Genomic DNA, 72,089 nt, shown 5'->3' with positions numbered 1-72,089 from the left:
ATTGTTTAGTGTATAGATCTTACAAAGGACCTGGGTCAAATTTAGTAGGACCTCCTTCAATACCCAACGGTATTGGATGGCGGGGGTCCAAACTCTTTGATCCCCTCATAAGTTAAACTACTATTAAAACTTTAACCCGGCTACTTAGGACTGTATCCCTGCTGACTCAGACTACTTAGCCGAGGGTAACGTCACCTTCAAAAGTGGGGCCTACCACATTATGCATTAATAATTTAATTAATTATCTTTCAATACTCGGCCCCTTTAGGATTGTATCCTTGCTGACTCAAACTACTGGGTTGAGGGTAACGCCGCCTTCAAAAGAGGGGCCTACTACAATAACTAAGATAATCTCTTAAACAAGTGCAAAAGTGCAAAAGTGCAAAAATAATCAAAGGTTACACTACACACGAGTCGGATCCAAGTGATTCATCATGTCTATCTGTTTTTATTTTTATTTTATTTTCAGCATTTTAGTTAGTTTTATTTTTCTAGTTTAAAAACCTTTTTTCTAACATTTTGATTTGATTAGACGTTGAGGATAAACCGGTACTAAAAGCTCTTGTGTCCTTGGACGACCTCGGTATCTTACCAATACTATACTACGTCCACGATGGGTGCACTTACCCATATGTGTGTTTAGTGTTAGTGAATATCGTGTTTATAAATTTAAAACTTGGCTAAAAAGTGTAAAAAAGACTTAAAATATACACCTAAAATATATACACACTGACACACATCAAGTTTTTTGGCACCGTTGCCGGGGACACAAGGATTTTAAGAAAGTTAGGAATCAGCAGCCTAATCAGTTTTTCAAAACTTTTTCAAAACGCGTGCACATTTTTCTGCATTTTAGTTTAGTTTGCATTTACAGTAGCCTGAACACGGGGCCGTGTTCACTGAACACGGGGCCGTGCTGCATATTTTTCATAAAACACCCAAATACAGAGTCTGAACACGGGGTCGTGCTCACTGAACACGCCCCTGTGCTCAACGAAACCAGTAACGTAAATTAAAACGCCCAGATACAGATCCTGAACACGGGCCGTGTCCACTGAACACGGGGCCGTGTCCAGCCTCTATTTCCGTCTTTATTTTTATTTTCTGGTCCCGAGACTCTGTTGTGGTCTGCTGAGTGATTCTTATGGATCAATACTCAGGAGGCTACAACTACACCTATGAGGAGGATGATTATAGGGAAGACTATTGCACTAATTGTGGTAACCCGCACTCGGTTCAATATTACAACTCATCTCAACCATCCACTTCATACAATTATTATGAGGAGCCTAGGTACGAGCCATCGACTTCATACACATCATATGAAGACCAAAGGTATGAACCTTCTCCCTCATACTCATATTTTGATGAACCAAGGTATGATCCATCATACCCATACTTTGAGGAATCAAGATATGAGCAACCACCTTCATACTCTTATTATGAGGAACCATGGCGTGAACAACCCACCTCATATGAGTACTATGAAGAACAAAATTTCGACCCTTATCCATCATATACTTACAATGAAGAACAATGGTGTGAACCATCTACTTCATATGAGTATTATGAGGAACCAAGGATCGAACAACCGGATTCGAGCTTTGAGGATCCCGATCCTTTCTCTATCACCGAAGTGGCCGATAGGATAATAGAAAAACTTAAAACTATCTAGCGACACATAAAAGAATCTCGCTCAAGGGAAGAGGAGTCCCGCGCAAGAGAAGAATTAAATAAAGAAACGATAGTTGAAGAGTTAAAATGGAAGAACAAATAAGTGAAAAACCGACACATGAGTTAAACAACGAAAGGGGTGAGGACGATAGCGTTTAAATTCAAGAAGAGTCTAATTTTGAAGAAATTAATCTCTTGTCACCTTTTTTTGAAAATCATTGTTTAATACCAACTCATGCTAAGTTTTTAACAAAGTTAAACACTAACACTAAAATTGAGGAAATGGTAAGTGTTAAGTTAACTAATGATCAAACTTCGCTAATAAAAGAAGACCCTTTTGAAATTAACATTACACCGGTTCCATGTTTCTTTCAAAAATCATTTATCAGTAACGTCACCATTGATAAAGATCTTTGTGTTAACATAATGCCTAACTACATTTTCGAAAAATTAAGTATAGTGATTTTTCTCCACTTCAAATACCCATTTTTCTATTCGATCGGAAAGTAATAAAATCAATCGGTGTAGTTGAGGATGTCTTGGTTCAAACAAATCAAATGGTAATCCCAACCGACTTTGTCATCCTCGATGACGCTCCTCTAGTGTTGGGACGACCTTTTGTAAAAACTCGGGAAGCTTTGAAAAACCGGAAGTTCAACAATCTACCTCTTCAACTAGGGCATTCAAAAGGAGCATAGATCTTGAGCACTCAATGAATATCCTTTTGGCAACAATGACCACCTAACTGAAGATGAAGATGAGCCACCCGATACAAGTGAAAAGATTGACCACTTTGTTGAAGAAGAGATCGCCATAGAACAAACTCTTAAAGTTCTTGATCAAAATGAGCAACAAAATAAGGAGTCTCCTAAAGACCCACCTCTTGAGCTCAAAGAACTTCCGAAAGGTTTGGAATATGCTTTTCTAGACAAAGATGGTAAATCACCTGTAATTATTTCATCTAAATTAAGTAGTTTAGAAAAAGAAAAATTAATTAAACTTTTGAAAAAAAACATAAAAATGCGATCGCTTGGAAGCTTGTAGATATTAAAGGAATAAGTCCTTCCATGTGCACGCACAAAATTTTAATGAATGATGACTACAAATCGGTAATACAACCACAACGTAGAGTAAATCCAAATGTGCAAGAAGTGGTTAAAAACGAAGTCATCAAATTACTTGACGCTGGACTTATCTACCCTATCTCAGATAGTCCATGGGTAAGTTCCGTCCAAGTAGTTCCAAAGAAAGGAGGTATGACGGTAATAACGAATGAAAAGAATGAACTAATACCAACGAGAACCGTCACAGGATGGAGAGTATGTATAGACTATAGACGATTAAATGAAGCAACAAGGAAAGATCACTTTCCTTTGCCCTTCATTGATCAAATGTTAGAAAGATTATCCGGTCCTAAATTTTATTGTTTCTTGGATGGTTTTTCAAGAAATAAGACGCAAAACCCCGTTTGATCAGGTGGATTTTACTCCTCTAAGAATTTGATATTGAAATCAAAGACAAAAGAGGAGCAGAAAACACTGCTGCAGATCATCTTTCACGCTTAGAAGACCCAGCTTTGGAGGAAACTAGGGACGAGCAAATCAACGAAAAATTTCCAACGGAGTCCCTAGAAATGGTGGAATACAAGGAAGAACCATGGTATGCCGACTATGCTAACTACTTAGCTAGCGGTATAGTCGCCAAGGGATGGCCACATCACCAAAGAAAAAAATTCTTTGCTAATGTGAAGCATTACTTTTGGGAAGATCCTTATCTTTTCAAAATATGTGCCGACCAACTCATCTGAAGGTGCGTACATGGTAGTGAAGCAAGAAGAATTCTCCGCCATTCTCATGAAGGTCCATACGGAGGACATCATGGTGCCGCTAGTACCGCACGAAAGGTATTTGATTCAGGATTTTATTGGCCGACCATTTACAAAGACGCGCAAAGTCTATTAAAGACATGTGATGCTTGCCAAAGATCAGGTAATATTTCTTCCAAAAACGAAATGCCACAAAACGGCATTCTCGTTTGTGAAATTTTTGATGTGTGGGGACTCGACTTTATGGGACCTTTCCCGCCGTCAAAAGGAAACAAATATATACTTGTGGAAGTAGATTACTTGTCTAAATGGGCCGAGGCCGAGGCACTTCCAACATATGATGGAAGAGTCGTGGCAAGATTTCTGAAAAAAATTATTCTCTCGTTTTGGAACACCTAAAGCATTAATAAGTGATAGAGGTACCCATTTTTGTAATCATCAACTCGAAAAAATCTTAACAAGATATGGGGTCTATCACCAGGTCTCAACAGCATATCACCCTCAAACAAACGGACAAGCCGAAGTGACTAATAGAGGTTTAAAACGAATACTTGAAAAAATAGTAGGATTAAATAAAAAGGAATGGGCCGATAAATTAGATGATGCTTTATGGGCTTTTCGAACTGCCTATAAAATGACTATAGGCACCACCCGATATAAGCTCGTCTATGGAAAAAGTTGTCATTTGCCGGTAGAAATAGCTCACAAGGCCTACTGGGCAATAAAAAATGTAAACTTGGATTTAGAATTTGCAGGTAAAAATCGATTTTGTCAAATAAATGAATTAGACGAATTAAGGAATTATGCATACTCTAACTCTGAAATTTATAAGGAAAGAATGAAAAATTTACACGACAAACACATTAAACCTAATGAATTTCGAGTGGGAGATCAAGTTCTATTGTTTAATTCACGACTTCGATTATTTCCGGGTAAACTAAAATCTAGGTGGTCAGGACCTTTTTCCGTCACCCATATTTTTCCTCATGGTGCAATAGAAATTAAATCTCGGAATGGTATTCCATTCAAAGTCAGTGGCCAACGGCTGAAACTCTATCAAGGATTCATTGAGGATGAGGAGGAAGAAATCTCGCTTCAAACGGTTGATGAATAAAGGCATCAACATCATACCTGGTAAGTTACGAACAAGCGGATAAACATAGAAACTGGTAAGTCTTCTAACCGAGTTTTGGGAAAGCAGTGCACTCACACGAGCACTTTCCTTAAAAAAATTTCAAAAACTTTGCTCGGCACGGGGCCGTGTCCGCGCATCTGTCGGGATAAAACCCCTTTTTCAAAACGGTTACATCATTCCACACGCCCCGTTTCCCCGCAAAACGCTCTGGTCCAGGCGATTTTCCGCAGATTTTCGACGTCTCCTCTCATTCTAACAACATCAAGGTATGATTCTATCATTAGTAGTTAGATTAGTTACTTGCATGTAGTTAAAACATCAAAAATTTGGGGAAAAATTTAGGGTTCTTGAAGTTCATCCGGATCAAACCTCAAATTTTTGCTTAATCTGATAGTATTAGTATAGATTAGTGTTATGGAAAGTAAACCCACTTGTATTGTTGATAGATTTGCCTGATTTCTCATAAAAACCCCAAACTCTTGTTTTTGAACCGAAAAAGATAAAATTGAAGGGGTAAACGGTTTGTTTTGGGAAAAACGGCACTTGGAGTTTCATTTTCGGGGGAAACCGCACATACTTGACCAAAAATTTTCAAGTTTTCGGGACCGGGTCGAAAAATGGAATTTTTGAGTAACAGACGCCTGGACATGGGGTCGTGCCCGCTGAGCACGGGGCCGTGTCCAGTCCACTGTTTTCAGTTTTCTCCGAAAAATTTCACTAATTCGTGCTAACTTTTGGTGTATTCTTTCAGATGTCGAAGAAGTTCACAAGATTCAACGCAAACGAGCTCAATGCTAGGGCCAGATATGACACACTTCAAACAAGACCGGAAGAATATCCAAGACAAGTGTGCACGGATCTCTTAGCCATGGTGAACCAACTTGACCGGTTTAACAATCTCGTTACCAGCCCACTAAGGATTGCCCTAACCACTAGACTTCGTTCCGTCCATGAGTGCACTATGGAGTTCTATAGCACCTTCACTTTCAATTCAAGGTGCGACCCTTTCGACAATGATGGGGTGGCATTCCGATGTGGTGGAACGAAGTACTCGATCTCAATGGCACAATTCGGGGCAATAGTTGGGCTGTATACGGAGGAGGATTCGGGACGTGAAGAGAACACTGGAGGGGTGCGAGATATGGATGAGAACGAGCGCCAAGCCACGTGGGCTCAGATTGGTGAAGGACACTACAACCCAAGCAGCACAAAGAGTACCAAGTTGAGGGACCCACTCTATCGGTACATCCATAGGGTCCTCGGTTACTCTTTAAGCCAAAGGCATGATAGTGGTGGCGTTGTTGGGTTGAGAGATTTGATAGTCCTTCACTGCATTCATACCCGAAGACACCTCGATGTTCCATTTCTCCTACTCCGAAACATGCATCTGAACCAGCTAGCTCATGCACCAACCCCTATCTTCTTCGGGGGATGGGTGTACCGCCTCTTCAAGCACTTCGTGAACATACCTAGGTCTTTCGAAAGGAGCCCATGGTCGGGACGAGTCGATGTACACATCTGCCGCTCCATGAACCTAATATATGAGGCGGAAGACGGGTCGGTTAGCTTTCAGAGGATGCAAGGGCATGCATGAAACCCGCAAGAGGCACTAGTCCTTCACGCTCCACAGTTTCAACAACCTCCCCACTACCAGTACCACCCTCACGGTGATCCAGGCCAATCCTCCTCGCAAGGAGGTGGTTTTCCTAACTTTCATAGTTTGCATGATCTTTTGCATGAAAACCTTATGTGCACCAGGAACACCTACAACCTCGCCAACAACACGTACAACCGGGTCGGAGCCATTGAAAGAAACATCTCCGACATCCAAGATGACATCGGAAGCATCCGGGAGTACATGGCGGGGCATGGAGGAGGAGGTGATGACGAGGACAGTTATGAAGACATGGACTAGGCGGGTGGAGTAGGAGCAGGAGCAGGTGTTTGGTGATCCCACAGGTTAAAACCCCTTTTCTATCAAACAATTTCCGGCCTGCGTGCCGAGTGTTAAGCAATTTACTTTCCCTAACTCTTTTTATCTTTCTGCATTTGTTTTTACTTTGTGACATGGATGTTGAACTTGGTAATCTAGGATGTTTGGTATTGTTTGGTGTGGTATTTATTGATAAAACAAGTACATACGAGGCTTAGAGTACTAAACATTAGTACTACTAAAGCCGGGACAGGAAAACCGGAGCTAGAAACATGTTTTTCAACCTTGCAGACTGTCTACACGGGGTCGTGTCCGGCCGACACGCCCCCGTGGCCACCTCCCAGACAGCCCCCGTGGCCACCTCCCAGACCGACTGTTTGTTTACCTTCTGTAGATTTTTTGCCAGGCACGGGGTCGTGTCCAGCCAACACGCCCCCGTGTCCACCTTCTGTAAGTTTTCATTACTGGCACCTGAACACGGGGTCATGTCCATCCGACACGGGGCCGTGTCCAGAGTGCCAGTAACATAAAATTTTGCTTTTAACACCCTTTTACACATTCAATCAACCTAAAAACTTATTTTTGGGACACATTGAGGACAATGTGTAATTTAAGTGTGGGGGGGGGGTGCTAAAACTTTGAATCTTGCAAGTCCTAATCAACAAGCCTTACACAAAACTCTATTGGAACCGCTAATCACCCCAAATTTTTTCAAAAAAAAAAAATTCATTTTCTTTTTACTTGTCTAAGTTTAAGTTGGGAATTTCAAGTTCTAAAAAAGGTTATATTTTTACAAGTTTACAACCGATAGCGTCGTGATAAAAAGAACCAACATAAGAAAATTATGAAACGGCATGGCAAGTTTAGTTAAAGTTTGATTATATATACTTGATCACATAAAAACCCATTCCCATAAAAGTGAGTTTTGAGCCTTTATTGAAAAAGCCACATTATAAAGAGTTTTGCTTGAGGACAAGCAAAGATTCAAGTGTGGGGGTATTTGATGTGCACAAAATGCAACATATAAATTACATCAATTGTGGCATAAAACTAACCCTTTTTTAGTACTAATGTTAGAAAAAGTGTGCTTTTATCTTCCTTTTGTATTTTCAGGATTAAATGAGCTCAAATTAACAAAAGAAGCAAAAAGGCAGCTAAATCTGACATAAATACAAGAAAAGGAACAAACGTGGCATGCCCGACCTCCCGACAAGCATCTTCCCAAGCAAAACAAGAAGACAGAAGCCTGAACACGCCCCGTGCTCAGTGAGCACGGGGGCGTGCCCAAGTGTCAGCAGAAAAGACAAAGTGGTAGAAGCTTCTATTGCCCACCACGGGGCCGTGCTCAGCGGACACGGGGCCGTGGTCAACTATAAGATTCGCTAAATCCAAGCAAATCTCAATAGTACAGATATGCTTCTGCACACGGGGTCGTGCTCAGCGGACACGGGGGCGTGGTCAACTAATGCAGACAGCATTTAATGAAATTGCAATTAATGAGAGTCGGATGAGCACGGGGCCGTGCCCGAGCTTCTGTTCAGCCTATAAATAGGAGTGCTTGGAGCTCTTGCAACTCATCCCTTGGCACACCACCTCTCTCACACTTCACCCACCACCTACCACCATCACAACACCATCATCCATTGTCCATCATAGAGCGTTTGAGTCGTCTCGGGATCCAAGATTGATTGTAAGAGTTCTTGATAATCAAAGGCCATGTTTGCCTAAGTCTCTTACATCACTTGGTGAAGATAAGTGTTTAGTGTAATACTTTTTATTTTTAATCTTTTGCACTTTTTAATTCGTTTTGTATTAATGATTTTAATTACTAGTTTCTTATGTTGATGGTGATTCTTCCTTATCGTTTGTCCGTGGTGTCTTGGCGTTATTTTACTGTCTATATAAAATAAAAGATTTTCATCATTCATATCTCCACGGTCTATATGGAGGTATGTTGGCTACCTGGTCAGGGGTTAAGGGAACGGTTTGGTAAGAGTCTTGCCATTGTTCAGTGTATAGATCCTGCAAAGGACCTGGGTCAAATTTAGTAGGACCTCCTTCAATACCCAATGGTATTGGATGGCGGGGGTCCAAACTCTTTGATCCCCTCATAAGCTAAACTACTATTAAACCTTTAACCCGGCTACTTAGGAGTGTATCCCTGCTGACTCAGACTACTTAGCCGAGGGTAACGTCACCTTCAAAAGAGGGGCCTACCACATTATGCATTAATAACATAATTAATTATCTTTCAATAATCCGACCCTTTAGGATTGTATCCTTGCTGACTCAAACTACTGGGTTGAGGGTAACGTCGCCTTCAAAAAAGGGGCCTACTACAATAACTAAGATAATCTCTTAAACAAGTGCAAAAATAATCAAAGGTTACACTACACACGAGTCGGATCCAAGTGATTCATCTTGTCTATGTGTTTTTATTTTTATTTTATTTTCAGCATTTTAGTTAGTTTTATTTTTCTAGTTTAAAAACCTTTTTTCTAACATTTTGATTTGATTAGACGTTGAGGATAAACCGATACTAAAAGCTCTTGTGTCCTTGGACGATCTCGGTATCTTACCAACACTATACTACATCCACAATGGGTGCACTTGCCCATATGTGTGTTTAGTGTTAGTGAATATCGTGTTTATAAATTTAAAACTTGGCTAAAAAGTGTAAAAAGGGCTTAAAATATACACCTAAAATATATACACACTGACACGCATCATACATATATATCTATACGAAACGGTGTAACCAAAATATAGCGACGCTTAACGAATAAAACGGAAGGACATCTCAACGGATCGGTCATCCGAACAGATGGGCCAGCCGAACGGCTAGGCCAGCCGATCGGATGGGCCAACCGAACGGACGGCCCACACTCACCTTTCTCTCCTCCTCTTTGCTTATAAATACCCCTCAGTCACACCAAGAACACTTGATGTGACTGCTACTGTTCGACCAGACGCTCCAACCCTTTCATCTCTCGATTTCTCACGATTCTTGTAAGTCCTCAACCTAAATCTTGTACTTCTATGATCTATGCGCACTTCTTCATCTTTTTCACCTTTGGATCTCAACGTTTAACCGTGAAATCAATGGATTTGGGGTGTTCTTGGATGATGTCATCATGGAGTTCTTATGAACTTCAAGCTTTGGCCTCATCCCACCTAGAACAACTCGGATCTGAAAGATTTCCACAAGATTAAACAATGTTTTCGCATAAACATACAATCATTCACGGTTAAAAGGATTGAAAGCTGGTTTTCCAACCTTCTTTCAACACTTTTACACTCAAGGCACACCAAAACCGATGGAATCGGAGATTGTGCCGACCTCCTACTCATTCTTAGTGTTGTGTTGGTTCAAGATCCGGTCCCTAAGCAAAGAACGTGTGATTTCGGGTTAAACAAAGGAAAAACCGTCAAGACCGACCAAATCTAATGGAACGGGGTGGTTCCCGGCCAGTAGAACAAGATGAGCCTGATGGAACTTCGGTTGTTTAGCACGAAAGCACGCCATCTCAACCAAAACCACTGAAAAACCTTCAAACTTGTCAATTACAGCTGGACAGGCCGCCCAATCGGACAGGCCAGCCGATCGGACAGGCCAGCCGACCGGACAGGCCAGCCGATCGGACAGCCCAGCCGATCGGACAGCCCAGCCGACCGGACAGGCCAGCCGACCGGACAGGCCAGCCAATCGGGCAGCCCAGCCGACCGGACTACAGCCCGTCTGAACGGGCCGGCATCCGATCAGATTGTCATCCACTTCTTAGTTCGTTCGCTGCCATTTAACGCGCTATCCAAGGCTCACACAATCGATCTGTAATCAGGGTAATCTCAAGCACTTTTCCGCCAATCCAACCAAGCTGTGTTAGCTTGCCGAATACGCACTGTGAGTATACTCGAACCCCTTTTAATCGCATTTTTGGGTGTAACATACGTTCCTAATAAATCGAACTTATCAAATGAATTATTCAATCAATCTATTCATCACTTGCGAATAACTGTTATGCATATTTACACGTGATGCTAGTTACGTATGTGTTAGGACTTATACTCGCGAGGTCCCGCCTTAACTAGTATAGTACTATAGCACCCGACGGGGTCTAGTTAGGATGAATAGCAATCGCAATCACAGCTCGAGTGACTTAGCTGGTAGTATTTGTCTTTCTTCATGTATGTTGAGGTATCCCGTTTATGTATTTGGTAATTCACATCACTTTCAAACTATTTTTACGCTACTCTATTGACGTTGTTTTAACGTATGTTGCAGGTTTAGATCGCAAACTACATCAAGTCAAGCTAGGAAGTCTAGAAACTCACCTAAAATCTAGGTTGTCGGATTTGAATCGTTCGAGAGAACAAGAAATCTGTGATAACTTATGTGATTGTATTATTTGTTAGTATGGGATAACGAATGTAATAAATATTATCTCAATATAGTTGTTATGGATTCTCTTGAGCAATCTGATTCGCCTAGTGTCGTGCCCCGATGATTCCGCCATCGGTTGGGGTGTGACACCCACACAGTTAAAGAAGACCAAATGGATGGTGCACACTTGAAAAGGTTCAAGTTATGGAGGTCGCACAGTCCAAGTTGAACCCGTACACTTGAAGAAGTTCAAAAGAGGCCGCACAATTTGAATAGGTGAACCCGCACACTATCAAAAGGTCCAACTCAAGCCGCACAATCCAAGGTTCAAACACAGAGACCGCACACCTGGTTTGAAGTCGCACACTCTTAATTGGACCGCATAGTCTTAAGTTTTTGGGCCGCACACACATTTGTGGGCCCGCACACCTCCAAGAGTCCAGTAAAATCTGTCCACTACACTTTAATGCCCGCACACTCCTTTTGATTGTCTCGTACACTTGTAAATGGAAACCAAATCACTATTTTTTAAACCAAATCTCCAAAGTATCAGGATTTTAATTTTTAGATCCCTTTTCGATGATTTCCTTCAACCAACTTTCCAATAATCCTGCAAACACAACTAATCTAGCACAAAAATAGATCAAATGCCCAGTTTTGATAAGAAATCTTCATGAATTTTATGGTATTTGTTTGAACAAAAAATCCAGAATTTTTAACCTCCAAGAACAGTTTTGAATGAAAATTTCAAATTTTTAATTATTAAACCTACTGATTTCACAAGTCCAAAAGATGTTTATATTAAAATCTTGTTTCAAAAACACTTTATATCACAGTTCTGGGTTCGATCTTAAACCAGTTTTTTGAATTTATTAAACCTGATTTTAAATGACAAGAGTTTTGTTTTTCAAGCAAACTTTTGTATTAAGAGAAATCTGGGTTTTTGATCGATGAAACATATCAGTTTTCAAGTGATAAAACAATAGTTTTTCGAGGAGAAAAAACCTGCAAACCACACTTACAAGAGAAGAACAATCAGTCGAATTAAGTTATATATGTGAAACAGTTTTAAATAAACAGAATTCAGACCTTTTTCCTTGTTATCTTCGTGTCATCAACAGCGAACAACAGAAAGAGCGCAGCAAACACAGTCCAATCTTCAAGGATATCTGATTCAACCGAGCCTTCGTGAGACTACTTAGGCTCTGATACCAACTGTAAGTCCCAAACAGTTAACAATCGGATATCACGACACCAAACAAGTAGCGGAAATTCAAGAACGATGTAGAAGATTGAAAGATGATTGTATTGATTCGTAAAACACAAGCACATGATCAAGAGATCGTCTGGTACTTGGATCGCACAAAGGCACAAAGTTTGCACAAGAATCAACAACCTAAACATGATAAGGAACACCCTATTTATAGATACATAGGATGCCCTAATACATTGGGCTAAGCCTTAACCCGTTCGACCATTAACCCATCAACCAAGCCCACTATTCTAATTGAACCCAAACAAAACAAGTAACCCAAGACAAATATAAACCTAAACTAGTTTGTGCCCTTACAAAACCAACATTTTGATTGTATGTATCGTTTTCATAAAAAAATATTACTAATTACTAATTGTAGAATCGAATATATTTTAGAGCATTCACATCCAACCCTCCATTTTTTTACACTATATTACATTAAAAATAACTATACTTTCTCTCTTCTTTTCAATTAAATAATACTTTTATCATTACATTTTCTCTCTCTTCCACTCACAAACACTTTCAAAATATATCAAAAAATTATAAGATGTGAATGGTATCCCCTCAAATTTACAGATAAACAATAACATTTTTTCTCTACTTAACTTATAACCACTTTTCATAAAATAAAACCCCCTCGTATAACTTGTGGGGGGACGCGAATGCTCGTATAACTCTTAACTCTTAACTTTCTTTTTCCAATTAAATAATATGTTTTTATACGTTTATCATTAACTTTTTTTTCTCCTTCATTCACCACCACTTTTAAAAATATTAAAAATTTATAAGAGTGAATAATGTTTCGTATATATTTACAGACTAACAGTAACATTTTCTATATTTTCCACTCACAACCATCTATTATACATGGAAACCATTATGAATGCTCTAAAAAGTAGTTAATATATACATTGTGTGTTGTATGATAAACAATTATACTTCTACCTCTTAAATTTTAAGAAGTCATTGAAAAATGCTTTATATTATAGTATAGATTATAACTATCTAATATTTAATTGATTAAGCCGCGGCCATGTAATAAATAAGTTTCTAACCTAACTAGTTATAAAAACCGTTGCCGCGTTGCGGCGAACTTCTTTTGTTATTTGGTCTGTGTTTATATGTGTTTGAAATCACTATGAGCGTGTTGCACACGGAATCGCTGACAAGAATAAAAAAAATGTAGAAAAAAACACTAAAAAATAACCGAAAGAAAATCAACTAAAAAAGTTGTATGGTAATGATGTTGTTCGGTAGAAGCCCGTAGTCAGAGATGAACAAATAGTAATGGGTACCAGTACCCAATTTCCTGAACCGAAAGATCCTAAGTATCAGTTCGGTACAGACGTTTGGCGTTCCTAGTACCGGTTCGCTACCGGTTTTTACCTTCATATACCGATACCGTAACCAGTATTTTCGGTACCAATACCGATTCGGTATTAGTTGACACCGAGCCCATCCCTACCCCTGAAACTAAAAAAAGTTGTACGAAACCGTTGGTGTTCGTACGGTACCCGTGATCAGGGATGAGCAAATGGTACTGGGTAGCAGTACCAAATTTCTCGAACTAAAAGATTATCAAACTCAATCCGGTACCAACTTTTGACGTTTTATGTACCACGTTGGTGCTGGTTTTTACCTTCATGTACCGATAATTAACCGGTATTTTCGATACAAGTATCGGTTAACACAAAGCTTATCAGACTTAAAAAGTAAAGGAGATAACAATTATTATAATATTAAGATAATAAAACTATAAAAAAACTGTATATAATATTTTATTATATTGTAGTATACTGTTCATTTGATTCATTTATTAATATATAGAACAATAAAACTATAAAAAAAACTGTATATAATATTTTATTATATTATAGTATACTTTTCATTTGATTCATTTATTAATATATAGAACAATTAAATACTAAAAAAGAAAAACAAAAAAAAAGCGTTAAGAAAGAAAAACAAAAAAAAGCGTGGAAAAGAATATTAATAGGCTGGCTGGGGGGCTTAAGAATCAAACCTGGGCGGCACTGGTAGGGTGGTGCCTCTACCCAACCCATCTAACACCTAATTAGTTATTTTAGTATATACACATTATATATATTATATTATATATTATATATTATATATTATATATTATATATTATACATTATATATTATATATTATATATTCTATATTATATATTATATATTATATATTATATATTATTAATAGAAAGTTGTAATAAACAGTAATTGGAAATTTTTAACTATTTATTTCTATTTTTAGTTATATTTTATCTATTTTTTATTTTAATTTTTAGTAATAAAATAGTATTTAAAAATTCTTAGGTATTTATTTATTATATTTGGCATTTAATTTTTTATATATTTGTTTTTTTAGTAGTATCTATTATTCATTTAATTTTTCAATAATAAATAGTAATTAATAATTCTCAGGTAATTATTTCATTATTTTTCATTAGTAGTATTATATTTAGTATTTAATTTTTTATTATTATAACTTACGTTATTAACTTTTTTTTTTAAATTCAAAATCTGCATTTTTGTTTATTTATTTTTTTAACGTTCCAAGTTATTTGCTCTCGCATTGTGATGGTACGTTAGCACGGACATTGGATGGGTATCGATTTGGTTCGTTACAGTACCGATATATTCATTCACTCGGTATAGAAATCAACATGAGTTTTACATCGACCGAAACGATAAAAATGGTAGCTGGTACCGACACCGATGTTGTTCAAACGGTATCGATCGGTTCAAATTATAACGATACTGGTACCGATATTCAATTATCGTCACAGACAAAGTTGTATAATATTTTTTTTGAAATCGAAAACCATAAATATGAATACGGATAAAAACGGTACCGATGTTGTTTGGTACAATATTCTAGCGATTCGATGTTAGTTTATCGAAAGTAAAAAACAATAAAACTAAATACCAATACCGAACTTACGTTGTTTGTTCGGTTTTGGTTCTGTTCACTACGGTAGCAACATGATATTTGTTATCAAACAAAAAACCATAAAAATTAATACATATCGGTACCGAAGTTGTTTAGTCCAGTACGGTATGGTAGCGATACGATCTTAATTTATCGAAAGCTAAAATAATAAAAAAATGAATACCGGTACCGATACAAATGTTGTTCAGTCGGGTTCTGTTCGGATTTGTACAATAGCAACGCAATAGTCGTTTTCAATAAAGTTTATATGGCATTTTTTAAACAAAAAACATAGAACGCAAACCAACCGAACCAATATCAACTATCCAACTTCGGTGTCGGTATCGATAATAGTTTTTTGTAACACCCCAAAAACGTTAACTAGGCATAAGTTATAACACCCCCAAAAATGTTTAGCATTATGATAAGTGCAAATAAATAAAGAATTTAACTTAGTTAATGAAATATGGCAACATGGTAGTTAGTTTATGGGGGAAAACCTAATTTAAACACTCTTTCAAAATGGAAGGGTTCAATGTGTAATTAAGTTCATTTTAATACAAGAATAAGTGAAAAATGAATAAGTTAAATCATGGGAAGTGTTTAAATCAAACACTTAACAACCTTCAAGGGGGTAATATGAAAAATTATAATTAAGTAAGGTTTAATTATGTCTAAACTACAAACACACATCCTGTGCGTGGTTCTGGGATCGATCAAGAGCAGGGAAAACAAGGGTTTACCCTTGTTCTTGCAAAACTCATCAATTGACAAAGAAAAATCAATGTTAATCAGCTGCATGTCTTAAAGTTTCGATTATCTAAACATACCTAGTGAAGTGGTAAGTCGAATTTCTAGATTTGGTGAATTGTAGAGAAAGGGTTTCAACCCAATCATGAATTCGTGGTATAATTTGTGTTAATTAGATGTTAGGGTTACTCCCTAGAATAGAAATCATGCTTGATTTTAGTTTAATTGAAAGAAAATTTTATAAACCCACCTTGTGAAATTGTGTTATGAATAGAAGGATTATAGGGATTATGATTATATGCAATCTTGATATGTGATTCTGCTTGTAATACTTAAATGCTAGATATATTAATGTAGAATAAAGGAATTGCAAGAACTAGATTGATTATTGATGACATATAGGATGAACTAGCAAAGTCATGCTTTAAATGCTTGTACATTATGCTTTATTAATGTAACGCACACTAGGTGTTCGATGAAATGCTTGAAAGAATAATTATGTGTAATATGGAACATAATGGAATGAAACTGGGTACTAAACAAATGAATGAATGTGTTAATATAGGCGTGAAGGAAGAAGGTTCAAATTCTAAGAAATCGGAAGGATCACAAGACCGAGGTATGTTCCGTTGCATACAAAACCTTATTTAAATTTTGTTTATATTATGAAAAACAACCCTTGTTACAATGATTATGGTGATTAGTAAGTAGAATACAAATCCCTTGCGGATTTGGTTATGCTAACGAAGGTTACATTAAGCTATGCAAGTCGACCGGTTCGAGTCGAACCATGTCGAGTCAGAATATGGCACCATCCGTTTAGAACGGGTGGTCATGAATGCAGTAAAGAATGTATGAAGTTCATTCCGTTATACGGATAGAACGAAAGATTTATGTTGTAAGCTATTAACCCGATGTTACCGGGTCGTAAGAGATATGCTTGAATCTCATTATGAGAGTATATGTCATACCCATTTAATGGGGTAACCGAATGCGTAAGAGTAATGAAAGTAGACAAAGGAATGCAATTAAAAAGGTTGGTGTTGTAAGTGAAATAAGTATTATGACTAACTTTCTGAAGCTTGTTGTTAAATGTAGGTAAATCCTCGACTTAGGCGACTCAGCGAATTGGAGCGAGCACGTGATCAAAATATGTTTCACTAAGCGCTTCCGCTAGTTTATGTTAATGTTTTGGGTCAAAATACTTTTTGTACAATTTGTTGGTCGACACACCTTTTAGTATTTGATGTTTTGGTTTTAGTAGTATCTTGTAGAATGGTATTGTCTTTATTATGGTTAAAACAGGGGTATACTCGTTTTACGAATGGGTCATGCCCAAATTTTGTAAGATTATGTATTAAAGTTGTTAGTTTGAAGTCTTTAAATCACTCTTGTAAGTTATTTTATAAAGACGGAAAAGCGGTCCTTTCAAGTTGGTATCAGAGCCTAGGTTTGATGGATTCGAGCAAGAGTAATAGTGCTTGAACTCAAACCGATGGCTCGTGCAAAAGTGTGCTTGCTCCGAGATCGCCAATGAGGTAAATTTTTAAATATTTGTGTAATAGGAGTATGCATAGTGTGATACGGTATAAGTTTTAAGATTAAGCATGCTAAGAAGTGATAAAACGGGTATAATGAGAAGTCCCTGGACCCGTGTAGCTGAAAACGGATCTGGAAAATGGTCGGAACAGTCAAAATAAAGTTCAGCAGCGTTTTTACAAAGGAGGGGCCGTCGCCGACGGGCTGTGATGTGGTCGCCGACGCCCCATGCTTGCCGACGGCCTATTTTCCTGTCTACGGACTTTTGTGGGCGACGCACGTTTACAGAGCCCGTCGCCGACGGGGTGTAAAGCCGTCGTCGACGGCCAGCGGAAATCAAATCCGCTGAAAAGTTTTTGTTTCGTCTTGTTTTCGTATTATGAGTTTCTAAGTCGTTCAAAACCATGATTAGTGTAGGGTCTATATAAGGCCTAGTAAGATATATGCAACCATGATTAGTGGTTACGTTAGAAAGAAATTTATAAAACTCGAAGGGAATGTGTCGAATGACACGAAAGAATGATGAAAGCTGAAAAAGCGAGTAAAATTTAAAATATAAGAATGTGAACGAAGTAATTATGGACTAATGAACTATGATGTATTGAAGCTTGTGAATTATGATTTAAGTTCCCATACTTCTCAGAAATGCCCGTTTTATGTTCCTGTCAAGTTATAAGAAGATATAATAAGTTATGTAAAGTTATGTAGATCGTCGGCGATAAAGTAAAATTTATAAAAGTCGAATGTAACATATGGAATGGCATGAAATGAATGACGAATGTATAAAGTAGGAGTTGGAATTCGTATGAAAATTCGGATGAATGTATGCTTTGATAGAATTATGCATTAGAGGCTTGTACCTTGTACATGAATGGTGTGATGCTTATGTGTATTTAATGATTTGCTTTAGTATGATTAAGAGGAGAATATGTGCTAAATATGAATCATACGAGCTAATTAGTAAAGGATATGTTGAAATTATGTCATATAGTTGTTTCGAATGAAATTTGCTAATTGTAGAATCATGGAGCATTAGCATGTGAAAATACGTGTATGTGAATGTATATGTGTATTGTTTAGAGGATCACGTAAATTGTACATGTCGTACAATACGAGTATGAGATACGCAGGATATTATTATTATGACCTACCATATTTAGATGAATACATGTTCAAAGGTTTGAAGTGTGTAAACAAGACAGTTGACTTTCTAAATGTCAACAGTATAGAGATATCATGAGATGGCCATTAGACACAATTGTTTAAGTAAAGAGTTAATGTGTTACGTGCTAGATGAATTACGTGTTATGATGGATGATAGTTTAGTTGCATGGATTTGAAATGAGATAACTATTAATGAACGTCTCACTTATACGAAATTCTACTAACGAAGGTCAATTAACGTATGAATAGAAAGAAAGTGAACAGTCGTATATATGCTCACATAAACTAATGATATTATGAAAGTACTGATATGTAAGGATGGGAATCCTGTCAATTTACTTGAGCATGGATGGCAAAAAGGGTTAAGAGGAAGTAATAAAGTAAGCATGAACATGGACACTAAAGGAAAGTGAATTTGCAATCACTTCGAATGTATTTACATAAAGATGTATGCGTGTTAGAATAATTGAAATTAAGTGGAACGTATAAATAAATGAGAACTTGGTAATATTAATGAAAGGTATGGAAAGGATAATAGTTCAGATGTTAGCTAAAGGCGTTTTGTAAGTGTGTTCGAATTGAAAGTAAGAACAAACCGTACTACAATACTTATATACAAAAGTACTGGGTGGTGGTTGACCTTAAAAGGTTATATTGTAGAAGTTAGTGAATAATAATTACTTACAAATGTTGGAAGTATTACGTAAGAAATACATGTAAAGTAGAATTCTCATTAGTAAAAGACATGTTAGAGAACGTAGGTGAATTAACACCTAATACGGTGAACAAACAAATGGAAATGGTATATTAAGGGATGGTCATGTATTGACCGAAGCTCGAGAAAAACATGAGAATCACCTCACTTATGTCCGGTCAAGCTAGCAAAAAGGGATCTAACGGTTCTTAAAGGAACGGATCAATATAAGAAAGAAAGAAGGATAAGAATGAAAAGTATAAGCCTACAATTGAATGTAAGACAAACTTAAGAAAGAAGGGTGGGAACACCACTAGAAATAGGATGTAAAATGTCGCGTCGAGACGCGCTACATTAAATAGGACATGAAATTCAGTGTTAGGACCCAACACTCGAAGTTGAATGTAGAAGAGTAATATGAAAACGTTTCGTAAGAAATGACATGGTAAATGATACGGCAGAAGAAAGGAAGGTACGGAGGAAAATGTTTGAATCTGAGAAATGGATTCGACCATGTAAGGAATGAAAGGTTGAATCCGTAAGCAAGCACGGGTCAAACCAGTAATAATGAAAGGCAATGAATTAAAAGTTGGAATCCGTAAATGAAGACGGATTAAACGAATAAGAATAGAAACTAAAAACGAGACTCAAATGAGTCATACGGGTCAAATGGCGATCGCCATTTGAACCCGGTATTTAATGTTCGATTTGTCAAGTTCATTACTTATAGGTGAGCATAATGTATGGGCATGCATTGTCACAGTTTGGAAAGTATTAACCGTCGCAAAGTATGAATTACGAGTCAAGGGTTCTGACCCGCGCCAGGTAGGTATAAAAAGATTATATTTTTAATAGGAGCATAGGGCTCGACTAGAGAATGGTGTGTCAGAATAGGATAATTGATACCCATATGTGAGAATGTATTTACAATTAGACTTCCAAAAGGTCAAACGAAATAATTGAAGTCCTTGCAATTATTCAAGTATAAGGTACGAACGTGTACCTTGATGCGACCACAATAGGTAAGGGGGTGTTAATCTGACACTGAAAGGTTAAACTATGAAAGTTGGCGAGATAATCAATAAAAAGAAATGGAATGTATGATATGTTTAGCATGTACGTAAGAAAATTTTGAAAGAGACAATAGGCGAACAAACACCCTGTAGGACACAATTATGAAAGGTTATGTGCTAACTATTTATAGATAAATATGATGGAATTCTTAGTGAAATGATAGTATTGAAGCTAGTGGAAGGATGCCCACCAGTGGGAGCATATTTCATGAATGAACGAGACCAATTCTGGTACGGAAGGTACCTATAAAGAAGCAGATCGATCCGGCACACGGATAACCGACTTATACATTGAAAGCGAGGTTAGTAAAATGTTTAATTTTTAGTTAATGATTAAGAATCCGTAGATTTATTTGTAAGTTTGAACAAAATGAATGGTAGAATAATTATGGTATGCTATACAGTGATCGACCTGTAATGGTCAGCGTGAGAAGGTATGAATGTCATTAAGAGGGAGAATTAAAGACCTTAAATGAAAGTTTGAGCTGAATTGGTTAAACGCTAGTATGGTGCTCGTACACACAACATACCTGGTTGTTATCATAAGTAGTTCATGCAAGGAGCTAATAATAAAGTGTGCGAATGATTAAATTCAAGGCTAAACTCAAACTTGTAATTAGTTCAAGTGAAGGTGGTAACCGTAGAATGATGCCTTATACTCGTATTAAGTATGAAAAAGTAATTAGGAAGTGGGAAGCTTTGTATTAGTACCACTAAGTCATTAAATGTCTATAGTATACGTATAATGTTGTGCTAAGCCCTCATATGAGCAAGAAAGTAATTGGAAGAACGTTAGTAATGGGATGATGGGGTTGCTTATAATTACAATAATGAATTATGTCGTGCATGATTCGTGTGCGGAATAAAATAAATCGATTTATTTATATTAGTAAATGTATGAATATGTTATGCTTATTTAGAAAGATAGAAACAAGCCGTAAGCATATGCTTGTACGACCAATAGTATACATTGGAATAAATTCCAATGAACGAATCGCTAGTGATGATGTATGCTAGGAACTGGCATTATAAAGTGAAAACGACACTAATAAGAGCCCTGGATCAGATTATGACTTATAGGTGATTATGAAAGTAATTTACTTGATTTAAGAACGGAGGGACAATGCGTACAAAGACGTTTATGCATGAATGAAACTCTTGCCAAGATCTCGAATGCATCTATGTTGTAGTAAGCATCGTGAATGAAAAGATGAAAAAGTAGGAGTAGAATTGGTTTGGTTGGAATGAGAAAGGTTTCGGGGACGAAACCTCTTTTAAGGGGGTAGACTTGTAACACCCCAAAAACGTTAACTAGGCATAAGTTATAACACCCCAAAAATGTTTAGTATTATGATAAGTGCAAATAAATAAAGAATTTAACTTGGTTAATGAAATATGGCAACATGGTAGTTAGTTTATGGGGGAAAACCTAATTTAAGCACTCTTTTAAAATGGAAGGGTTCAATGTGTAATTAAATTCATTTTAATACAAGAATAAGTGAAAAATGAATAACTTAAATCATGGGAAGTGTTTAAATCAAACACTTAACAAGCTTCAAGGGGGTAATATGAAAAATTATAATTAAGTAAGGTTTAATTATGTCTAAACCACAAACACACATCCTGTGCGTGGTTCTGGGATCGATCAAGAGCAGGGAAAACAAGGGTTTACCCTTGTTCTTGCAAAACTCATCAATTGACAAAGAAAAATCAATGTTAATCAGCTGCATGTCTTAAAGTTCCGATTATCTAAGCATACCTAGTGAAGTGGTAAGTCGAGTTTCTGGATTTGGTGAATTGTAGAGAAAGGGTTTCAACCCAATCATGAATTCGTGGTATAATTTGTGTTAATTAGATGTTAGGGTTACTCCCTAGAATAGAAATCATGCTTGATTTTAGTTTAATTGAAAGAAAATTTTATAAACCCACCTTGTGAAATTGTGTTATGAATAGAAGGATTATAGGGATTATGATTATATGCAATCTTGATATGTGATTCTGCTTGTAATACTTAAATGCTAGATATATTGATGTAGAATAAAGGAATTGCAAGAACTAGATTAATTGTTGATGACACATAGTGTTGGTGCACTACATCTGTTGACTGCGTCTTGTATCGAGTCTTACATTGTATTGTGTAGATTAGGGCACGTTTTACGAGAAAACTGAAAATGTATGTAATTAGAGAGAAGGTTTCGCTCATATGGTCATAGACTAGAGTTTTCGCTTATGTGACCATAGGGGTTTCGTTTATTTGGACTTGTAGGGTTTCGCTCATGTGAACATGTCACTTGGAGCGAAACCATCTGCCTTATATATAGGTGACTTATGAGCGAAACCATGGGGGATGGTCTTGTATTCCATGCCGAAGTGCTGCCGGTGTGAAGAACTGCGTGTAATCGATTGTTAATCAATACAATTAGCAGTTTTATTGAAGATTCAGCTGTTTCTACCTCTATTTCTTGTTATTCCGCACTTGAAACATAGTTGAACGCCTCTGAACGACTCAATCGGGTCAGATCACGATCCTACAAGTGGTATCAGAGCTCAGGAGGAGGAGCTCTGCAGAGATTAGCTGAAATTTATCGAGATTTCTTACTTCTACACCTTCTTTCATAATTTCAGAAAGTTTTACCGGTCGAAATTCGCTCAAAATTTCACAGACTGTATGTTATTGGACATTAACAAACCCTGGAAAGTTTCGGACCTAAATACGGATTAAATGGATCAAATGACCTTCCGAATAGGTTTCGCTTTTATGGACACTTAGAGGTTTCGCTCCAAAGACCACCTAGTTTCGCTCTTGTGTCACAAAATTAAGAGGTTTCGCTCCAAATTGCGTGATAGTTCCGCTCATAAGGTTCCGCTCATAAGGTCATTAGGGTTTCGCTCCAAAGATTATCAGGAGGTTTCGCTCTTTTGAACAACATCAGGGTTTCGCTCCAAAGGTTATCAGGAGGTTTCGCTCTTTTGAACTTAAGGGTTTCGCTCCAAAGGTCTTCTGGGATTTCGCTTTTGTGTCACCAAACCCAAGGTTTCGCTTATTTGTCACAGAATTTGAAAAACGTGCTAAGTCATCATGGATACTGAGTTCTATAACGCGTTTGCAACACCGTTTGGTCCAGCTGCTATTGCCCAAGCTATGAACATAGAAAATGAAATGGGAACCACCCAAAAACCCCCGAAATTGATGAGTATCGAAGAATACTACGGGTGGAAAGATAGATTCGAGAACTGGGTTCAGGCAAACCATCTTAGATCTTGGGAATGTATCTTGAAGAAATACGTGTTGCCTCGAACAGATTTGCAAGTCTTAAAAGAGTAATCAGAATTCACGGATCAAGAACGGGTTATGTACAAAGGGAGAAAATGATGATCAGTCTGCTTCAGCAAGCCATAAAAGAAGACATATTCATTCTGCTACAGCATGACAAAACTGCAAAGTCAATCTGGGATGCACTTAAAGTCAAATTTGAGGGTAGTGGGAATATGATAAAGAGCAAGAAGGCGCTGCTTAAGAAAGAGTTTGATTTGTTTAGCAAGCTACCGGGGGAAGATATAAAGAAGCTGATTGAACGTTACTGCCATCTAGTGCGATCAATATCGATGTTGAGTATTACCAAAGATCGTGAAGAGTGGGTAGATAAGCTTGCTGATGCGTTACCACAGAAAGAGTGGGGAACGTATTTGATGATTCTGAAGAACACAGGTGTTTTTGATGGGTTAACTATCTCTCAGTTTATCGAGAAGATCGAGAGTCAGGACTTGGAGCAACAGAAAATCGCGAGGATGAACAATACGAGTGGTCAACAGGACGTAAAAATGTACTACAAAGGCAGTATTCCAGTTCCGGAATCTGAGAGAAGTCCGAAAATTCAAACTACATTCAGTGCTGGGGATTCAACGGAAAAGTCTGATCAAGGTTCAAACAAAATCAGTAGTGGATTCTCATCATTTCCGAGTGTCAATCCTAAAGAGTCAAACACAAGCTTTCAGTCTCAAGGCACAAAGACAGGAGGTCAATGTTTTTCTGAGGAAACTGCGAATGACCACATGGCTCTACTTGGTTCTGTGTTGTTATCACATGAGGGTCTTGTAGCTGGTCGGATCGGAAATCCTATGCTCACCAAAGAGGATTACGATCTGATAGACGCCGAATAAATGGAACTGATGGATTCAAATGGTGTCTTGCTAGTGTTCTTAGGCGTGCTGAAAAGTTCAAGACAATTACCGGGAGAAATGACTTTCTTGATGCTCATGTATCTACTTTAGGTTTTGATAAATCTAAAGTTACTTGTTTTCGATGCAGAGAGAAAGGCCATTTCAAATGAGAGTGCAAGAATAGGGAAGCTAGTGGTGCTCAGAATCTGTTCGGAAAAGATGATTACTACCGGAAAGCCATTTATCAGCAGGTTGGTCAATCACAAGATTCACAGACGGCTCATGGTAGAAAGATTGAAGATTCGAAGAGAGCATGTTTGGTGGATTTCAATTGGAGCAACTACATATCTCCTGATAGCAAAGTCTGTTTAGTTGATCAACATGATGAACAACTACCTGAAGGCTTCAGCTGGGATATGTTTGTTGATGAAAAGGGAGAGTTCAAAGCTTTCATTGCCAAGATTGTCAGAGAACCAGACATGTTTACTACATGGATGAAATCTATTGGTGTGACTGTAGAAAGTGTGGAGGAACAGTCTGTTGCATCTGATGAAAGCTCAGAAAGTGCTGATGAAAGTTCACAGAGTTCAGATGAGAGTGTTCAGAATGATGTTACTTTAGAAAAAGAAGTTGTATTTGATCAAACACCGTCTGATTCTGGTGTATCAGATGTTGATTCTGAAAAATCTGTACAGTTTGATCAATCACCAGTTGTTAGCAGTAGTGATGATGAGGAAGAGAAGCATATCAATATTGCTAAAACTCATCTTTCTCCTGAAAGTTTTCATTTCTATTTTGCAGATCGCATGGAAAAACTGAAGGCAAAAAGAGCTGCAAAAGAGCACATGGAAATGAAGACTGAAAGTGTTGCTGAGGAGAATGACAAGACTGAGAAGGTGAGTGAAGAAAAGATATCTGAAGCTGAAAAGGTGATAGAGACAGAAAAAGTGATTGAAGTAGTGAAAACAATCGAAGTTGAAAAGATTGTTGAAGTTGTAAAGCCTTGCGAGAAGTGTTTGGAAGCTTGCAAGGGATGTGCAGCAAAAGACGAAATAATTGCTGAGTATGAGAAGAAGAAAGAGCAGTTACTGTTCAACCTCAACTATGTGAAAGAATCTTACGATGTCTTGAACAAAACAGTAACCAGTCTCCAAAAGACAAATTCAGAGAGAGAACAAGCACTAACGATGATGAATGTTGTGATGATGACAAAGCAAAAAGCAATAAATTTTTACATCGAATAAAGTGCTAAGTGGAAGCCAGAGTTGGAGACCGAAAAGATTGAGAATGAGAGAATTAGACGTTTATTGCAAAGTTATTCTAGTTCTGATTATCTCATTTGTAGGATCGTATTCTGACCCGAACGAGTCGTTCAGAGGCTTTCTCCTTTGTTTCAGGTGCGGAATAACAAGAAACTAAGGTAGAAATAGCACACAGATCACTTTAACTACTTGTTTTACTGATTTGACTCTGATTACACTTGAAATCTCGCACCGGCAGCACTTCGGAACGATTTTACCAAACGTTACAACTGAAATCGCTCATAGGCTATATATAGTGTTCTGGAACCGCTTATTGGACAGGCCCAATAAGCGGTCCAAGTAGTCACTCGAGCGGTCCAGACAACATGTCATATGAGCGGTTCAACAACATGTCATACAAGCGGTCCAGCACGTTCACTCGAGCGATCCAGCTAAGACATGGTTACTCGAGCGGCCCAAACACTAAATGTCCTAAAGAGCGATCCAGCAAGCCTAAATCTATACAATCTCACTATTTCTCGTATTTCGTACATTTTACAATCAATCCTATTCTAAGACTCGAACGAAGATGTAGTCGACAGACAACTGCACCAACATCATTAATTGTATTTACCCAACTGTTGCTGGAATGGAAGCTTTTCAAGATGAGAAGCCGAAGAAAAAGAAAGACAGTGGTAAGAAACCGACTGTTAGCTATAACAAGTGTCTGCCTCCGATTTGGGAAGGGTACTCTCCTAGAAAACCAAATGAGGAGCAACTTGCAAAAGCAGTCAATATAACGCTAAAAACCGACAAAACTGACGTTTTACCTGATAACATTGATGTCATGTTTACCTCGTCCGATACTGATCATGAGTTTGAGTTAATCAAAAAGGTGGTCGATCAGGTGTTGGAAACTGATGAAGATGAGTCAAAGTCTGAGTCTGGAGGGTCAAATTCGTCAGTCAACAGTTCAAAATCGTCGGTCAAACGGTCTTACAGTAAAGAGTTTTTATTATCAAAGGCAAATTTGGATGATGAAACATTTGAAGTATCATATACTTTAAATGATTCGGACAAATTATACTCTGACAAAGAGTTTCCAATAAGAAGTGTTCGTTTTGACTTGATCAAAAAGGTTTTTAAAATGACAAAAATTAATATTTCTGAAATAAAAGATTTAAATCTTAATGAAAAACCTAAAAAATACACTTCAAGAGTTCAACAACGTTTAAACAAGAAAAAAGGGTTACAATTCTGGTTCTGGTTTTCAAAAGAAACCTAACCAAAATCGTAGCTACAAAAAGAAAGGTTTAGGATTTATTCCACCAGAGAATCATAAAAATATAAAAAATTCTAAGACAAAAACAGAATTTGTGTCAGGTGGAAGCTCAAAAGAGGAACAGAAGAAACCATTCTGGAGACAGTCAAACTAGGAGTTTCTTGCTGAGAAGAGAAAGAATGGATCTGAGGTGTCACATCCAAAGGAAACTCGTACCTGTTACAGATGCAATGAAGTTGGTCACATTGCATGGAACTGTCAGAAAAATGCCAAAACAAAACAGGGAGTTTCTCAGAAATTGAAAGAAAAAGTTGTTAATGTTGAACCACCAACCGACAGACTTAAAATTTTTGAAAATTCAACATATGAGGTTGGTGAGTGTTCGAAAAAGAATTTTTACAAAAAGAAAGAAAAAGACAACCAAATGTGGGTTGTTAAGAAAGTTGATGTGAATGTCGGCAATGAATCTGGTTCCACAAAGCCAGAGGAGCCACAAGGTGAGGTGAAAATTTCAGTGAATGATGAAGAATTTCCATCACTGAAGTTTGAAGAAGTTAAAAAGAAAGTTGGTAAAATTGAAATCTCGAATCAGTTTTATAAAGAGAAAAATGAATTTGATGTCGAGAAAACATTTAATGGAAGTGTAAAGAAAATCTTTGGGAAAATGCTGAATGGGAAAGCAAAGGGGGTTAAAGATTTTTATGCAACTAAAAATGCAACATACAACCCCACTGCACAAGAATTGAAATCCATCAAGTCTGAAAAGACTTGGATGGAAGTCTGTTTCCCATAATAGTCTTAGGACTATGCCGGAGATCCCAAGTTTGTAATAGTGGATCAGGAATCGGCATCATTCATGTTTTATGAAGTAGAAAAGTTTTGAAAGTTTGTTAAAATTTTTACAGGTGAAAGGACTACGTCGGAGCTTCCAAGATGGTAAGTGCGAAGCAGGAATCGGCATCCTGATTGGTAAATGTAGACGTAACATTCCTAAAGTGGGTAATTGTTCAGATATACCTACAAGTGGTATTGTGTGTTTTTACAAGTGATTATTTTTACAAGTGGTACAGAGGTTGCTGAACTGCAAATGATAAATCAGGGACATTAAGTTGTACTTGATTTACTACATATGATAAAAACTGACAAGATGATGAACCATATCCCCATACTTTACAAGTGGTAAACTTACAAGTGGTCAAAACAAACTCATTTTCCGGAAAAATCATTTTGATTAAAACAAACTTAAGTGTTTTGAGATTTAAATGAGAAAATGGTTTGTGATAGGGGGAGTTCAGATTGTTTATGCCTTAGTGGATGGCAAATTGATGCAATTCGATATCAGTTGTCAAGTTTTTGTACAGTTTAGTTTTTCAAGTGGGTCTAGAGCTTAGATAGTGTTCAACTTTATTTAATGTGTTTGCATTTTAGGGGGAGTAGAAAATTTTTCAGAAAGTCCAAAAACATTAGAAAATTTGAAAAATTCAAAAACATGATAAAATTCAAAGATTGAGTTTCATTGTGAAAAGAGGAAATGATAGTACATCAATGGACTGTCACAACATGCTAAAGAATTGGAAAGTTAAAATGTGATAAACAATCTCACTACGGATATGCCAGTAGGTTTTTACACACTTAGTAAATTGTGACGAGATATAAACATAAAAATTTCAAACTTGCTTGTTCTGTGGGTTAACAACTTCTTGGATATATAGGTAACCCCTGAAATCTTGTTTAAAAGGTCCGTTATTCTGAGATACTAGGTCTTTATGCTCAGTGATATCTGGGGTATTATCCAGGGACTTCTGCTGTATGGAAGTACTGACCTAGTCCCCGGATAATGCTTTCCGCAAATGCTTGAAACATAGCATCGCCCTCAGCAAGCTGATGAAACAATAAAATTGATAGTCGCTGCTGTTGTAATCAAAAGATCCTCTAAAGGGGACACACCAAAAGTCAAAGCCGTCATCTCTTTGCGTATACGGAAGTATCGACCTGAGCGCTCACGGCCCTCGCATCAAACCCCTGAACAGATATCATCTGTGGTATACTCACCTGTAAGACTGAATATTGGGATCTGGATACGGGAGTATATTCAAGTAGTAGGACACACGGATAAGTTCAAGTAATTAAAACATTAAAATCGTATCTCAGATCAGTTGAAATTTTGTGAAAATTTAAATGGACAAATATACTGACAATCTAGGTGAATTGTTTAGAGCTTTAAATGTAATGCAGCTTAACGGTGTTAGTGACATGTCTCATAAACTGATATGATCCTCTTACACAAACTCACAAAAATATTGTTTGTAAATATTTCAATTCTGCATTCTGCTGTTTTTACAATTGATGTCAGTTTTTGTGTTTACAAGTGGTGTCATTTACTTTCTTTCAGAAAATCCAAAAAGATTTTGTGTGTGTTTTAGTATAAACTTTTGAAAAAGTCAAAAATATTTTCGGCAACTGATGTTGGAAAGCTGATTTTCAAAATTCCGAATGCTAAACATGATGACATTGTTATGAGGGGGAGTATGTCTTAACTGTCATAATATATTTTTAAATCAACATGTGGTTCATCATGTGTGTGTGATCTGAGGGAGAGTGTTTGTTGGCGTATATGTTTATGAGGAAGTCGTCTGATTATTTCAAAGAATTGGTGCATTTGTTTATACTTAAATTGTTACAATCTTATTTCTGGGTTAAGAATGTGTAGGTTTAGCCAAGTTTTGATCCTGGAAGTTGAAGACTCTGCAGATAGAGCTTGAGCCAGGTTTCGATCTTGGAACATGAAAGCCAAACAAAGATCCTGTATCGGATATTGCTGAAGAACAAAGAAATACCAACAAATCGAGAGGGGGAGTTTGAAGATATTCAAGCAGATATGGTTAAAGAGGAGTCTGTTATTGAAGATAGAGAGAGAGAAAAGCCCAGAGACTGATCAAGACTGAAGATGTGAAGACACAGCATTGTCGTGACTCGATAGTCGACTCGTCAACATCTGAGGGGGAGTCTGTTGGTGCACTACATCTGTTGACTACGTCTTGTATCGAGTCTTACATTGTATTGTGTAGATTAGGGCACGTTTTACGAGAAAACTGAAAATGTATGTAATTAGAGAGCAGGTTTCGCTCATATGGTCATAGACTAGAGGTTTCGCTTATGTGACCATAGGGGTTTCGCTTATTTGGACTTGTAGGGTTTCGCTCATGTGAACATGTCACTTGGAGCGAAACCATCTGCTTTATATATAGGTGACTTATGAGGGAAACCATGGGGGATGGTCTAGTATTCCATGCCGAAGTGCTGCCGGTGTGAAGAACTGCGTGTAATCGATTGTTAATCAATACAATTAGCAGTTTTATTGAAGATTCAACTGTTTCTACCTCTGTTTCTTGTTATTCCGCACCTGAAACATAGTTGAACGCCTCTGAACGACTCAATCGGGTCAGATCACGATCCTACATATAGGATGAACTAGCAAAGTCATGCTTTAAATGCTTGTACATTATGCTTTATTAATGTAACGCACACTAGGTGTTCGATGAAATGCTTGAAAGAATAATTATGTGTAATTTGGAACATAATGGAATGAAATTGGGTACTAAACGAATGAATGAATGTGTTAATATAGGCGTGAAGGAAGAAGGTTCAAATTCTAAGAAATCGGAAGGATCACAAGACCGAGGTATGTTCCATTGCATACAAAACCTTATTTAAATTTTGTTTATATTATGAAAAACAACCCTTGTTACAATGATTATGGTGATTAGTAAGTAGAATACAAATCCCTTGCGGATTTGGTTATGCTAACGAAGGTTACATTAAGCTATGCAAGTCGACCGGTTTGAGTCGAACCATGTCGAGTAAGAATATGGCACCATCCGTTTAGAACGGGTGGTCATGAATGCAATAAAGAATGTATGAAGTTCATTCCGTTATACGGATAGAACGAAAGATTTATGTTGTAAGCTATTAACCCGATGTTACCGGGTCGTAAGAGATATGCTTGAATCTCATTATGAGAGTATATGTCATACCCATTTAATGGGGTAACCGAATACGTAAGAGTAATGAAAGTAGACAAAGGAATGCAATTAAAAAGGTTGGTGTTGTAAGTGAAATAAGTATTATGACTAACTTTCTAAAGCTTGTTGTTAAATGTAGGTAAATCCTCGACTTAGGCGACTCGGCGAATTGGAGCGAGCACGTGATCAAAATATGTTTTACTAAGCGCTTCCGCTAGTTTATGTTAATGTTTTGGGTCAAAATACTTTTTGTACAATTTGTTGGTAGACACACCTTTTAGTATTTGATGTTTTGGTTTTAGTAGTATCTTGTAGAATGGTATTGTCTTGATTATGGTTAAAATAGGGGTATACTCATTTTACGAACGGGTCATGCCCAAATTTTGTAAAATTATGTATTAAAGTTGTTAGTTTGAAGTCTTTAAATCACTCTTGTAAGTTATTTTATAAAGACGGAAAAGCGGTCCTTTCATTTTTATTATTTTCGATCTATTTAAGGTTTTCTTTTTCGTTTACAATAGAAAGTGTCGGTACCGTAATGAACATAAAAGATACCAACCGAATTCCAGCCATGAAACGCAAGGAAAAAGTACTACTATACATATGAATTTTAAGTGGTGATGAACAGTGACGTTGATGAGCTTACTTGAAAATGTGGGCTTTGATTTGGATCAACATCAAAATTCATTTAATTGTATTTAATTGGCCACAGTTAATTATTTTGGAAATTATGAGCATCTCATTTTAATATTCTGACTTGGGTGATGAATATCAATTTAATTTGGATTGTTAGCCCATTGAGTAAACCTTAACATTTAGGGTGTTAATGATGACACGACATGTTAAACGGCATTACAAACCACTCCCTTCTTGTGTTAAAGGGATTATATGTTAACATGTTAATTTAATATAATGTTAAAAGATTGTCTTAATTTGTTTTCCTTTTTTACACACAAACCATTAAAAGTTTTTACACTCAGGGGATACGTTGTGGGCGGCAAAGTGGTTCGGCAAAAGGAGTTCGCCGCTCGGGAACACCACCGCCAACCCTCTTTGCCGCGCGGTGAGGGGATGGGATCGGTGTTTGGTTACCGACCGGGGAGAGGGAGGGAAGAAGGGAAAGGGGATGTGTGTGGTGGGGTCCATGTCATCTCAACTAATCACACTTTTTTTTAAATAGTTTACCAATTCATGAAGTGTCTAACCATTGCCAACACTTTTAAGCATAGTTTAAACACTTTTCATTGAATGACATGACACACTATCATTGGTTGATTTTGAAGTTTACCAATTTCAAATGTCTAACCACTCTCTATACTCTTAAACCATTAAAAGAATAAAGTTAAGGGGATTAAACCATTTTCTTGATGTAAGGAAAAGTGAAATGGAGAAAAGTAAGTGATGTAACACCTAAATGGTGTTAAAAAGAATTAAATTATATCTCAAGGCATTAGAAACAAACTTAATAATTAATTATTGTATCATATTTAGATATTGATGTTGAAAAAAGAATGACTAAATCAAGTTGCCAAAAGCAAATATTAATTTTTCAATTCATATATAACCACATATATTAATTTTAAAAGTGAAACAGCTTTTAATTTGGAAATTCAAAATGTTTTTTTTTTACTAAATATTCAACAATATATTGTTTAAAAACAACGTTGACTTACGATTTGATAAACGTCTATTTGAATGCGTCAAATATAGTTGGTCTTTTTTATCGTCTCAAACCCAACATATACCGATCGAACAACACCGGTATCGATATTCGTTTTTATGGTTATCAACCGATGCAAAACACGTGCCGATTGCTTTCTCGAGTCCAGGTATCGTACTGGTACTGTAATGAACCAGACCGATAATGAATGAAAGCCCGCCGCGAAGCGCGAGGTTTATCCCACTATATATATATATATATTATTTTAAAGTGCTCATAAATAGTAAAGTACTTTTTTAATAGTAATCTAATACATTTTATTATATAATAATATTTTAATATTATTAGTTTCCTTTTATAATATATATAATTCATATATTTCTTTTATGTCCTTTTTTTATATTATATAATATAAGATAAAGGTATATCATTATAAAGATGATTTTCGATTTCAATAATATATCATTTATATATATAATTCTGTCTGCGGCGATAAATGAATATCGGTAACAGTATCATGACGATCTAAACTGATTGATAACGTTCAAACATTGTTGTCAGTACCGATGTTGTTTTATTATTTTCAAACAATGTAAAGCCCCGTTGAATTTTATATCGAGTGCATGTATCGTATCGGTACCGTAACGAATCGAACTAATACCCATCGAATGCTCGCGGTCACGTATTGCCGCAACACGCGGAGAAATACCCTAGTATATATTAAAACAAAAGCATGAAAAGGCAAAAAAAAAAAAAAAAAAAAAAAAAAAAAAAAAAAAAAAAACCTGGAATAAACCTAAGGTTGGTGGGAGTTCATCTTTAAACTCCCTTCGTCTTCTCTAGTCAACTGCCAATCACAGTCTATCACCTCATTTTAAGCTCTGTTAGGCTGGACAAAGTGGAAGTCCTGAGCATATCGGCCCCAAACGGGGTATTAGGGAACACTCCCATGGGTTTCTCAGGCCGAGAAGTTTTTCCTTGTGCAAAAAGCATTTAATTTATGCATGTGGCATTAACTTAATACATAGTATCACTAAGTTGTATTAAATCCCTCCTTGCTATAATTTCAACATTATTGGCAATAAGTCTAAATTCTCCGGCGTTGATTTAATGATTTGAGTTAATAACACATTAAATGTTCTCTATAAGCACACACAAAAACTCTATCAAAGATGAAGCCGCCAACATGGGAGAAATGGAGGAACTTTGACATTCTAGATATGTTGAAATCCGTTTTTGTTTTTCTCGTTTCGTTTGCGTTGTATGGTTTTCAGCTTCTTGCTGGCTCTTTATATATATATATATATATATATATATATATATATATATATATATATATATATATATATATATATATATATATATATATATATATATATATATATATATATATATATATATATAAAGTGTGTTTGTTGTTCCAAAAAAAAAAAAAAATTCTATCAAACCGATAAAACTATCTTTCATAACAAATATTTATCTTCCCTCAGTAAAAATGGTTCACCCCGCTCGGGATGTATGCACGGGAAAAACTTCTCGGCTTGAGACACCCGGGGCGGTGTTCCGGATGACCCCACTCAGGCCGGACTAGGATTCCGCTTCGCCCAACCTAATAACAAACAATACTAATTTAAAATTTGTTATTAAGCCTAATCTTATTTAGCCCAACCAATCCAATAACAAACAATGGTAAAAAAAGGTTTTGTAAAATTTCAGAAAAACAAAAGAAATTTATTAGGTTTATCTGGTTGAAAAAACTAAAACCTAACTATATTCGAATTCAGTTTTCGGTTCGATTTTGAACTACTTGAATTTTGTTCTGTTAGGTTTTTGGTTTTGACCCAAAAAATATTCAGATATCGAATAAACCGCAGTCTGAACCAATAACACCCGTCTACAACTACACCTGATTCCCAAAAAATATATGAAGTATATATAAATTAAAATCATTAAAATTACGTGTGACACGTGACAACCTATACTCAACAAATATTTCTTTAAAAAAATTATAAGAATCATAAATTGTGACCCCGGATGATTTTACGTATCCAAGAAAATAATTTATGGACCTTGTTCTGTACCCATCCGTTTTTAATGTAGCACCTTCCTATATAAATACATTCATAGACATACATCCACTCCCACCCACGGATTGAGTCCCTCTCTCTAAAATAAGTAGAGCAATGGATGATGATGAAGTAGTGATTATCGGGGCGGGGATTTGTGGATTAGCGACGGCCCTTGCTCTTCATAGGAAGGGAATAAAAAGCGTAGTAATGGAGAGATCTGAAAGTCTGAGGAACGTCACTGGAGCAGCAATAGGAATCCAGCCAAATGGGTGGCGAGCTCTTGATCAACTCGGCGTAAGTGAAAACCTCCGCCACACTGCTGTCCGTCTTCGGAGGTACTTGTATCTTTCCCTCTTTTTGCTAATGTTCACAAAGTTTTTTAGTCGGTATCGCTTTGGTTTGTTACACTACCGGTGTGATACTGTCACCTAGTATAACAGTCGACTAGTGTTTTACATTGATCAAAACAAAATAAAATGAATATCGGTACAGGTAGCAATATATGTTGTTCGAACGGTGTTGGTTAGGTTTGTTACGATACCAACACTCTATATAGGTACAGAAGCTCTATTGCAAATCTAACTTTGTTTTTAACGAAGTTTATACCGAAAGGTCAAGAAAAAAATCATATATTTTTGACCTGTTCGATTTTAAACAAACTTATATGGAAACGTAAATAAAAATAAATACGTAGCAATGGTATAGTCTTAATTCTAACATGTTATATTATTCAAATGATGAAAAGAGTAAACATGGTTACTTTATAGAAAAAAAAAATATTAGGATTCCTCTAATGGCATGTGTTTATACTTTGATAACTTGTGCATTACTCTTCACAACATGATTTTGATTTTGAACAAAATTTATATTGAAACATAAATAAAAATAAGCATGTAACAAAGACATATTAAAAAATTTATATAACGTTGTTCTTAAAAGTTATATACGTATAAAAACGTAGCTTTTTTCAAAATTATTTGTAGATAGCACAACATTAATAATAAAGTTTTGAAAAAATTAATTAAAATATATACCCTAACATATCAAGTAACATGGGTGGATTTACATAATGAACTATAGGTTTATAGGAACCACTGAGTTTTGAATTTTTAATAGAGAGTATGCAATGTTCTAAACTCTTTTAACCAGAAGATCTACAACAAAAAAGTGAACCATAAAATTTCTTACTTTATAGACGTTGTAACATGCTTGAAAACCATTTAAAGAATTCATTCAAGAGGAATACATCCTTCATTCTTGCTTATTATATTAAATCTGTCATGTGTTTATAAAACTACGTGACCTCACTCTCATACAATCTGCGTTTTGACTCGATTTTCAACCGCCCTGCACTCCATGAGGACGACCCATGTAACTTGTAGTCACCATACACATCCATATCATTAGTAAGTGGTGACATCATCCATAAATTAAACTTATATAAGTAAACGACCACACATATTCTTCCTACGTATACTGATCCATCCAGTTTTTTTCTCAGATTCAATCATTGGATTCTAGTGTCGAACCTTCCAGAGCCCAACATTAAGTTTCCCGCACCTTCATTCCATTCTCAGTAACATCAAGATTATCACCGTTAGATTGCACTCGTATATATAAAACCAATGTATACATATATTTCAAATTCCATTTATCCACACATATACATCCCAATACGTGTATACATACGTTTCTATGTATACAAATTTACATCCATATACATACATATACACAAGTTTCATCCACCCACGTGTATTTTACATCCAAACACATTGATATATACAAGTTCTAGCCACGTACACATTTAATTTCCATACATACTTGCACGCATACAAGTCCTATCTACTTACAGAGAATTAAAACCCATACCTACATACACATTTCAACCCCATACATGCTCACAAACGAGTTCCACCCTTAACCACTACTCACAAAACCCTTAGGTAGGCTTAAGGTGCATTTCAGAAGCTTAACGGGTCTATAGGGTTCGGGGTCGAAGAAACTAGGGAAAAACGGGGTCCCTTGTCGTCGTCGATGGCCAAGGAGCCCATCGGCAGTGATTCTGGGCGTCGGCCAGATTAAGGCGTCGCTAACGCCATGTTTGGTTGTCAACAATGGCTTTTACTGGCCCGATCATCGGATTTTGTACCTTCGCCATTTGCGATCCCCGTTAAGGTGTCCCATGGTTCTCAAAACATAACTTAGAACTATTCCAAGCCCCTAAACCATTTCAACACTAATTTCCTTACCCCCAACATCCATGTTCTACATATTACTACGCTACTTTCTTAATCATGACCTGTTTGCACTCATCATGTGGGTTCAAGCATAATTAACTACATACGACCCATTGCCACATTCCTTACCTTGACACTGCCGCAAATGATCCATACTTTAGTGACTCCCAATCTTCTTGCGCATTTCAATTCATAAACATAAACATAAATTAAGCTTAGCAATCACTTATCTCGAACTTCCATGTTCGTGCTTGCTTTCTTGCCTTTTCTTGACCCCTTAGTTTTCCATGCTTTCATACATCTTGACATGATCCCCTGTTATTTCATATCTTCACATTCACATCATTATTAGCACGTATGCTTATTCATATCATCAATCATTCCAACTTCTAAGTCACATTGATGTGCATTGGTCAACTACTAACATACGTAAGATATAGGTCCATTACCACATTGTTCATAATTCAAGCAATTCATGTATCACATAATCTCCTTTATCTCACAATCATGTTAAGAAGGCTAACCACATTATTCATACATTGTTGACTTTCCAGAAAATCAACAGTCAAACATATAAACTTTATCTCACAAAATTACTTGTCGTTGCGGCTCGAAAGCAAAGTTTATTGAACTTTAGGGGTTGTTTGATAACTTTATTAAAGTTTAGGGTGTAAAAAGTAAATTGAGTAAACTACAGGAGATGAATGTGAAAATTTACTAAATGATATTTTTTTACAGGTATAGGGAACTAGACATATCTCGAGGGAAGCAAAAAGAAATATCATTGTAAGTTGATATATATATATATATATATATATATATATGATGTGGATGATTACAGAACACTAACTATTGCGAGAACAAAAAGAACAACTCTAAAACACTAAATTTTGGGGTTTAAGTTTCATGTTTTTTTAAATTTTTACGTTTCTTACATTCATATGTGTTATAACTACATAAAAAACCATATTTTTTACCTACACGTAGCTTACATACACGCTGGTAATTTAACCTACACATAACCTACATATGTGTAAGTTATACAAAAAGTGAAAAATTCCATATTTTGTTTTGAATTCTAGTGTAAGAAACAATAAATCTCACATTTGCAACATTTTCATTTAATTTTTAGGTTTTTTGGATTGAAAAATTAGGTGATTCATTGTGTTCTGCGTGTTCTCATAATACTCTGTGTTCTGCATAGAACCTTTCCCTATATATATATATATATATATATATATATATATATATATATATATAACACTAATAAGTGGGGAACTAGGAAACACTTTTAAAAATTTAACTTAACATGTTAAAAATCATTTTTTTAAAATTTTTTTCGACGCTTTTCGTTATAAATACTTGTAGAAGCATTTTTTAATAAATAAATCAAAAACTAAAAATATTAAAAAAAAACAGTTAAAAAATTTTTTTAACTACTTTTTAGAGCTACAGGACGTACAATGTAACGAGTTTCGTAAAATTTTAACTACTTTCACTACTAGAAAACATGGTTTTTGTCATGTAAATTTTTGTTACAAAATGGTAGCAATTTCTTTTTTGTCACCAGTTTGCCATCGAAAATACAGTGACAAAAACACCGTGTCAATTGCCCTAATGCCACCAAATAGCCACCATTTTTATATTTTGCTACCTTATTTTTACCACCACAAAATTGGTCAAAATTATTTGCCACCGCTTCATGTTTGCTACGCTCCGCCTTGTTTGCCACCGAATTATGACGTGTTTTCATACCATTTAGCCACTGATATTGCCGCCATTTAGCCATCCATTTTTGCACGTTTTAATACCATTTAGCCACCGATATTGCCTCCATCTAGCCACCATTTTTTACACAATTTGCGAGTTTTGATACCATTTAGCTACCGATATTGCCACCATTTTTTACACAATTTGCAACCATTTGCTACCGTTTATTTGCTACCATTTATTGATTACTGTAATATTGGTTTGGTTTGGAATATTGGTTTTTAATTCAGATTTTTTTCTCCCTGCTAATTTCATCAAAATTACATATCAATAAAACTACAAAATAATATAAAAAAAGTCTAATAAAATCCAAAAATTATATAAAAATATTGTTTTCAAAAGCATATAATAAACACCAACTAAAACATAAAATAAAAAAAATTATCATAATAAGATAAACATCTAAACATTCAAAACCAAGTGTTTATAGCATATCTTCGAACTGCAGCTATTAACATAGCTTCAATTTGTGACATCATATCAACCATAACATCTTTATCCACCTTATCTTTTTTCTTTTTCAGCCAACAACCCCGCAATAATTCCATTGAACCTTTCTTTTTCTTCATTTTTTTCCTTAACGAGCTCCTTGATAACTAAGTTAAACTTTTCAATCTACAAAACAACCAATGAATAAAATCAAGAAATCAGAATTAACGAAAAGTAATAATGGGTCAAGTTGGTTGCAAAGAAAACAAAAAATTACTCCTTTTGACCCGTTACCCGATCCACTTAACCAGCCCATTTTCCACCACTAGAACTGACGATTAGATTACCGGAAACGAGGCTTGTTAATGACAATGCTCTAAGCTCCAAAAAGATCCCTTATTTACACCTGTCGACAAGAATGTAAAAATCATACGCACCATGTCCGTGAAGTACCAACATCATAGAAAAAAATGTAAAAAATCAAACCGGAACCATAAAACTACAAATAATTTTTTGGAAGGAAAAAGAGGAATTCATTCCATTAAAAAGCAATAGACCACAACAAGATACTGCCAACCCGAGCAGCCCCAAGAAAAAGGTCACACGGCAAGCAATTCAAAAGAAAAACAAAATGCACTGTTTTAAATCAATCACCATTAAAATAACAATGTAGTGAAATTTGTTAACGTAACTTCATTTCCTTTTAGGGAATGTAATCAAAGTTAAAGGATGCTAGTAAAGCAGTCTTGCTAAACAAAATATAACTAACAATATTGAGAGCCACACAGTCACATTCAGAACAGAAAGTAGGTAACATGATGTATAAAAAGTATAATTATAAATATATATAAAGGTAGTTTTAGATTATATAAATAAATAATTAAAAGAAAAGTAAATAATAAACAAGCAAGCAAGCATGAAAAACTACTCATGTGCACCTTTTAGAAATAGAGCTCAAATTGAGTAGAGTTCAAGTTCTCTTATGTTGTATGGGCCAAGCTCGGGCTCTACTCGTTTATGCCCCTATTTCTAAATATTTCTTAAATTGTAACAAATTAAGAAACCAAGATAAGAACATATTGGTTACCTCATCAAAGAGACAAGCCATCGCCTCGTAATTAAATTTTGAACCAAATTTCTACACAAAATAATAAAAAACAGCCAAGTTAAGAAAAAATACCAGTACAATCATTTTAACTTATGTTGGTCAAAATTACCTTTGAAAAATGTTGACTAGCAGCTTCTCCCGCTGTTTGGGGAGGCTTAATGTTAGCCTCTACCTCTCTCTTTCTTTTGATTTTTTGTTTTCACGTCATACCATACAATCAAAGAGGCTAATTAATCATGCATCAATAAAAAAGTCAAAAAGTATTTGTTTACCCGGCCCGCCCACCTATTTTACAATTATCAACTTATTTTCCAAATTTAAATTTCGTAATGTAAAATAAAAGCACGTACATCTTTTTTGCTTGCAGCTAAGGGGTGCAAACGAGCCGAACTACTCGCGAGCTACACGAGCTCGTCTCGAAAAAAAGCTCGAACGAGCAACATTAGAATCATCCAGATCATACTTTTAAGATCTGCAGTAGATGCATAACATTAAACGCAAACTTAAAATAATGTAAGTAAAAAAGGCGTGATGCACTCCGATGCATTTTGATCACAAAAGCCAATGCGCCAGGGACCCACATCACGTATGTGAGTAGTTCGTTATAAAAAAAAAAATTAATTATACATGACAATGTTTAAGGAAATTACATGGAACAGCCAAACAATGTGCCGGCTGCATTAGGAATATAGATCCAGGATCTGATTCATTATAAGCGGTCATGACTTTAGCTGTGCTTTGGCACGTATCATCATTAAATCGAAGTGTACGCCACTGATACCCGAGAATTCTGAAAGAAATGTTCTGTTCACTCCTTGGACGTAACTCTGCATACCATTGTTGAAGCCAAGTCTCAGTTTTGACTCAAAGGCATCACTTTCATCGGTCTCATTATTATCATTCGTACCCATTAATTTCAGCCGATACTCTCTTGGAGACCTGTAATTTATATTATGAACAACATACAAGCAACCTGCAATTTCAATATTTTGAATCAATACATGGAACATGTGATTTTTTAACAATTTGGGGTTTGGTTTCATGACCCGGGACTAGCGATTTTGGGCAAAGGTCAATTACAATTCCGGTTTCAAGACCTGGAGCAACGATTGGAATGAAACCAACTACTTTCCAGCTTTAATTTGGATTCGGTTTGGTAAGGGGGCTGTTGCTATAGATTGAATGAGCCAAACAGCTATCCGCCCATCTTCGCTGACAAACCGTGTATTCGAATTCGGACAATGAAACTGAGTTCTTCGTCTTGGTAGAAAATCTCAAGGATGTTGGTTGAGCGGAGGAGGCAATTAACTTTGAGGGGTTACCTCCTCGTTAGATCAAAACCCTAACTATATTGCAGCGATGTGAAATTAAGAGCGGGCCTTAAAAAATTAACCCGCTTAATTTAAGTTTTCATCTTGCCACCGCTAACACGGTGGCAATTAAAAAAGGCCCTTTTATTTCTAACGTATTTTCGATATTTTTAATTTTGTTTAGTATTTTTTCTACGGATTTATCACCAAAGTTAAACGGTGACAAAATTTCCAACCATTTAGCCACCATATCATAACAAGTACGCTTAATTTCAATTTTGGGGGAAGCGACTTGCTAAATTTGCTACCATTTTTTTCGATAGCAGATTTTAGTGACAATTGCCCAATTTTCTAGTAGTGTTTTTAGAGCTAAGTTTCGGAGTTCTAAATTGGTAGTGCAATGAATTAAGATGTGCCAAAGGACGTACAGTGTAACGAGTTTCGCAAATAAAGGATTGTGACTGTAATTATTGAAGTTAAAGGTTATCCATTGCAATCCGATACAAACATAAAGGACGAAACGTGTAATTTACCCTAAATCTTTTCACCCCGTGCATAGCTTTCTACCAACCCTCCATCAACGTGAAGTACGCGTAGGTGACGTGGTGTTTCAGAAGTAGCCACAACGTCAGCTTACGCCTGAGGATGTGGTGACCACGCTGCCCATCGTAAGAGCAAGGGCGGTCCTTCCTTTATGTGTAACTAGGTGGTCGCTTAAGGCCTCTAAATTTTTGGGCCTCCATTTTTGTAGAAAGAAGGTTATATATAGCATATAGATTATATATATTTTCATTACTATGATAGTAATATTAAAAGTTAATGATCTCACACATCTTATAAATCTACTCCTAACTTCACATCTAGATCCACCATTGGAGTAGAACTATCAACCATTTGAACATGTTATAAATCTACTCCTAACATCAACCATTTGAGAGAGTGAACATCTTTACTATACTGGTTGATATCTTTAGGATATAGACCTTTTGGTTAGGTTGTAGATACCAACTTTGTTTCCGAAAAAAAAACACCTAGCTTATAAATTGGTTAGGAGCTATAGAAATCCCATCACGTCAAATAGAAATGGAAATTAAGAACCCAAAATTTTGAGGAAGGGCCCCGAATTAGTGCTTTGCTTTGGGCCCCTAAAATGCTTAGGCCGGTCCTGCCTAAGAGGATATTCTCAAGATTTTCCATGTATCTTTCTCAGTTTTGCTCAGAGTCATAGAGCCCAATGATATCATCCTCACACTCTTCGGACGTATACGTCTTAACATGTTATCTTCCACCAGACAATTTCTTATATTCCTTCCTCAGTCTCTGATTCTGAGCCATTTACTACTACCACCATATCATCTCCTTCGGTCATTCCCTTGATTTCATCACCTTCCTCGCCGTCACCATGGGTAGGGGATTCGTAGATCCTTTAATGTCATTATTCATTCTAATGCAATGCTGACTGGGCCAGTTGCCTGATCGGCAATTTACCATAAGATTTTGTGTCATCCTTGGACCCAACTATAATTATTTGGAGTTTAAGAAACAACATACATTTTCACGATCGATTACCAACGCGGAATATAGTGCTCTTGCTCACATTCCAGTCGAGATGGATTACATATGTATTTTCATGAGTTGCATGTTCCCATCACTAGTCCACTTACTTTGTGGTGGCAGTTAATCTTGTGTTTCATCAACACACATAACACACTGAGAATGACTTGCATTGCATATGATACTTGGTTATGAATCAGAGCTTCAGCAGTGGCGGATCTAAGAACTTTTTTTCACTGGGTTCCTTTAAATAGATTCTCATTAATTCTCACTATTTTTTTTCCAAATCATACAAGGTTCTCACTGTTTTTTTCCAAACCGAATGGGTTCCTGGGAACCCACAAAAGTGGCCTAGAACCGTCACTGAGTTTCAACATTCGCTATGTGCCCAGTTTAGGTCAACTGGCTGATTTATCGACCTAAGGGTTGTTACTAGTTTTATTTCAATTGAGAGGGTATATTAGAGATCGTGTTACCTGTTTAATGTTGACTATTTAGTTATAAGTCTTTCTTTGAACGAGAATTTGTTATTCCTACTTTACTTTACACCAAATAAATCTAAATTACTTACTTATATTTATTATATTTATTATGTGAAATAAGTACAAATTTGCTTTGTATTTCTATCTTTAAGCTTTCACTTAAATATAATTACATAATGTAAGGACATCCTTTTCTTTATTTAACTCCCGTATTTAGTTCATTTATCCTCTTTGAATGAAAATGGCTACTTGTCATCTCTGCTATTTTACTTATAACCTAAGATACAAGCACCTTACTCCATTTTTTATAACATCTAGCAATTAAATGCTTTTAATTTTCTTGAGACAGATATATCCAATGGGAATGTAGAAAAAAGTTCCTTAAACATATATAAAAGTGATGAAATTCTAAAATTTAATTTATCAATTTTTACGTATTCATAAAATCTAGTCATTTTATATAGATCATGAATAAGAAACAATTGGATTTATAAACATGAATAAAAAGTAGATTTAAAAATATAAATACCAAAAGAAAATTAGTGGCAGTTATTTTATAAGAAGGAAGCATATTAACATGTTAGAGACTGATTCTTTTATTTTTCTTCGTTGAGGAACCCAATGGATGGTGAAACACGTTGGTTAAGAAGAAAGGATCTTATAGACACTCTTTATGCTGAGCTTCCTCCTGGTACTGTAAAATTTGGCTGCCAACTTGAATCAATAAAACTTGACTCTCATTCTAGCAAACCAGTTCTTCGGTTCATTGATGGAAGCTCCATCATAGCTAAGGTATCAACTTGATTGAGTACAATAGTACAGTGCATGATTCCAATAGAATAATGATACTTATTGTTGCTTGTAGGCATTAATTGGTTGTGATGGTGGCAAGTCAATAGTTGCGGAATTCCTTGGCCTCAAGCGTACAAAGATATTTCCTTTATGCGCGATTAGAGGTTTAACATACTACCCAAGTGGCCATTCACATGACTATGAATTTGCTAAGATCAACAAAGACAACATTAGTGTGGGAAGAGTTCCAATTGATGATAACTTGGTTTACTGGTTTTGTTTGTTTCCCTACATCCCTAAAGGTTGTTTATCATCATGTTTGTGTAGATATTGCTTTATTAGTTACACAACTTATTCCTTTTTAAAATTTGATGAACAGATGGAAAAGTTTGGGAAGATCCTGAGGTAATACGACAATTGACCCTAGAGCTTCTAAGCAATCATCCCCAAGAGATTCAACAAATGGTTGTGAACGCAGACATGAAGTCATTATCTATTACACATTTGAGATATCGTGCACCATGGGACTTGTTAACTAGCTCATTTTGTAAAGGAACGGTGATGGTTTCTGGTGACGCTATGCATATCATGGGCCCGTTTTTAGCGCAAGGTGGTGCAGCAGGGATAGAAGATGCAGTTGTTTTGGCTAGAACAATAGCTCAACTAGATTTGAATAGTGTTGAAAGTGGGAGTATGATAATGGTACGCAATCTTGAGGAAGCGTTTAATCAATTTGTGAAACAACGAAGGATGAGGGTGGTACGATTATCATTGCAGTCTTACATCATTGGTATGCTATCGGGTGCTCCATCACTTCTAAAGAAGATTATGTGCATTATGTTACTAGTTGTTCTCTTTCCCAATCCGTATAATCATGTTGATTATGATTGTGGTGACCTTTGATATGTTCGAAGATCTTTAGACTTGTTTCTTTGATGTATTACTACATGTTTTTAGACATGTTTATATCCAATGACAATATGATTAATAATTGAAATTCAAGAATTATCATTCTCACCTAACATTATGAAATCATAAAACTCAAAAAAGGTAAGTGGCTTGTTCTAAAGAATGAAGATGAACAAAAAGCTTGAAGCTTAATACAATACTTGAACTTGAATTCAAATTTAGGTGGAAGGGGGTGCCAAACACCAATTAGGAAGCCGCCTTAAATATACCCAAGAAAGAATGAGGTGTGTTTGACTAAGAAGTCATTAAGACCGTGACTTTTAAATGCCTGGTTTGGGATAGTTGGGTAGCATTAGTAAGACTAGGTGGAGATCCAGTGTGTCTTATCAAACATTTATTAGACGTGCCCTTTAGAAAAAAAAGGATAAAACAAAATATCCAATACTGAGAGTGAGCGAGTTTACTAGTAGGATCCTATGCCTAGGTAGTTGATTTCCTACCTCTGATTTTGACTCACTTTAGTTCGTCTTAGTATTCGTGCTAGTTATTTGTTAAAATTGTTACATTCTCAGTTTATCCATGTTTTGTAATACACGATCATCTAGTAGAAACCGGAACTATGAACTTGGTAACCAATAAACATGTTTCCTATGGACATGGTTACTGTTATGGGTGGAATTTTGAACATATATCCTGATAATATATCCTGACTTTATGTTTCTAATCTGCGACCAGGATACCGGACCAGGACATTGGTAACATCCTTCAGAAGTATCTTTCTCGTTACTAATGGTTTGTTTGTATACTTCAGTTGTAAGGGACCAACGTTAACAAGGACTAGGTCTACCCGAAGACTCGCTCAAAGTGGTTGAAAGGTGAACGTTGATAGCGGATGAAGAGGTCTACAACGGTCACAAGGGGATATTCTCTGTATCCCGGACTTGTAGGATATTCAGTTAGAATTTAAAAACTATATAAGGGGATGCCAGATCATTATAGAAACACATGTAATCTCGTACACACACTGATTACTTGCTATATTCACAATCATTCACTCACATCTCTCAATTATTGTAACACTTAGAGCTGATCTGTGTATTATCCTGAAGCTATATCCTGATATTTCAATCAATAAGAAGAACAAAGGCAGCTGGCAGTTGTCAGCTCCCGAGGTTTTGTGCTGGTGATTTAGATAGATCAAGGGCTTTCCTCGTACATCCCGCATCAATCTTTACTTTTATTTTTCATTACTTGATACTTGATAACTGTTTGATATCTTGAAACTATAATCTGAAACTGTTTTCTTTATTAATCAACTTAATATATTTTAGCAAATCTCTATAGCACACTACCTCACAAATTAAATTTGATCACTTAATTGCTTCGCTAATTTTTTACCAAAACAATTTGGCGCCCACCGTGGGGCCAGTGGTGCTATTTTTATTCAAAACTTTGTTAAAATCATTAATCGGTTTTTTGTTCTCAAAACTTTTTACAAAACTATTTTCAATGGCCTCTCAATCAAATTTGAGCTCTTCTTTGATGCCTTCTTCAACCTCTGCTGCGACTGGTTCATTGCCTCCTCCATCTCCACAAGTTCAAGCTTCCTAAAGGAGAAATGAAGGCCAAACACCTCGAGACGCTTCTACTGCTCAGAATAATGTAGCCACAACCACCGGCGGTGGTGACCAAAAAGCCACATGCAAAGCCACCAACAACTGCACTGGTGGTGGTAACGATAAAGCTACATGTGGCAGATTTTTAAACCCAAAGGTGGGTAGTGGGTACAACCCTCACATGCACATAACACCAACAAATCATCATGTCCAAAATAATGTAGCCACGTCAAAGCCACTGGAGGTGGTGGTGATGACCATAAAGCCACCGCTAACGGTAGAAAGACCGTCAAAACACAGTGCCACGTTGGTAACGACTTATAAAGCTAAAATAAAGTATCCACGTCAACAATGACAACGCACCCGATGACAATGACCGTCGTAAACACTATAGAGAGAGAAAGAAGATAATAGAGAGAAATGAGAATTTGAAAATGTTAAGAGAGAGAAGATAAGTTGGTTTTTAAACCCAACTCTTTACACCTGTCACTTGCTTAAAAACTTACAACACTGAGAGTCCAGGATCCGGCGGGTTTAGATGGAAGTTTGGCTCAGATAGAACTAATTCGGTAGAATATTATTACTAAGAACGGAGTAGAAGCAGAATAGTTAGCCATAAGTTGAATGCTTCATTCATACCGAAAGAGTTTACATCTTTTACAGGCTGGCGAAATCTCTAGGAACCAAAACCTCCACTCAGCTCTCACTCACAACTACTATATATAGGCGATCGCCTCTGTGCGAATGAGACTGGGACGAATGGCTTTGAGCGAATGAACTAATGTCCATTCGTGCGAGTGGCATGTATCCCTTCACGCGAAGGGCTCCTTCGTGCGAAGGGACATTTTACAATACAAAACCGAACTTTCCACTATCATCTATACAATATTCAACACACGCTCTATCTATCCTATTCGCACAGAGTGACGGACACACGGAATATGCACTAACAATTTCCCCCTTGTACGCCATTGTCGAAGCTTGATCTTTGAAACGAATCTTCAGGTCTTTGTATGCACAGTTCCAGACCTCCTTTGATTTGCTACACCATAATTTTCACGAATAATCACCAACTTGAAACTAATTGATTCAGCATCTCTGTTTCGGCTTTAACCACATTCACGTTCGGTTTTTTATTTACCACTTCAGCTCCATCTCTAAATATTCAAAAACCCAACCAGCAATTGATAGAAACTTCGAATCACCACACTGGTAAACTTCAAGTCTATGAATACCCACGAAAATCTGAAATCCCGTTTTCCGTAATCATCTTTAAGCACACTCCTGAATGATTGATCAGTGTAAACTGTAATCTCCATAATCAGCAAATCTTCATCGGATAACAAATCATCTGGTAACACATTCAGATCTCAGAAACATTCTTCCATGATCAGATTCACATTCTTCCTCTTCAGTCACGATAGCAGATGTATAGTCTTCTCCGTTAGTTCCGGCAGCAACTTAATCAACAAACATCGTCATTCCCCGGCGGTTAGTCCGAAAAACAATTCCTCTGCTCGAAGATTAACCATTCTGACACTTTAGACTACCACACAACTGTGACATCTTTTAAGTATCGACAATATTAACGCATCTCCTGACGCTAATCCTGCTGACCGGCTTGATGAAGACCCGGGACTCAAACCCTAAGACATCAATCTAGTCACAATCTAAAGAATCTAAACTTCCTATGATCACAAACTAACGAATCCAAATCTTATGCATCCCCGGACAATTTGAAGTCGGAACCACCTGAATGCTGTTGCATGTCACGAATTTCAAAAATGCCGGAATTTCAATATATTCTATGAAATTTTTATTCCCCCTCATTTTTGCAAATCCTGACTTTTCTAATCTCATCACTGAATTTCCCCCTCAAAATAGGAAATTCAGTCCTCTCTTATATCTGAAAAAACTCAACTATGCGGAAAATTTGTCACTGTGGTCCACAAAAGTGTGTTTTTCATCATTGCGGATTTTTTGATTTGGCCCATTAATAGTCAGATAACCCAGATGATAAACATTTTGCATAGGTATCATGACTACCCCTCTAACTTCAACATTCTGTGATCGCATCATCATATCTGTTCTCTGAAGCTCCCGACGGTGTCCCCGAACAATCTGTATTTGTCGGTAAAATTTCGAAAAAATTTCAACCACCAAAATTTTTTTAGGCAATTGGTTCATTCGTGCGAATGAGATGATTTTAGAATGAGTGACCTTTTGAGCGACTGAACATATCCCTTCGTGCGAATGGGATGCCTTTCGTGCAAATGGGGTGTCTTTCGCCCTAATGGTTCCATTGTTCAAACACTTCTTGTCACACCCCCAAAATCCACGCGCGGAGTATCACCGCTTGGAGGCGTGACATGACCAGGATCAAGCCACCAATCATATTGAACATTGTAAGTAATAAATAAAATTCCATTCAACAATACGAAAGGTGTTCAAAACCAACATAGTTAAGTGTTTAGCGGAAGCATAAATGTGAAAACCCAAACATAAGTATTAAGTTCGAAAATGTTATAATGTTTTAACATGGCCTCCACTGTCCATGTCCCACAACGACTACGCCTCCCAGTGCAAGCTCGATGAGTACTTAACGTCCTACAAGGCATGTAACAGAGAGTCAACAACAAAGTTGAGCGAGTTCACAGTTGTTTGTTCAGTTAATGAGTTCGTTTCAGAAATTGTAAGTTCATTTCATAATAATGCGTTACCAAGTATCTTTGTTTCCAAACCTTTACAATAATAAGTGGGGGCGTCCCATGTCGTATGTACTAGACTAGATGTATCCATAGGTGTCCTTCCCAATCCGAGGACAATGGTAAGTATGAGTTTACGTAGGTTTTACGTAAGTGCCCTTCCCTAACCGAGGACAGTACGTAGCGAGTACGTAGGTTTAGCGCTGCTGTCCTTCCCAAACCGAGGACAATAGTATGTAGGTTTTACGTAGGTTCTAACACTGGTGTCCTTCCCAAACTGAGGACAATAGTACGTAGGTTTTATGTAGGTTCTAGCACTGGCGTCCTTCCCAAACCGAGGACGGTGTTAAGTAGTCTAGTAGTGATGAAAGTACGGGTAGTCATACGATCCCATTCCCAACCCACCGGGAATCCCATGCCTTGGAAAGGGTGTGAACTCACCTTGGTTTGCTCGGTATGCTAAAGTATGTGCTCACAAATAATCAGTCAAGGCCTAAAGTACGCACGTGTACATAATCAGTTTACATTCACGAAGTTCACGTATAAATACAATCACAATGGGCATTGAATCAGTGATCACCAAATAACACAAAGCACATATTCAATCTCATGCAAGTCATGCTTAACATTTAACAATAGTTAGCTAACCTAGTTAACTCTTAACAGAAATAAACTTAGTTACTGTGCAGTTTACCCACTCGACGAAACATACTCGTTTCGTCGTGAACCCCTTCGACGAAACCCATCCCTTTCGTCGTGCATGTTCTCAGCGAAACACCCTTGTTTCATCATGACTGTCCTCCGGCAAAACACTTCCGTTTCGTCATCATCATCGCCAATTATGTCAGTTACGTCATGCCAACAGTTACACACAGAAAACCCTAATCATCTTGAACAGCCGTTACTCAATGATCACCCACAATCACACAGCAAACTTACAATCATTCAGAAATCATTGATACCATTTATCATACCAAATCATCATGGCACATAATATCTAGCATGTATCCTAATTCACCAAACAACCTTATACAATCTGGATTTCAACCCGTATGCATTTCCATGATAAGATTTATTTAACACAATACAATATAGACAGAATCATGAGCAGTGAATGTAACCAATTAATCATAAACGACAGAGTTATCAAACTTTCATAAGATCCATATCACATACAATCATTGGATTATCGGCACAACGATTCTAGACTCAATAATGTTTATGAAAACCCTAATCTTACACACAAAATCATCACATAATTATTTACATCAAATCATAGAGTTTTACACTAACCGAGATAGAAGGAATGATGGTTTGATCGCTAAAGAGGGCTTGGTAGACACAAAGCTGTCGTCACACAGAAAAGGGGACTCTAGGATTTCTGATTGCTAAAAGTGTGATGAATGAAACCGTATCACACAATAAATAGTCACGTAATGTACTGGGCCCTTAATGGGCTTCGATGAAACGTTGGGCCGGCGAAACACCCTGTTTAGTCGGAATGCTTGTGACGAAACAAACTCTGTTTCGTCGGTATGAGTTATGGCGAAACACTTATGTTTCGTCGGACATGTTCAAGGTTTAAGTAATTAAGTTTTTCAAACAGAATACATGATAAACACCTTGATGACATAAACAGATAACATATCAAACAACCATCTCAACATATAATCCAGTGTATATAATTACAAGGCAAACAAGCAACGACTAAACAGTTATCGTGTAATTAATGCGAATATGGAATCTTGGAAACTCGAGTTGTCACATTATCCCCAACTTGAAAGAAATTTCGTCCCGAAATTTAGCATGCGGTTACTGAGGAAGCTAGTTAGTTGTGCAGTTTACTGGTTTTCCTGGGGTGTCACATCATCCCCCCGTTGATTTGGAATTTCGTCCCGAAATTCTGTAGTAGCTTCAGCCTCAGTAGTAGTTGCATTGTTCTCGAACACCTGGGGATACCTGAGTTTCATTTGATCTTCTCGTTCCCAGGTGACCTCTGGGCCACGACGGGAGTTCCAATGAACTCGAACAAGAGGTATTCTGGTGTGCTTGAGGACCTTAACATCCCGGTCCGTGATTTCAACTGGTTCCTCGAAGAATCGCAACTGCTCGTCGATGGTGAGCTCCTTCAAAGGAACTATGAGGGTCTCATCTGACAGACACTTCTTCAGATTTGACACGTGAAAAACGTTGTGAACTCCACCAAGTTCTGCTGGTAGGTCCAGTTTGTAGGCCACTTTGCCTATTTTCTCAATGATTTCGAACGGTCCAACGTAGTGTGGGTTAAGTTTACCTCGTTTGCCAAAACGAACTACACCTTTACACGGTGAGACTTTGAGTAGCACTCGATCCCCAACCTGGAACTCGATTGGTTTCCTACGCTTATCAGCGTAGCTTTTCAGTCGGTCACGAGCTGCCACCATTCGTTGTCGTATCTGCGCAATTCTTTCCGTTGCGTCTACTACAAGTTCTGGACCCGTGATCTGACTATCACCCACCTCTGCCCAACAAAGAGGTGATCGACATTTACGCCCGTACAATGCCTTAAATGGAGCGGCTTGAATGCTGGTGTGGTAACTGTTATTATACGAAAACTCCACCAAAGGGAGATGCTTTTCCCAGCTGTTGCCGAAGTCAATTACACATCCACGGAGCATGTCTTCTAGCATTTGAATAGTGCGCTCAGACTGCCCATCCGTCTGAGGGTGATAAGCTGTGCTCATGTCTAATCGAGAGCCAAAAGATTTGTGTATTGCTTACCAAAGTTCTGAAGTGAAACGTGCATCACGATCGGAAATAATGGAGGTTGGCACCCCGTGCCTCGAAACCACTTCCTTTAGGTAAATATCTGCTAAGGTAGAGAACTTGTCTGTTTCCTTGATGGCCAGGAAGTGTGCAAACTTTGTGAGTCGATCCACGATCACCCAAATAGTATCATTCCCACGTTGCGATCTAGGCAGGCCAGTAACAAAATCCATGGAAATTTCCTCCCATTTCCATTGTGGTATCTTGGGTTGCTGGAGTAGGCCCGATGGTTTCTGGTATTCGGTCTTGACTCTCGCACAAGTCAAACATTTACTGACGTAAGTTGCTATGTGGGCTTTCATGCTAGGCCACCAATACATAGTTCTGAGATCATGGTACATCTTATCAAAACCTGGATGTACTGAGTAGCGAGACTTATGTGCTTCATCCATCACCAGCTCGCGTAAGTTTCCATAATGTGGGACCCAAATGCGTCCTGTTACATAGTAGGCGCCGTCTTCCTTTTGTTCTAACCGTTGCCTTGAGCCGCGTAAGGCTTCAGCCTTGTCGTTTTCTGGTTTCAATGCTTCTACCTGAGCATCTCGTATCTGTGCCGGAAGACTAGACTGAATAGTGAGTTGCAATGCTCGTACACGCCTAGGTGTAGTATCCTTTCGACTGAGGGCGTCAGCCACCACATTGGCTTTACCCGGATGGTACTTAATTGCGCATTCGTAGTCGTTTAATAGCTCGATCCATCGACGTTGACGCATGTTTAATTCCTTCTGTTTGAAGATATGCTCGAGACTCCTGTGATCGGTGTAGATGGTGCACTTGGTACCGTACAAGTAATGTCTCCATATCTTGAGCGCGAAAATAACAGCTCCCAGCTCCAAATCGTGTGTAGTATAATTCCTTTCGTGAATCTTAAGTTGGCGCGAGGCGTAAGCAATGACTTTATCCCGTTGCATCAATACACAACCAAGACCCTGAATTGATGCGTCACAATAAACCACGAAGTCGTCCGTGCCCTCTGGCAATGAAAGAATAAGTGCACTGCAAAGTCTATCCTTTAAGTGCTGAAATGCTGATTCCTGTGTATCACCCCAACGATAAGTGATGCCCTTCTGTGTCGGTAGAGTAAGCGGCTGCGCAATCTTCGAGAAGTCTTTGATGAACCTCCTATAGTAACCCGCCAAACCCAAGAATTGGTGTATTTCCGTTGGTGTGTGAGGTGCAGGCCAGTTCTTGATCGAGTCTACCTTGGATGGATCAACATGAATCCCATCCTTGTTTACCACGTGGCCTAGAAAGTGGACTTCACGAAGCCAGAAGTCGCATTTTGAAAACTTGGCGTACAGCTGTTCTGTTCGAAGGAGTTCCAAATTAAGTCGTAAATGCTGCTCGTGTTCCTCCTGACTCTTAGAATAGATCAGGATGTCGTCAATGAATACAATAACAAACTTAGCCAAGTAAGGCTTGCACACTCTGTTCATATGATCCATGAAAACTGCAGCCGCGTTTGTCAGGCCGAATGGCATGACCAGAAACTCGTAGTGGCCGTAGCGAGTTCTGAATGCTGTTTTGGAGACGTCCTCGTCCCGGACTCTCCGTTGATGGTAGCCTGACCTCAGATCAATCTTTGAGTAGTAGCTCGACCCTTGTAACTGGTCGAATAAGTCATCGATGCATGGAAGAGGATAGCAATTCTTCACGGTCACCTTGTTGAGTTCGCGGTAATCTATGCACATCCTAAAGGTACCGTCTTTCTTCTTCACAAACAACACTGGGCTCCCCATGGCGAAGAGATAGGACGAATAAAACCTTTATCCAACAGTTCTTGCAATTGTTTGGACAGTTCTTCCAGTTCGGTTGGAGCTAAGCGATAAGGTGCTCGAGCTATGGGCGCTGCTCTGGGAGCTAGCTCGATTTGGAATTCGACCTGGCGATGAGGCGGTAGACCAGGTAAATCTTCAGGAAATACTTGAGGAAAGTCGCGTACTACTGGAATATCCTCTATTCTCTTCTATTTCGTTGATGCGTCAGTAACAAGTGCTAAAATAGCGGTGTGGCCCTTGCGCAAACACTTCTGGGCCTTAAGAAAAGAGATGATGCCCACCACGGCACCACTCTTGTCGCCCTAAACTTCGAGAGGTTCTTTACTAGAACGGGGAATACGAACAACCTTTTCCTTGCATAGGATCTCTGCTAGCAGTTGGGATAACCAATCCATCCCAATGACGATGTCGAAACTACCAAGAGCTATAGGTATGAGGTCGATCGAGAAAGTCTGACCAGCGAGGATAAGATTACAACCGTGAACTATGTGTGTGGCCTCTAGACTTTTACCATTAGCTAACTCTACGACATGCTTGGTGTTCAAAAGTGTTGGGGTACGCTTAAGCATTTGACTAACTTTTAGAGACACATAACTGGTATCGGCACCCGAATCAAATAAAACAGTAACATAAAAGTCATCGAGAAGAAACTTACCCATCACCATACTAGGATCATTCCTTGCTTCACCCTGACCAAGCACGAACACACGACCCCTAGCACCGTTGTTGTCATTGTTTCCCCCATTGTTGTTTCCATTATTGTTCCCGTTACCTTGGTTGTTGTTCTGATTCTGATTCTGGTTTAACTGGAGGCAATGTCTCTTGAAGTGACCTTCAGCGCCACACTGAAAACATCCTTTGTTGCCCTGTTGTCGTTGCTGATTCTGCGGCGCTTACTGTTGCTGCTGGCGATTCTGATTTGCAGGCCGTGAGCTCCTGCAATCCTTAGCCTCATGACCCATCTTGAGACACCTCTGACAACGACCCTTGTTGCACTGTCCACTGTGGTGTCTGTTGCATCTGTTGCACTTTGGGTGATTTCCCCGATATCCACCCTGTCCCTGACTACCAGAAGATTGCTGACCAGGACTCTGGTAGTCATCAGTCTTTCGTTGCTGTGCCTGAGACTGAACTGTAGTCGAACCCTTGCTGGAATCTCCATCCCATTTTCGCTTGTTGTAACCGGGGATAGCAGAATTGGTAGTAGCGGTAGCAGCACTGATACGTTTAGGCAGCTTGTTCTGTTCCACTGCCTGGTCTGTGAGACGATGAGCAAGACGAGTAACATCCTGGATGGTAGCAAGGTTAGCAGAGGTCACATGGCTTTGAATTTCTGGTACTAAGCCTTTGAGGTACAACTCAATGCGCTTGATTGGAGGATCCACCATAGTTGGACACAAGATGGCTAGCTCGTTTGACCTTTTCGTATACGCCTCTATCTCTGACCCTGTCATCTTCAGGTTAAAGAACTCCACTTCTAACTTGTGGATGTCATCACGAGTGCAGTATTCCCGCTTGATCAATTCTTTGAAGTCGTTCCATGGGGTGGCATTAGCAGCCGCCAGCCCCAGCATCTGAACTTGCGCATTCCACCAAGTCAGCGCAATGCCTTCGAGAGTACCAGTGGCATACTTCACCCTGCAAGCCTCAGGGCATTCACACATCTCGATGTCACACCCTGGCTTTGCGGAAGCGTGGGTTTATTTGGTGTGACTTCTTCATACCATAGCTTAATCACAACAAAGTTATATGAAAGTAAAACCATGATGATCATCCATTGATTTAAGTTTTAAAATAAAAAAAATACGACAACATTGTTTTAAGAGTTGACACATGCAACGGGATTACAACACAACATGATAAAAACATTGTTCATAAGACACAACCATAAAACATGAAAGAAACACAGTTTAAGACTTGTGACTCATCCAGGCAAAAGTCACAACCCCTAAACTTGGATGACATCACTTCTTCTACGCAGCATGAAGACATAGCATACCTCGCCAGATCCCTAATTCCCTGAAATACATGTAATTTGAGAAATCAACAAAAGTTGAGCGAGTTCATGTAGAAGTATGTAAAAACCTTTGTAATATGTTTGTATGTATGAAAATCCCTGGTATGTAGCAAATAAGGAAAAAGAGATCACCATTGAGTTGCAAAGCCAATGATATGTGTGAAGTGCTGTAGGAAGACTCAAACCTAGCAGATTTTTGCGTCGGGCTCAAAGTCACCCCAAGGTCCGTACAGTGGGCCTGGAGTTGGGCTCGCTACACCCAGATAGATCTACCGCTACTGACCCTTGGTCCTACTATGAGGATTAATGGCCTCAAGTTCCCGCCTACCCACTCACATGATCTAAGTAGTAACCCTCCTTAAGCTAACCATACCATGTATAAAAGTATCCGTAATTACTGCAACATGTATTCCACCCCCGAAGTATAAAAACTGAAAACAGTTAAGAGAAAAGGGGGGACATGAACTCACAGAAATGCGTCTCGAAATAGTCAATCCCGATCAACCTGCTGCGTGACAACCTACACGTACTAACTTCTATTAGACGGACGGCCGTGCCTTGGCTTAAGGTTTAACGTTTTTGGGAAATAGTTAGACAACTATTTCATATTTACACTTCTTAATTATTTAATAAGTATATTCCTTCCCAAGGATGGGGGTTTTAATACAAGTGTATTTATAATTCCGAAAATATATTTTTAAGTCTCACTTGAAAATATATTTTAATTACTTTGTCTAAAATGTTTTAATTTCCAAAATATATATATTTTTCCCAAAAATATTATATTTTATTCCATACAATTTCCCAAAATAATACTTTTACCAAAATACACTTTTAAGAGTATTTTCCGAAAATACATAAGTTACATTTTAAAGTTCGCATTGTAATAACAATACCGGTGTAACTTAAGTATTTATTTGTGAGGGCGTTGGTATTATTTTGGAGATCGTAACTTCATGATATTTTCAAGTTATATTATTTTTACCCTAAAAATAATATATCTAGTTCACAAAATAATCACATAATCACACAAGCGTTTTATTATGAAATATATATTCTAAATATATTTTTAACAAGTTTTATTTACGAAAATCCACCTCCGACACTTGATTATTTTGTAATAAAAATCATGGCGAAGTTAACTGGAAAAACAAGTCAAAAATATATTTATAAACACTTGTCTCAAAAATATTTCTAAGTGTTATATTTCTAGAAAAATTTCGCGAGAGTTTCATCTGTATCTGGAGGTGGCCACGCTTACAAGCGTATCATTTTCTTTTCAAAAATTCAATCAAACAATTTAAGATTTATCAACATACCATATTTAAACATCAAACTTGACAAAACAGGCATAAATCACAACTCATGAACTTGGAAGTTTTGTAAAAATATGTAGTAACCTTCTAACATATTTAGTAGATCTTGTTATCTTTAAAAATAACATTAGTTTCTTAAAAACATTATTTTAAAAGAACTTGAAGTTTTACAACTTCTAGTCAAGATTTTCAAAAATATTTCTTTGTTAAATCTTCTTGTTACACAAGTGTTTACACACTTGTTTATTCACCAAAATGCTTTTAGTTTATGTAAGATCCGGGTTTTTAACAAGACTTGCATCTTTCACTTGGTTCTTCCGAAAAACCACTTGTAGATCTTTAGATCTACTAGTTTAGAACCTTATTTTACAAGAAAAATTATATTTACACAAGTTCATGTTTCATGAGTGGAAGGGTTCATCATCTTTTACAACTTTTACACTAACATACTACTAGTTCATGTTCTTGAACATGATCTAGTATGGTTAGATGATGATCCATCCCACTACTAGCAACAAACAACATCAAGTAATCACAACTAGACAAGATTTACATGATTTACACAACTAGCTTCTCTTTATCCAACTTGTTTATCTTATTATCAAGACTTTATGTTATGATCTTGTGTGTTCTTGATTTTTAACCGTTAAATCACTTATTAACCACCATAAACAAGTATCAAGAGGATGTTTAGAGGCACTTACTACTAGCTCGAGGCTAGGGAAGAAACAAGGCGGATAAAAGAAATCTAGAGAGGTTCTTGAGCTTCCGAGTGCACCGGGCTTGTTTGTGTGTCACCTTGCACCTTTGTATGTATGAAGAATGGCTAGATCGAGACTTGATGGTGATGATGGTTGTGCTAGTGTTCTCGGCCGAACACTCAAGGAGAGAAAGAGAGTAGTGGTTTGTTGTGTGATTTGATGAAATTGAAAGTCTTAAACCCTCATGTCTACTTATAATCCAATTCTTCATTAACCAATGTATAATGTGTCATCTAGATTTCCAACACAAGTGATTAAAATAATCAAGAAATGGCAGGGGGTGGGTCACCCCTGTGACCGTCAATTTAGGGGGGGGGGTAAGGGTTGGTTTGTGATGATATAGTTAGTGATTAGTTGAAATCAAATGGCACTTAGTTAGGATATTGATGTGTTTATTAATATATAGGGTGTTAGGGTGTTCGGGGACCCTAACTAGCTCAGAAAAGTATAAACAATGTCTTTGGTAATATTTTTATGTTCCGGGTAAAGTCCGGTTGTTCGATTGGATATTGATCCGTTAAAGTGTCAAGTAAAGCCTTAAAGTGTCTTTTATAGTGTTTTTAGTGACACAATAAATACCCGACACTTTGGAAAGTGTCTAATATTATTTTACCAAGTTTTTGCACTTTACTAGTTATGTTAAATGCTGAATTTTTGCATAAAGTGCAGAATTTTGTAATCAAAGCATGTTTTAGGCACATCCGGTCACCATAACTACCTCCTAGTGACGCAGTTTTATAATCCTCACCTCCCTACACTCCCTACTAGTGTAGTAATCTATTCCCGGCTCATACTGGCCTCAGAGACAATGTCTGTCTAGTGTTGGCAATGTCAGCATGTTTACTGGGTTATCCGCTCACTGTGCCAACTGTGCTTTGTGCATCAAGTTTGTCACTATAGTTTTGTGTGCCATGAATGAAGTGACAGTAATACAGTATGATGCATGAACATGTATGTATCAGAAAACAGAAAGCAGTTTGTTCGTAATTGTAATCAAGCACAGTAATTAAGCATTAATTAAATATTAATTAATTTGTACGGATACCTGGTTTAGTGAGGGTTGTCACATTCTCCCCCCGTTAAGAAAATTTCGTCCCGAAATTTTAGGTTCTGCTTCTGGTTGCAGGGGTCTTAGGAAATAAATGGGGGTATTTTTCTGTCATTCGGTCCTCATGTTCCCAGGTGTATTCTAGACCATGTCTTGCATTCCAACGAACCTTGATGAGTTTAACACTGCTCCTGCGCGTTTTGTTTATCCTCCAATCTGTAACCTCAACGGGTTCTTCGACAAAATAGAGCGTGTCGTCAATATGAATCTCGTCTGCGGGAATGACAACAGTTTCTTGCGTTGGACTCTTCTTCAAGTTTGATACATGGAATGTATCGTGAACACCATTCAGTTCGGCAGGTAAGTCCAACTTGTATGCTACTAAACCGATTCTCTCCAGAATCTTGAATGGACCAATGTATCGTGGATTCAACTTTCCACGCTTTCTGAAGCGTGCCACACCCTTCCAGTGTGATACCTTCAACAATACCATGTCACCTACCTCAAACTCCAAAGGTTTCCTTCTTCGGTCGGCATAACACTTTTGTCGATCGCGAGCCGCCTTGATGCGTTCTCGGATCTGTGCAATCTTGTCGGTGGTTTCCTGGACCACTTCTGGACCAACTAGCTGTCTATCACCTGCATCAGACCAACAGATCGGTGATCGACATTTGCGTCCGTATAGAGCTTCGAATGGTGCGGCTTGAATACTTGCGTGATAACTATTATTGTATGAAAATTCGACCAATGGTAGGTGAGTATCCCAACTTCTACCTAAATCCATAACGTAAGCTCGCAGCATATCTTCTAATGTCTGAATCGTCCGTTCGCTCTGTCCATCGGTTTGCGGGTGAAAAGCTGTACTCAGGTTCAACTGAGATCCGAATGCTTCTTGAAAAGACTGCCAAATCCTTGACACAAACCTTCCGTCTCTATTAGAGATGATCGAGAGAGGCACTCCATGACGTGTAAAGATCTCTCTCATGTAAATCTCAGCTAGTTTGCTCGTGTTGTCTTTCTCTCTGATGGGTAAGAAGTGCACAGATTTCGTTAACCGGTCCACTATTACCCAAATAGTGTCGTGACCTTTTGGCGTTCTTGGCAATTTTGTTATGAAATCCATTGAAATCTGTTCCCATTTCCACTTGGGAATCTCAGGTTGTTGCAGAAGTCCTGAAGGCTTCTGGTATTCAGCTTTTACCTTGGCGCACGTTAAACACTTGCTAACATAAACAGCAACACCGCCTTTCATCCTAGGCCACCAATAATAATCCTTAAGAACTTGGTACATCTTATCCGCTCCTGGGTGAATAGAGTACCGTGATTTGTGAGCTTCATCAAAAATAACCTTTCTCAAACCACCAAACAGAGGAACCCAAATCCGTTTCATGAAACATAACGTTCCTTCCTCGTTTGGCACTAACTGCTTCTCCATTCCACGGAGATATTCCTCTTCAAGGTTCCTTTCCTTAAGAGCTTCTTTCTGCGCGGCACGAATGCGCAGGGAAAGATCTGTCTGGATAATCATTTCTAAAGCCCTAACCCTTATGGGCTTGATCCTTTCTTTTCGACTTAGGGCGTCGGCGACTACATTCTCCTTCCCTGGATGATACTTGATCTCACAGTCGTAATCGTTCAATAATTCGACCCAACGTCTTTGTCTCATATGTAGCTCCTTCTGGTCGAATATGTGTTGCAGACTCTTATGATCCGTGAAGATTGTAAACTTTGTACCATATAAATAATGTCTCCAAATTTTTAACGCAAATACCACTGCGCCTAGCTCCAAGTCATGCGTGGTATAATTCTTCTCATGAACTTTCAACTGACGTGACGCGTAAGCTATAACCTTCTGGCGCTGCATCAACACGCAACCCAAACCTTGACGCGAGGCGTCACAATATACCACAAAATCATCAGTTCCTTCTGGTAGCGATAAGATCGGCGCATTGCAAAGCTTGTCTTTCAATAACTGGAATGCTTCTTCCTGTTTGATTCCCCAATCAAACTTCTTATCCTTCTGCGTAAGGAAGGTCAAGGGTTGAGCGATTTTTGAGAAATCCTCAATAAACCTTCGATAGTACCCAGCCAAACCTAAGAATTGACGAATCTCGGTTGGCGTCTTTGGAGTCTCCCAATTCTTGATTGCTTCGATCTTTGTGGGATCCACGAGGATTCCATCCCCATTAACCACATGTCCAAGAAATTGGACTTCGCGTAACCAAAACTCGCACTTCGAGAATTTGGCATACAACTTTTCCTTTTTCAGCAACTCCAAAATAGCTCTTAGATGCTGTTCGTGCTCAGCCTTCGTCTTTGAATAGATCAAAATATCGTCTATGAACACAATCACGAACTTATCGAGATACGGCTTACAAACTCTGTTCATCAAATCCATAAAAACAGCTGGCGCGTTTGTCAACCCAAACGGCATAACCAAGAACTCGTAATGTCCATATCGAGTTCTAAAAGCAGTCTTGGGAATACTTTCCTCTTGTATTCTCAGCTGATGGTAACCTGATCGTAAATCGATTTTCGAGTAGTAGCTTGAACCTCGCAGTTGATCGAATAGGTCATCATTCCTTGGAAGGGGATACCTATTCTTGATCGTTAACTTGTTCAACTCCCGGTAGTCAATGCACATACGAAAACTACCGTTTTTCTTCTTGACAAACAGAACGGAACTCCCCAAGGTGAGAAGCTTGGTCTGATAAATCCCTTTTCTAGCAACTCTTGAAGTTGTGTCGACAATTACTGCATCTCTGAAGGTGCAAGTCGATAAAGTGCCTTAGCCACAAGCACGGCGCCTGGAACTAAGTCGATGTGGAACTCCACTTGCCTTTGGGGTGGCAATCCTGGCAAGTCTTCTGGAAAGACTTCAGGATATTCTTTCACCACTGGGATGTCTTCGATTTTCGGCTCAGCAGCTTCCTTATCCACGATGTGCGCCAAGAAGGCAACACATCCCTTCTGTAAACACTTTCGAGCTTTCAGGCAGCTGATGATTTTCAAAGGCGTATCACACTTTTCTCCATGAACCACGATTGTTTCTCCATCTTCTGTTAGGATGCGAATGATCTTTTCATGACAAATAACCTCAGCCTTGTTTCTTGTCAACCAATCCATTCCTACTACCACATCGAAGCTTCCCAACTTGACCGGTAGTAGATCCAAAGCGAACTCGCGTTCTCCCAACTCGATCACACAACCTCAGACAACTTCATTTGCTCCAACTAGCTTTCCATTAGCCAGTTCAATCGAATACGGAATATCTAACTTACTAGTGGCCAATCCAAGTATATTCTTAAATTCTAATGATACGAAACTATAGTCGGCACCAGTATCAAACAGAACAGATGCAAAGCGTTGATTTATAGGGAACGTACCAGTAACAACGTTGGGATCCTGGCGCGCTTCCCTCGCTCCGATGTTAAAGACTCTTCCCCGTGCTTGGTTCAATTTTGGGCATTCCCTCTTGAAGTGTCCAATATTTCCACAATTAAAACAGCCCAGTCTCTGACCATTACCACCTCCGTTCCCAGCTTGAGCGTTTTTTTGGTTGCGATTCCCATCACCCGCTTGATTCGAAACGTTTCCACGGTTTCCATTTCCGCCATTATCCCCTTGCGGACGATTTGCATTACCACCACGGTTGTTGTTCCTATTACCAAAACCTCCTTGGCCTCCCCGGCCAGCACTAACCCAGCAAGTATCCTTCAAGTGGCCAACTTTCCCACAAGCTTCACATGTTTTTGGTCCACACCGGCCAGAATGATGGCGCTGGCATGTGTTACACTTGGGCAACGTGCCCATATAACCTTTCCCTTTCTTTTTAACACCAGTTGCAGCCTTTGCCCGTGTGCTTGATTCTCCTTTCTTGCCAGCATTGCTTGTACCCTGCTTGAAGTTCGAGAATTTCCTTTTATTCTCACCATATGACTCGACGTTAGTCTCCTTCTTCTTCTGCTCAACATTCGAAAACTTGTTCAAGCGAATGGCCTCCTCAGTAAGAGCCACACTGAGATCAATGGCTTCTATGATTGTCGCAGGCTTGGAAGTAGTAACCATACTCATGATCTGAGGTGCTAATCCCCAGATAAATCGCTCGATACGCTTGAATTCCGGTGTAACCATGTATGGCACCACATAAGACAAATCGTGGAATCTCTTAACATACTCCGCAATCTTGGGACCTTCCATTTTCAAGTGCCAGAATTCAGTCTCCAGCCTTTGAATTTCAGTGCGTGAGCAGTACTTCCTTCGCATGAGCTCCTTTAGCTCATTCCATGTCATTGCATAAGCAGCAGCTTCACCCAGAGTTTGCACTTGTAAATTCCACCAAGTTAGGGCTCCATCCAGAAATAGCCCTGAGATGTAAGTCACTTGTTGCTCGGGAGCACATTTGCTCATTCGAAGAACAGACTCAGTCTTTTCTGCCCATCTGACAAACGCAACAGCACCTCCGGTGCCGTCGAAGTTCACGGGCTTGCAGTCGAGGAACTGCTTGTAAGTGCACCCTGCACATACGTTAGAATATACAAATGGTATTAGCGAATGTGCTAAAAATATCCAAATGTATCGTAGTATGTCTCAAACGACTTAACATTACCATGGGGTGGATTGTTATTGCCGTTGTTGTTCGAATTGCTTCCGCTGGTTCCTCCTTGTGAGGTTGCATACGGCGCTATGACGACATCAATGATTCCTTGGAGTTCTGCCTCGTTGGTAGGCGTGCATGGACCACGTCTCGACGGCATCTTCTAAAAGATGGTTCACGTTGGTCAGGTCATAGTAAGTAAATCAGACGTATGCAACAACAATATCAAACACATAACATCTCATGTTACCAATAAATCAAGCACATAACATCACATGTTATCGAATATAACAATCAATCCAACATCACGTATAATGAGAATACTGCGATTGCGCTATCATAAATCAAGACCACAATGTAAGGTTTACAAGTTCATAACTGTATCGTACATCATCAGTGACTAAGGGCCACATCTCCCTAGTCCAAACTATCTAATCAGTGATAACAACAACCAAAATACAAAAAACCAAAAGTCACAATATCAAATTGCGGTCTCAAAAAAGTTGTATAGTCTGCACAATCGCGGTCGTCTCACCAAAAGTCTACTTGCGTCGAATCAAAAGGCCTATGCTGATGGCGGCGGAGGAGGGGGAAAATGAGAGAAGAGTAAACGACGCATATGTAACCAGTCCTCCTCCATAGCGCGATGAGCGCGCATCAAGTATGCTATCTGCTGCCCCGGAGTCCAAAAGCGAGCGGCAGAATCGGGGGACAGTGGACGTGGAGGGTGTGATGCTGCAGGTGGGGTCTGACACTAACAAGGCGGGTGTGGAGCTGACTCCAAAACCTGAATACGGCGCGTCAATGCGTCCTACTGTATCATCAAAGAAGTAAGGATGTCCTCCGTGGAATACCCCACATGATATGGCTGATACGGATCGGACAGTGGCATAATAGGGGGCGTAGTCCAAAGGAATAGCTTGATAGATGGAGTGAAGAATGGTGCAGTAGACGGTGCAGCACTGGGAACAAAAGTAGGATGAGAAATCATTGGGTACAAACTGGTCTCCTCCTGACACGAAAGGTGTATGACCAATCGGCTGTCGAGATGAACCCTCCCCAGGACGTGGTGGCGGTATGTCCTGACGAAATGTACTAGGAGATCAGTGCGGTGTGCGTCTGTGATGTGTGTGGGAAGCAAGGGAACATCAATGGGAGCTGAAACAGGGGCTGAAACAGGGGCTGCTGGTGGGGTAACTGGTATCACGAAAGGTGGGTAATCGTCATCGTCGTCAATCCACCCGTTACGGGTGTGGGCGTATCGTGGATCAATATGGGTCGCAAAAGGTGCACGGTCGAACAGCACCGGCACTGGATCAGGGAGTGGTGCAACAACAGGATCCTCTATCAAAAGTGGAGCATCAACAGGAGCGTCAGCTACATGATCATCCATCAATGGTGGAGCAACAACAGGATGATCGTCAACAGGTATATCACCAACCAAAGGAGCAACAGCAGGTGCATCGTCATGAACAGGGTCATGCTCTAATGCAGGGTCAGGAGCAACGACTGGCTCAGGGGCCACAGCAGGCTCTGGATCAACAAACTCCCTATCAAAATCGGCTAGATCATCAAACAAGGGATCGATAGGGGCTATAGGATCCTCCAGGGGCTGATCTAAGTGAATGAACTCAATATCCTGGTCAGGATCAAAACCAGGTAGAAAAACAGGATCCAGATCATCATCAACGTCGTGATCAAACTCGAAGCTGTGTGCGGGTGCAGGTGCAGCTGATGTCAGGGTCGGCATCGTGTGAGTGGTGCTGCACTCCCTGAGTGTGGGAAGGTACGGACGCCACAGACTCAAATGAGTCTGGGACAGGTGAATGAAAAGGAGCCTCCTCTGCAGGAGCATCAGCAATAGGTAGGATGATATCAGCAGCAATAGGGGCCTCACCCTCATGGTCAGCCTTAAGTGGGTCCTCCTCAAACAGATCGACGTCGTCGTCAGAAACGACATCGAGGGGCATATCAACAACCGGATAAGCAGCAAGGGGTACAGGAGCAGGGATCACCGCGAGTGGTAAATCCCCAGCGAGATGGCCATCATCAGGCTCGGCTATGACGTCAGGCAGCGCAAAGGGCTGGAAATCGTCATCATCGGTGCTGGTAGTATCAGAAGTGTGGACCTCCCGCTCCGACGAAACTATGTCATCTGATACTATCGCCATAGGATCTGTAGTGTCTGAAACTCCAGTGTCTGATGAAGAAGGCATGATGTCTATAACACAAACACACATATGCACAAACAATCAATCACATAATCAATAAACATGTTAGTCACCAATAAGCAAGCAAGTATTTCTTCCTAGTCTCACTAGACTACCCTCCCAGCCTCTCAGACTGAACCTCCTAGTCTCTCAGACTAACCCTCCCAGCCTCTCAGACTGACTCCCTGGCCTCCAAAACCAGACCTCCCCAATCTCACAGATTGGCCCCTCAGTCTACATGACTGAACCTCCCCAATCTCACAGATTGGCCCCTTAGTCAACATGACTGAACCTCCCAACCTTTAGGGCTGAACTCCCTCAGTCTCTAAGACTGAACTCCCCCAGTCATGGCGACTGAATCATAATTTTTGAAAAATGTGCTCATACTTTTTATTTGTAAAAATGTTTTTTATCCTAGATCTAGACGTAATGTATGCAATGTAAAAATGTTTTCGTGAGAGCCCTAGTGATCATAGTCTAGACTCGAGAAGGAATCCTAGTTCGCTATGATCAAAGCTCTGATACCAAGCTGTCACACCCTGGCTTTGTGGAAGAGTGGGTTTATTTGGTGTGACTTCTTAAAACCATAGCTTAATCACAACAAAGCTATATGAAAGTAAAACCATGATGATCATCCATTGATTTAAGTTTTAAAATAAAAAATTACGACAACATTGTTTTAAGAGTTGACACATGCAACGGGATTACAACACAACATGATAAAAACATTGTTCATAAGACACAACCATAAAACATGAAATAAATACAGTTTAAGACTTGTGACTCATCCAGGCAAAAGTCACAACCCCTAAACTTGGATGACATCACTTCTTCTACGCAGCATTAAGACATTGCATACCTCGCCAGATCCCCAATTCCCTGAAATACATGTAATTTGAAAAATCAACAAAAGTTGAGCGAGTTCATGTAAGAGTGAGTATGTAAAAACCTTTGTAATATGTTTGTATGTATGAAAATCCCTGGTATGTAGCAAATAAGGAAAAAGAGATCACCATTGGGTTGCAAAGCCAATGATATGTGTGAAGTGCTGTAGGAAGACTCAAACCTAGCAGATTTTTGCGTCGGGCTCAAAGTCACCCCAAGGTCCGTACAGTGGGCCTGGAGTTGGGCTCGCTACACCCAGATAGATCTACCGCTACTGACCCTCGTCCTACTATGAGGATTAATGGCCTCAAGTTCCCGCCTACCCACTCACATGATCTAAGTAGTAACCCTCCTTAAGCTAACCATACCATGTATAAAAGTATCCGTAATTACTGCAACATGTATTCCACCCCCGAAGTATAAAAACTGAAAACAGTTAAGAGAAAAGGGGGACATGAACTCACAGAAGTGCGTCTCGAAATAGTCAATCCCGATCAACCTGCTGCGTGACGACCTACACGTACTAACTTCTATTAGACGGACGGCCGTGCCTTGGCTTAAGGTTTAACGTTTTTGGGAAATAGTTAGACAACTATTTCGTATGTACACTTCTTAATTATTTAATAAGTATATTCCTTCCCAAGGATGGGGGTTTTAATACATGTGTATTTATAATTCCGAAAATATATTTTTAAGTCTCACTTGAAAATATATTTTAATTACTTTGTCTAAAATGTTTTAATTTCCAAAATATATATATTTTTCCCAAAAATATTATATTTTATTCCATACAATTTCCCAAAATAATACTTTTATCAAAATACACTTTTAAGAGTATTTTCCGAAGATACATAAGTTACATTTTAAAGTTCGCATTGTAATAACAATACCGGTGTAACTTAAATATTTATTTGTGAGGGCGGTGGTATTATTTTGGAGATCGTAACTTCATGATATTTTCAAGTTATATTATTTTTACGCAAAAAATAATATATCTAGTTCACAAAATAATCACATAATCACACAAGCGTTTTATTATGAAATATATATTCTAACTATATTTTTAACAAGTTTTATTTACGAAAATCCACCTCCGACACTTGATTATTTTGTAATAAAAATCATGGCGAAGTTTATCTGGAAAAACAAGTCAAAAATATATTTATAAACACTTGTCACAAAAATATTTCTAAGTGTTATATTTCTAGAAAAATTTCGCCAGAGTTTCATCTGTATCTGGAGGTGGCCATGCTTACAAGCGTATCATTTTCTTTTCAAAAATTCAATCAAACAATTTAACATTCATCAACATACCATATTTAAACATCAAACTTGAAAAAACAGGCCTAAATCACAACTCATGAACTTGGAAGTTTTGTAAAAATATGTAGTAACCTTCTAACATATTTAGTAGATATTGTTATCTTTAAAAATAATATTAGTTTCTTAAAAACTTTATTTTTAAAGAACTTGAAGTTTTACAACTTCTAGTCAAGATTTTCAAAATATTTCTTTGTTAAATCTTCTTGTTACACAAGTGTTTACACACTTGTTTATTCACCAAAATGCTTTTAGTTTATGTAAGATCCGGGTTTTTAACAAGACTTGCATCTTTCACTTGGTTCTTCCGAAAAACCACTTGTAGATCTTTAGATCTACTAGTTTAGAACCTTATTTTACAAGAAAAATTATATTTACACAAGTTCATGTTTCATGAGTGGAAGGGTTCATCATCTTTTACAACTTTTACACTAACATACTACTAGTTCATGTTCTTGAACATGATCTAGTATGGTTAGATGATGATTCATCCCACTACTAGCAACAAACAACATCAAGTAATCACAACTAGACAAGATTTACATGATTTACACAACTAGCTTCTCTTTATCCAACTTGTTTATCTTATTATCAAGACTTTATGTTATGATCTTGTGTGTTCTTGATTTTTAACCGTTAAATCACTTATTAACCACCACAAACAAGTATCAAGAGGATGTTTAGAGGCACTTACTACTAGCTCGAGGCTAGGGAAGAAACAAGACGTAAACAAGGTGGATAAAAGAAATCTAGAGAGGTTCTTGAGCTTCCGAGTGCGCCGGGCTTGTTTGGGTGTCACCTTGCACCTTTGTATGTATGAAGAATGGCTAGATCGAGACTTGATGGTGATGATGGTTGTGCTAGTGTTCTCGGCCGAACACTCAAGGAGAGAAAGAGAGTAGTGGTTTGTTATGTGATTTGATGAAAATGAAAGTCTTAAACCCTCATGTCTACTTATAATCCAATTCTCCATTAACCAATGTATGATGTGTCATCTAGATTTCCAACACAAGTGATTAAAATAATCAAGAAATCTCAAGGTGTGGGTCACCCCTTGTGACCGTCAATTTAGGGGGGGGGGGGTAAGGGTTGGTTTGTGATGATATAGTTAGTGATTAGTTGAAATCAAATGGCACTTAGTTAGGATATTGATGTGTTTATTAATATATAGGGTGTTAGGGTGTTCGGGGACCCTAACTAGCTCAGAAAAGTATAAACAATGTCTTTGGTAATATTTTTATATTCCGGGTAAAGTCCGGTTTTTCGGTTGGATATTGATCCGTTAAAGTGTCAAGTAAAGCCTTAAAGTGTCTTTTATAGTGTTTTTAGTGACACAATAAATTCCCGACACTTTGGAAAGTATCTAGTATTATTTTACCAAGTTTTTGCACTTTACTAGTTATGTTAAATGCTGAATTTTTGCATAAAGTGCAGAATTTTGTAATCAAAGCATGTTTTAGGCACATCCGGTCACTATAACTACCTCCTTGTGACGCAGTTTTATAATCCTCACCTCCCTACACTCCCTACTAGTGTAGTAATCTATTCCCGACTCATACTGGCCTCAGAGACAATGTCTGTCTAGTGCTGGCAATGTCAGCATGTTTACTGGGTTATCCGCTCACTGTGCTAACTGTGCTTTGTGCATCAAGGTTGTCACTATAGTTTTGTGTGCCATGAATGAAGTGACAGTAATACAGTATGATGCATGAACATGTATGTATAAAAAAACAGAAAGCAGTGTGTTCGTAATTGTAATCAAGCACAGTAATTAAGCATTAATTAAATATTAATTAATTTATACGGATACCTGGTTTGGTGAGGGTTGTCACACTCGAAGACCGATTCGAGCTTCTCGAACCAGTGGAGGAGTCCAACGGCCCCTTCAGTGCCACTGAAAGTGCTAGGACGACAGTCCATAAAAGTCTTGAACGTGCATACAGGTGGCTGAGCGTGCTGACCTGTTGTGTATAAGAACAGGACAAGGTTAAACACAAGAGTTGGTTTAGGAGTGTAGGATCTAAAGATCCTAGAGTGAGTTGCGACTGCAGGTTATACCTCCTGCTTGAGCGGCTGCAAGTGCCGTAGCAACTTGTTCGTTAATCAAAGCCTTCAACTGGGCTTGAGTCATATTGACACGTCTACTCATGATCTTCACAACAAAAGGGAAACATGAGTGAGAGAGGTTCGCGAAAGTGCGATGAAAGAAGAGAGTAAGCACACATGTGTTTCAAACGATAGTTGCTACATTTATCTAAACATACCATGAGCAAAGTTCTATGTAACTAACAAGTAGGCAATAAAACATAAACCATATCACCTATACGTGGAGCGAAGCGTCGTTGTGGATCGTTGAGCACTGTTCTGGTTATAGTCTGGTTTTATCCCAAAAGTTTTTCCCCTTTTTAAAACCAAGTTCACTATAACCAATGGCTCTGATACCAATCTATCACACCCCTAAAATCCACACGCGGAGTATCACCGCTTGGAGGCGTGACATGACCAGGATCAAGCCACCAATCATATTGAACATTGTTAGTAATTGATGTATTGCAAAATACATACTTTTATCGTGTATAGTTTGTACGTTTTATCGTTATTTTTTAGCTTAGTTTAGTTTAGAATTACGTGCTATTGATCTACATTGCGTTTTCCAGGTCTTGATACATAAAATGCTGAGATTGGAGCAAAACCGAGCTAAAGTGTCAAATGTCAAGTTCCGGAATCAATGTATAAAAGTGTTAGAATAATTTTGAAGTTTTTGGAAGTTGGAGCTGAGCTTAGAGGGGAACATTCTGTGAAAAAAGCTCAGTCGCGTAGCGCTAAGGTGAAAACATGCTCAGTCGCGCTACGCGACTGAGGTAGCTTTGACTTTGCTGACTTTTGGGGATCTCGCGTAGCGCTAGCAAGAAGGGGAGACCAGTCGCGCTACGCGACTGGTATGAATGACGCGCCTGATTTGTGGATCGATTAGGGTTTGCTATAAAACCAAGAATTATAATCAAAAACCCTAACTTACGAATTATTAAAGTTTTGGAGCTTTCGGAGAGCAACTTTGGAGCTATTTCGGAGCTTTTGAAGGCAAGGAATCATCGGTACGGGTTGAGAGTGAAGAATCGAAGATCAATCGGGTTTTCCAGTCCCTTGTTTGTCGATTACTTGTTTGATACTTGTTATGATGAATTCTTTATTCAATTACTTTGATTTGATTTCACAATTTAAGATGCTTGGCTAAACTGTTATAACTACCTAGACGAGATGAATGTTTGATATAAGTTTGGATTTTTAATGGTTTATTATTGTTCGCTTATGGATTGATTTCTGAAAGTAAATTGTTCTAGATTTTCTGATTTGGTGCTTATGCATACTTGACAATTGTTTTATAACTGCTTGTTACTTCATATGATCCTTGGTGACGGTCTTTATCACATAATAGGGTTATATTAGGGTTCTTGATTTAGGTGAGTGTCTATATCACGTTATAGATCATTAATCCTTTAGGGTGAAAACGCGTAAGTAACCTTAGAAGTAATATTTGGTAATTTAATAAAATCAAGTGTTCTGCTTAACTTGTCGCTGAGAGGCTCGAGTTAGTTATTAGGTCGCAGTGTAATATATATCTAAGATA

The 72,089-nt window shown here is 38.1% G+C and overlaps 1 protein-coding gene and 1 long non-coding RNA gene across 2 annotated transcripts; both read left to right on the top strand.

The window, feature by feature from the left end:
* The first annotated feature begins 22,014 nt into the window (after positions 1–22,014).
* LOC118481917 lies at positions 22,015–31,413 on the top strand. Its single transcript, XR_004866348.1, has 3 exons — positions 22,015–22,147; positions 30,690–30,743; positions 31,223–31,413. It is a non-coding gene; the product is annotated as an uncharacterized LOC118481917 (long non-coding RNA).
* Positions 31,414–34,862: 3,449 nt separating this feature from the next.
* Positions 34,863–45,499, top strand: LOC110877064 (monooxygenase 1). The gene is made up of 5 exons (XM_022125223.2): positions 34,863–35,147; positions 37,788–37,835; positions 44,317–44,494; positions 44,568–44,796; positions 44,874–45,499. Exons 1-5 carry the CDS (start codon positions 34,927–34,929, stop codon positions 45,395–45,397), a joined length of 1,200 nt encoding a protein of 399 aa, XP_021980915.1. The 5' UTR covers positions 34,863–34,926; the 3' UTR covers positions 45,398–45,499.
* The last annotated feature ends 26,590 nt before the right edge of the window (positions 45,500–72,089 follow it).

Source organism: Helianthus annuus, chromosome 9 (genome assembly GCF_002127325.2).
Source record: "Helianthus annuus cultivar XRQ/B chromosome 9, HanXRQr2.0-SUNRISE, whole genome shotgun sequence".
Taxonomy (NCBI): Eukaryota; Viridiplantae; Streptophyta; class Magnoliopsida; order Asterales; family Asteraceae; genus Helianthus; species Helianthus annuus.
This window is presented reverse-complemented; position numbering and strand designations above follow the sequence as displayed.

What these genes read in the sequence shown, in the direction of transcription:
- LOC110877064 (XM_022125223.2), top strand. Translation starts at nt 34,927, where the DNA reads ATGGATGATGATGAAGTAGTGATTATCGGGGCGGGGATTTGTGGATTA. An exon ending in GAAGCTCCATCATAGCTAAG is followed by an intron (nt 44,495 to 44,567) that starts GTATCAACTTGA and finishes TGTTGCTTGTAG; the next exon opens with GCATTAATTGGTTGTGATGG. An exon ending in GTTTCCCTACATCCCTAAAG is followed by an intron (nt 44,797 to 44,873) that starts GTTGTTTATCAT and finishes TTTGATGAACAG; the next exon opens with ATGGAAAAGTTTGGGAAGAT.